At 43.5% G+C, this 57722-nt stretch overlaps 1 protein-coding gene and 1 long non-coding RNA gene across 2 annotated transcripts; one reads left to right on the top strand and one right to left on the bottom strand.

Annotated features, from left to right (window-relative positions):
• Positions 1 to 2487: 2487 nt before the first annotated feature.
• LOC310711720 (hepatocyte nuclear factor 4-beta-like) lies at positions 2488 to 27187 on the bottom strand. Its single transcript, XM_083513891.1, has 10 exons — positions 27053 to 27187; positions 16526 to 16697; positions 15208 to 15302; positions 12355 to 12461; positions 11013 to 11168; positions 9211 to 9298; positions 7191 to 7343; positions 5727 to 5963; positions 4949 to 5068; positions 2488 to 4310 (listed from the first exon to the last, which is right to left on the bottom strand). The coding sequence occupies exons 1-10, from the start codon at positions 27168 to 27170 to the stop codon at positions 4171 to 4173; spliced, it is 1386 nt and encodes a 461-aa protein (XP_083370017.1). The 5' UTR covers positions 27171 to 27187; the 3' UTR covers positions 2488 to 4170.
• A 14-nt stretch (positions 27188 to 27201) lies between these two features.
• Positions 27202 to 29678, top strand: LOC310711721. Its single transcript, XR_014528617.1, has 2 exons — positions 27202 to 27334; positions 29512 to 29678. It is a non-coding gene; the product is annotated as an uncharacterized lncRNA (long non-coding RNA).
• The last annotated feature ends 28044 nt before the right edge of the window (positions 29679 to 57722 follow it).

The following is a 57722-nucleotide window of genomic DNA, read 5'->3' as shown; positions in this document are numbered from 1 at the left end:
TCAAACAAAGGAGTTTTACCAGGAAGGAGCAATCAACAGGATCTGCATGTATTCATAGCAAGCACTCCTACCCATGACATTGTTGCACTGTCCTAGCATAAGTCATAGTATGGTATCATTTTGAATGAAATGTTTGTTACATCCCTGTGTGCTGCCCAGTGGCTTTTTCATAGCATGTAAACTAGCTTACTCTGCTGGGGCCAGAATAGAATATACCGTATTTTTCCATGTATAAGACGATGCTTTTTACTATTTAAAAAAAAGGCAAAAATTGGGTGTCGTCTTACACACGGATAGTGAATGCAGAGGGGGGATGTGTGATTAATGGCAGCAGCAAGCAGGAGATTGGCAGTGGCAATGGGGCAGGTGATTGGTGGCTGCGGCAAGGTCTGCTGGCGATTGGCTGCGGCTGCAGCAATTGGGCAGGTGATTGGCGGCTGTGGCAAAGTGGGCAGACAATTGGTGGCTGCAGCAAGTGGGCTGTTGGTAGTGGTGAGCAGGCAGACAAGTGGCAGGGCAGGCAGACAGGTTAGCGACTTGCAGAAGTGACCCCCACCCCAAAAGCTAAGCAACTTACCGTATTTTTCGCTCTATAACACGCACCCGACCATAACACGCATGTAGTTTTTAGAGGAAAACAAGAAAAAAATATTCTAAACGAAACAGTGGATGTATGATTTTTGTGGTTCATACTGTGGCCACAGACATGTGATCTGACGGTGAGTTTGGGGTAGCCCAATGCAAAAATCCTGAGGATCCATGTGGATCCATGTTTGTAACAATGTTTTTGCACCACTGCAGCCCCAGGCAACAGTGGGTGCGTAAATTTTTTTGGTACAAACTGTAGCCATGGACATGCTATGTGACCTGATGGTGAATTTGGGGTGACCCAGTGCAAAAATCCTGAGGATCCATGTGGATCTGTGCTTTGTAACCACGTTTTAAGTGGGGAGGGAAGGAAAAGCACTTAAGGGACAAGGAGCACGCGTGGAGCAGGCTCTGCTTCTCTCTCTCCCCCCCCCCCCCTTAGTAAGCTGAAAAACTTTGCTGAAGGGACAGAGAGCCTGCTTGCTTTAAAGGAGCCTACCGGACAGGAGCCACTTACACGAGTGTAAGCGGCTCCTGTCCGGTAGGCTCCTTTAAAGCAAGCAGATTCTGCTTCTCTCCCTCCTCCCCCTCCCCCCCACCCTTAGCGAGCTGAAAAGCAAAGCGGGAGGACACTGAAAATCTTGCCTGCTATTTCCAGCAAAGCGGCAGGAAAGAGCTACAGAGAGCCAGCTTGCTTTAAAGGAGCCAACCGGACAGGAGCCGCTTACACTCGTGTAAGCGGCTCCTCTCCCAATTTGCTCCTTTAAAGCAAGCAGGCTCTGCTTCTCTCCCTCCCCGCCCCCACCTTAGCGAGCTGAAAGAGCGAGAGGGGAGAAGAGCCGCTGAGTGGGGAGGAGGGAGAGAAGCAGAACCTGCTTGCTTTAAAGGAGCCAACCGGACAGGAGCCGCTTACACTCGTGTAAGCGGCTCCTCTCCCCTCTCGCTTTGCTCCTTTAAAGAAGCAGGGACTCTGTCCCTCTCTCCTCCCCACTCAGCGGCTCTTCTCCCGCTGGAAACCACGGAGGAGGGAAGCATTCGCTCCGTAACACGCACAGACATTTCCCCTTTCTAGGAGGAAAAAAACGCGTGTTATGGAGCGAAAACTACGGTAATTTCTTAATTTTGGGTTTAAAAAAATAAGGGTCGCCTTATACATGGGGGTGTTTTATACACGGAAAAATACGGTGTGGTGTTGGTGGTGAATGTATTTGTTGATACCCCACATACGCCATGTAGTAAAGGATATTTCTCAACTCAAAATCCTCAGAAGGTAGCTTTAAATCAGAGGTGGTGCCCACATGTTTCCGTGTGTCTGCAAGTACTTCCCCTGTTGTTTACAAAAGGTCTCCCCTCAAAAATCCACAAGCCATGAGTGCTCTTTCCACTCAGTTTCTATTTGCACTGTTACATTGAACATGTCCTCCTAAACATGTCCACAGTTCATTGTGTACCAGGACAGGACACCCTTCTGAACATAGGAGAGGTGCTAAGAGCTTCTCCCTGAGCAAGTTTGGCAGTGCCTAATGTAGGTGCCTTTGTTTACCATTGATGGAGAGGCACGACGGTACCATTTTGTGTTCTGCCACATACCTCACAGCAGCCATTTTGTGTTATGCTCTGTCATGTCTCCATGGCAGCCATTTTGTGACTTGTGCCTCAGCAGTTTCTCAAAAACCCAAATGTAATCACTGGGTCCAAAGCATTGGTGATCCTGGCTTTCAATAATTGCTATGAGTCGTGGTTCCCGCTTCATGAGGGCAGCAGTGGCAATGCATCCATCCAAGTCAATACAGTGGTTTGTGGCTTTCACATGATACATATTCTTAGGAGCACCTCATAGCTTGATACGTATGAAGAGGCTTCTGTCTCCAAGAAGCAATGAAAAGACTGAAGCATTAATTACATACTTCATGACTTTATTTAAGCACAGCATGTTCCTATTTTCAAATGTTGACGGCTTTTAGAAATGGCATAACAAATCTCAGAAACGTTAGTAAGTCCTAATAGTATGCTGATCAGACATTAATAAACAGAAACCTATGGGATCAAAAGAAATAGCAATGGGAATGTAGGAATCAATTTTGGCAGTGGCTGTGATATGAGCAGAACCAATCTTCTCCACTTTGGATTGTGTATCCTGTATTCTGTTCCAAAAGACCCACACAACAGCTGGGAGTGTTAACAGAAAATAAACTGCCAATTTTTGATGAGTAGCACACTCTTCAGTGAAGACTGATGCCCGTTGGAACTGGTAAGGTAGAAGCCAGGGAGACCCATATAGACAGAAACAGAGCCAAGGTGGAGCCAACTAATTTTAGTGTTGTCCCCATCCTCCACACTGAGTTCTACAGGGCCAACAGTGGGACTTAAGAAGTTGGAAGGTGACAGCCAGTGTCGCCTGTAGCAAGTGTCCTGTAGCAAGAAAGCAGGCAGCTGGGGACTGGCAGACGGCAGCTAGAGGGTGGTGGGGCGGTGCCCAATTTTCCCAAATGAACCAGCCTCCATTGCGATACCAACTGAGGAGAGTGCAAACAGCACTTTACACCCATTAATTACACAAATAATAATATCAGTGGGCCTCTCTTTAGTGAGTGCTGCAAGACTGAGATACTGGGTGTTCTGCAGTGAAACAGGGAGCCAGCTGGGATCCCATGCCCTCCAAGTGTCCCTATTTTCCAGGGATAGTCCCAGATTTACAGAACTGTCCCAGTTCCTGATCTGATCCTGGAATGTCCTTTTCCTTAGGACATTCCTATTTTCATCAGAGAAATGTTGGAGAGTATGGAGTTATCCAACCCCTGAGGCACGTGAAGGCAGCCCTGTATAGTGAAGCTTCTCAATGTTGTTGTTAGTTGGAAGCCGCCAAGAGCGGCTGGGGTAACCCAGTCAAGATGTGTAGGGTATAAATAGTAAAATTAGTGTTATTATGGAATAGGATGTCCCTATTTTCATTGGAGAAATGTGGGAGGGTACGGGACTTTGGAAACAAGATCTGATGATGCATTTATGCTTGCTTGCCCTCTTTAGTATGCAGCACATTATTAAGGCCTCATAAGATGTAATATTACCAAGCCCCATGAAGGAGTATCTCTGTGTTGGAGCACTGTGGAGCTTCCCAGAGGAGAAGAGAGCAGCAGACAGGTCTAGGATTCACAATGTGCTTCCTGCTCTTTGCTTCTAATTTTTCAATGTGTCTCTCTGAGTCTGTCTGCTGCTTGAGCCTTCCAGGCATTGTTGGTATGTAGGTCGAGCTTGGAAAGCATGAACACGCACAAGCATGCAGACCCGTCGCCAAGAGAACTTAGAACACATGCATCTATCTTCTACTTAATCTCCATTAACAAAGAACCCTTGCTGCTTCATTAGGAAGCACCTGCCCCAAACACCTTACAATTCTAACTGAGGAAACGACATGAACCCATAGGAAGGGGACACTGCCGACAGGTGGGCTCTCTCCTGTCTTTGCTGAAAGGTGCCATTTTGTTTCAGTGTCTGAAAAGGGCCCCGCGAAGTTGGCAGTGCTAGCTGCTACTGGACTTAAGACTTGAAAGGTTAAATTATTGATTTCTTCAGCATGGTTCTTTATAGAATCTCCTGTTTGGGTATCACCGCCTGAGGCAAAACAGTCGCAGGTACTACTTCAGGCCTGGGGGCAGGACCTAGCTTGTAATCTTCACTTCCTGTACTGGTTGAAGGAGAAGGAAGGGATGTTTCAGGAGATGCTGTGGAGGGGAAAAAACACAAAAAGGTGTTATTTGCAATAGCCTGGCATTAGTCTTCAACCAGTGGGTCAGGACTATAGATGGTGGGGAATTCCATCAGAAATGGGAGCAGGAGTGGACATTGCTGCAATTTGCATGTTCATTGGAGATTAGGAACTGGAATCATACAAGTGAATATGAGTAGCATTCACTAGCTTTTTTTTGCTTTTTTTTAAGTCTGCAAATGTTATGTATGTAATCTTCCCCTGAACCTTTTCCTCCAAAGAGGTCTCTGGGTTGGACAGGATCCTGGCAGGATCAAACCAGAGTACTTCTGGATGCAAAGCATCTTTGCTATCATTGAATTACGTTACTGCCCTGTACAATTTCTCCCATTGCTGTGAAGAAATGTGCACTTGAAGTATGCAATTTCCTTTTCAGGAAATTGCATATTGCATCTTAAATTTTAGCAGTGAAATTGAAGCATCGCTCCCAGATTTTCCTCTTCTTATCCTCGCTCCTTGGAAGAAAGCGCATGCCTTTCTGAAATGTTCCAATATGTGCACATTCAGAATTTACTATTTCAGAGGAAAGATCTGCGTAGCCTTAATAAGCAAAAGTTTTGACTAAGTGAAACAGATAGGAAATTGGACACCTACAGGCTGAAATGGTGTGAATTACTGATCCGATGCTGCTGGGGAGCACAATGTGTCCCGGAAGAGGTTCCATGTTAAGGCTGGAAGGCCCTGACTGGTACTGTGGTGCATCCATAGTTGTCCCTGCATGAACAGAGAGAAAAGCTGTCTCATTCTGCCAGTCATTATTGACCAAACACAGGCGTCATTTTTCTTTGTTTTGAAGTTCATTCTGCCTTTAATGGGAAAGCCTAATGCAATCCTTTTGCTTTTATTGATGTGACCCACGCTGAGCCTTCAGAAAGCATTTTCTAATTATGCCATTCTCTTTGTATGCAAACACCCAAATGGACGGATGGATTTGTCTCCTGGCTTTTGCCCAAAGTGTGTCATTCCCCCTAGTTTTGTTTCAAGGTACAGGCAGGGTAACATTTCCAATCCAAGGGCTGCCTTTCCTTCTGGGCAACTCTGCAAGGGCCACGTACCAGCAGTGGGCAGGGCAAGAGGCAAAAGTGGGTGCAGCAAGTTTACCTTAGTCTAGTAGGCTAGTGTCTACACACACCTGTACGTTCTCTATGCATGGAAGCAAGGGGCATCACCAGAGTTCAATGACACATCCGAACAAGGCAAAAACATTTCTGGCATGACACAAAGCCACTGAAGAGTGTGGCCTAGGGAGAGTTCTGAGGACCATATAGAAAGGTCTGGAGGGCCACATTCTGGCCTCTAGGCCTGAGGATCCTCGCCTCTGCTTTAAGACACACAGCTGAGAAAGACACAACACCATTCCAAATGTTGTTACCTCCGAGAAGCATTTCCTGCAGCAAGCTGTCGATCCTTGCCACTCCAAAGAGCTTGACGAACTGAACCTGCTCAATCATCTGCCAAGTGATGCTTTGGAGAGGAGGCAGCAGGAGGAGAATGTCACTGAATCGGCCTCGCGAGTCATACTGCCGGTCATTGATGTAATCCTCCAAGTTCACCTGTACCTGAAAACGCATGTTTTTCACCTTCCCAGGCTCACTCAGGCCTTTGCAATCTGGGAGGGAGAGAGAAACTAACTAAGGTTAGTTTGGCTTGCATGCAGCAATTTGACTCAGGGGAATTTGTGGTATTCCATATGTTGGACTCCACCCCCACCCCCAATCAGCCCTGACCATTGGCCATGCTGGCTGGGACTGATGGGGGTTGGAGCCTGACATCTGTAGGGCAGCAGTTTCCCTGTCCCTGCCTTAAAGGGTTTCCAGCTAGGATACGCACAATACCCTCTGAGATCACCTGAGGAGATTTCTCTGTGTGCCCTGCCACCATCTGAGATGTGGTTCGCAACAGTGCATGAAAGAACATTCTCCCTAGTGAAGCCCAGTTTGTGGAATTCCCCACCCCAGGAAATGGACATGTGGTGAAGACAACTGAAGAGGGTGAAGGAGAGACAAGAGGTGCAAGGGATGGATAAGGGCAAATACCATTGGATGGACTTAGGCTTGGTTATGGGATAAAGATGCCCCATGTTAATTTCACATATTCTCATAGCTTGTTCCAACCCATTTCCACATTAACCTGTACCACTCCTGTTAAATTTCAGACACCTGGTTGAAACTGTTTTATGCCAGGAGGACTCTGCTGCACTGATGTTTAAATCTCTGGCATTTAATTTATGTTTCAAATGTTGTATATCAAGACCATTGGGGACTGAGATGGTGAAACTCAGGATATACCTTTTTAAAATAAATTATCCTCTTATTGCAAATTCTGTTGCTGTTTTCTAAGAAATCTGCATGAAGATTTGTATTTAAATACATACATTATTGAAAAATAGCTGTTTTATAAATATATATTATTTCAACCTATGCATTTCTAAACACTCTTTTCTCCTACAATACAAATGCTAAATCGCATGAGTCAAGAACCATGTTGTAATATTCAGAGAAGTGCAAAATCCAAAAGAAAATTGCATTCCGATCCACACATTAATCCTGAATGTGTAAATCAGGTCAGTTCACTTTTCAGATTCATCAAAACTGAATTCCTCCAGTATACCTAGAGGATTAAGGGGTTCAGCAAAAGGCCTTGAAGAAAAGTGATGTTGTGGGAGGGTTCTGAAGAAAGGATGAAGGGGGTACCATATCAATGAATGGTCCAGGAAGGAACCTGAAGCATAGTGGATGGGCAGAGATATGCAGTGAAGTCTTGCTGTTGAAATCTGCACCATCCTCTGATGATTAATGGATTTTGTGACGGTCAGTAGCACATGAGAGGACCTCACCTGGGTCAAAGAACACAATGGCTTTCAGGCAAGCGTATTCATTCTCATCAATCTGAATTTCTCGCAAGGGCTTCACCAGCTCATCCAGAATTCTGGTAGCTACACGGGCGATTTCAAGCTCTGGACAGTGCATTGGGATGATGAAGTCGTTTCCTGAAAAGGGAGGGGGAGAGGAGAAAAAGCATTTTACCTTGATGCAAAGAGGAACATAAGATGCTGCTATACACTGAGTCAGATCCTTGGCCATCTTGCTCAGTATTGTCGCCACTGACTCTCCAGTATTTCAGACAGGGAGTTCTCTCCCAGCCAGCCCTATCTGGAGATGCCAGAGATTGAACCTGGAGCCTTCTACATGGAAAGCAGATGTTCTACCACTGAGCTCTCTAGACCTTCTCCAATGTTTAGTGCAAATATTGATGTGCTGTTTCAAAATTATTATTTTTAACAAATTGGCCCCGCAAGTAAGAATGAACAAGCTTCTGGATTTAAAATGGGACTCTTCATCAAACAAACTTAAGGCACAGTTCTCTGGTTGCCTTGTCTGAAAACCTGGTGGTAAAGGATGAAAAGGGTGGACCCCTTTCTCTGCTGGGGAAAGGATGTAAAAGTGATGTGGAAGCTGTAGACCTTCAGATGTCCTTGGACTCCAGCTCCCATCAGCCCCAACCAACATGACCAATGGGGGGAGTTGGAGTTCAGCATCATCTAGAGGGTCCCATCTCCATCTCCAAGCTAGAGTGTTCAGGGCTTTTCAGGTTGCAATCCTGTGCACACTTACCTGGCAGTAAGCCTCATTGAACTCAGGGGTGCTTACTTCTGAGTAGACAATGGATGCATAGGATACACTTTAAGGCAATAATCTATGCCCACTTTCCTGGGAGTAGGTACCATGGAACTCCCTGGGGCTTGCTTCTGAGTAGACATGTATAGATTTGGATTATAAAAGGGATATTATATGGTGGCTGTTTATAAAGCTGTTTAATGTGCTATCTTTAGTGTGGTGAGAGGGAACCAGAGAGATATTTTTTCCCTCTCTCATAATAAAGGCTCAGTGAAATTGAGACAGAAGAAAGTACTTCTTCACATACTGCATAAATTCCATCAATTATGTATGTATATGCATGCATGTTTTATTGTTCCAAATAAATAAATGGATTTGCCACCAAATGATGTGACAAGAGCGACTAACTTATGTAGATTTATAAAGGGGCTACATGAAATCGTGAATGATGGGTCTATCAGCAGCTATTGATCATTGAACCTCCATGTTCAACTACAGTCTACCTCTGAATATCACTAGGTGCAGTGCGTAGAGTGAATTTCTTGCCCTGCTTCATGGGAGCTTTAAAGAAACACCTGGCTTATCTTCTGTGGGAAACAGAATCCAGCAGGGATCTTCTTGTGTTAGGGTGATACATTTTAGGGTGGGGTGTTTATAGATTATTGTTAACTTACTAGAGGTGGCGCTGTGGTCTAAACCACTGAGCCTCTTGGGCTTTGCCGATCAGAAGGTTGGCGATTCGAATCCCCACGATGGGGTGAGCTCCCATTGCTCTGTCCCAGCTTCTGCCAACATAGCAGTTTGAAAGCACGTCAGTGCAAGTAGATAAATAGGTACCGCTGTGGTGGGAAGGTAAACAGTGTTCCTGTGCACTTTGGTTTCCATCATGTTGTTCTGTTGTGCCAGAAGCGGTTTAGTCATGCTGACCACATGACCCAGAAAGCTGTCTGTGGACAAATTCAGGCTCCCTTGGCCTGAAAGCGAGATGAGCACCAAACCCCCATAGTTGCCTTTGACTGGACTTAACCGTCCAGGGGTCCTTTACCTTTACCTTTCACCTTACTAGAGGGAGTTGGACAATATGGTCTTGGGGGGTAATCTTTCCAGTTGTCTTATTCTATAACACCAAAAATATAATAATGAACCACTGTGGTTTTGAAAACATGGAGAGAGTACAGAGATCTGGTTACTCTGTGGAAACCAGACAATGAGGTGTGTTATAGTGCATGGGTATTTTACCTAGTAATAGAAAATCCGTGTATGGTATAGAACGCTTTGCAGCTCCCAGCAGTAAGTGCTCACCAGCATGGGCTCTTAGCAAGGCAACCTGTGAATCCCGAGAGAGAGAGAGAGAGAGAGAGAGAGAGAGAGAGAGAGAGAGAAGAAAGAAAGAACAATTTCATACTGACTAAACTGTAGTCTGCTTTACTGATGCACGTCAACAATGGATTTTGATCAGGTTCTAGTTCTGGTGAAGTGATCAAAACATGAAATAAATCAGCCAACATCCTTATGTCTGGTGCTGCCATAAATTTCCTTCCTTCCTACCTACAGCCTCTATACTTTCTTCCCCTTACTGGTACTGTGGGGGGGGGGTCCTAAAACCGAATACAAACCATAGGTTTAAGATTATTGTTAATTAAATGGACATAAAACCAGAGAGTTACCCATTGGGATATATGGGAGAACTCTTGTTTTAAATTAACTAGGACTGAAGCCCCAAAGCCACAAAAAGGAGAGGAGTGTGAAGGCCTGGCTAGGGTGGCCATGTGTCCAACTCTACAGAGGTCAGTCCCCTATTTGAAGGTGGCCTCTGTTTGAAGGGCTGTCTGGCCTAAGCTTGGCTTAAAAATAAAGGACCCCAAGAAGGGAGAGCAGGTGAGACTTGACAGTGAGCACTAGGCAAATGGGTCATCTGGTCACAGTCTTCTCCACACTGGTCACAGTAACATCTGTGTGAATTATAGCCATTATCTTTCAATGCGCCTCTATAGATAGGAAATGAGCATTTGCAAATTGTATGCAAACCTGTCCTCTCCTTTTGTCTCCTTTACAAATGGTGTATTTCCTGTGTGTGTGTATTTCATAAAAATATATACACAAATGTAAAAAAAAAAAAGACCTCAAAGCAATTTACAAAAAAGAAAACAATAAAACTGAGAAAAAAATCACAACCATACTTTAAAACATACCAAAGTTAAAATATATGTTTTGGTAATGTAGAAGTCACCATCCAAACCTGATGCTTTTTCCCCAGCCTGCTAAACTGGAGTAGCAGCTAGGATTGTTACATCTAATATGTGAAATCCGTTCCCTGGTAACCTCCCTACAGCTTCTTCATGCTCATTGCCTCCCTAGGGTTCCTTCAATGCTGCCTACCTACAACCCTCACTGCCGTTCGCCTGATCCAGCAGGCTCTTCTTATGTTCTTCCCCACCTCCTTAAGTACTGTGAGGTCTCTTCAGAGCCTCCTGTTGCCCCAGTTTGTCACCTTATCTGTCCAATTACCCAAGTTCCCTTCTCTTCCATCAACACCTTCCCTTCAGGTACCTTTTTCTCAGTCCATTCTACCCTGTTTATGGTTACCTTGCTTATGGGGGTTACTTCTCTCTTGGACTGAGACTTCTTCCTAGACCAACCCCCAAAAGCCACTCCTGTCTCTAGGGTCTGTGCGAAGCTTTCATCTCAGCCAAACTGACAACTTCCACTCCCCTCTCAGAAGCAGAAAACATCTGTTCTTTGAGCAAGTGCAATGTTCGCTAACATTCCATGACATCCTACCCATCCAGCTCATATCTGAAGCTCTGTGCAACAGTTGCCATACAGTACATGTGTTAGCTTGAAAAATGCTAATCTTTTACACCCAGGTTTTCTATTCTCTCTCTCCCAAATCACTAAATCAATCCATAACTGTTGTGAAACGAACAAATGTACAGATTTTTGAGTTAGGAAGTTTCTCCTTTGCACATTGCAAGTCTGCAGAAGGAAAGCATAACGTTCAAAGAATCCAGGTTGCAGAAGCCACATGTTGCTTTTTTCACCTGGTCATCAAGGGGAAGCTCACAGAATGCTGGGATGTATTTTGCCCACTCAACGAGGACCAGGAGCTGCTGCTTCATCGACTCACACACATCATTGATGGTTGCAATCTTCTTCATGGCAATATCGGCACTGTGCACAGGACGGAGAGCCGAATACTATAAGAGAAAAGATAAGGCACCCTTTAACTAGGCAAGCCTACATCTCCTTCTTCCCCATTTTCCCACTCCTTCACCCCTTCATATAACACACCATCGTATAGATGAGTCTATTGTCCCCAATGGAAAGTTACCCTTTTGTCCAGAAGGTGGCAATAGATCACAACTATTCTATCAACAACGTACGTTGACATTATGAATTTGCCTTTTGCCCAAACTCACCCTCCAAGTTCTGGAAATCTGTAGTCCTTCGGTGCAAGAGGCTTGCATTTTATTTATTGATTCCTGTTTGGGGCACTTTAGAATTTCTTCATAAAGAGAGAGAGAGAAACTAACTCCATAGTACACAGTTAGCTAATACCTTTATTTTAGGACCAAACAAAAAGTAGCCAAAATGTGGCAAGCTTAAGAGTTCTCCAGAGTTCATTGTTGGATAAGATCTTCTATGTGGTAGGGAGTGGTTGGACAATGAAAAAGAATAAAGAAAAGGATGGGGGGGGGAATGGTCTGGATGTTACAGCCAAAAAATGATAAACAAATTCCAAACATACAGTCAGAAGCTTCCCCACCTACTGGGGCTAATGGGAAAGCCCAGCTGTGGATGCTGGGGATTTCAGGAAATGTGAGCGTTCAGGGAGGCTGAAGAGTTCATAGCCATGTACAGTATATGTCCTGCTTTGGCCTCCTAAACTAGCCTGTTGTTTGGGGGTGGATGAATTTGTCCATTTTGGTTTCTCATTTTGACTGCCTTAAGTTCAGTCATCCACATTTCGCCAACAACTAGTTCTCACGAAAATTCATTTTAGAGCATATATGCAATTCTCCTTAACACAACGCACTTTTGCTCCTTTTGTTGTTGTTGTTTTTTGCTTATATACACATTTTATTGCACATTTCACCCTAGTATTTTTGAACCCATTACTTGGCTTGACAATTGCACTGCAAAATATGGAGATACACAAATCTCAAAAGATGGCTGTGTTTCAATTCGCATATTGTTTTGGAAAGTACAGACTAGGTAGGTTCACCTTTAGATGTGACCTGAACCACATTGTGCTGCCTCAGGTGCAGCAGAAGATTATACCCTATTGCCAGGTTTCCGTGTGGTTAAGGACCTCAGAATAAGAAGACTCCCAATGACCACAAGATGTAAGAAGAAATGGGGGGGGGGAGGTTCCCCTCCTACCTGATGTGCCATCGCCTCTGCTTGGGTCAGAATGGTGATTGACAGGGCTCCGTTGTCTTCGTAACTACTCCGGCGGATGCTGATCCTGTCACGCTCATTCTGTACAGCTTTGCAAGAGAGACGAAGCAACCGTGTCAGGCAGGCATCCCCTCCAATGACCACACAACCAGGTCAATAAGCAAGAGGGCTGACTTGCACTGTAATTTCCCAAGTTTACATTTCTTACTGGACTTGCACCAAATGCAGATGCTAAGAATTTTGAGAAGTGGTCAGGCCAGGTAGGAAGAACCCATAGGCAACTGTTCTGGTGGGGACATGATTAGAATCATTTGGAAATGTTCACACCCTTTGAATTCATGTTCCTTTCTGAAGGACGGACTCTCCCTTATGAGAGATATTCTGCGGAGGTGTTTCTCTGCCACCATGACAGGCATATCTGGTAAGCACACAAGACAGGGCCTTCTTGCTGGCTACTCCCAGATTGTAGACCTCCCTCCCATGGGAAGCTAGAATGGCAACCCCCTCTGCTTTCATTTGCCAGCAGGCAAAGATGTATTTTTTGTTCCAACAGTCCTTGGCCACCAACTAGCTGTTGTGGCTGTGTCTTCTGAGGGTGGGCGTTGTATTTTTGTCTCTCTGTGTGGTTTGTTTTCAGTGCCGCTGTTGATATTCATTGTGTGGTTTAAGTTGCATCTGTTTTCATTTACGCTAAGCCCAGGATCTAAATTAAGTGTCAACAATACTGAGCTGGATGGGCCAATGGTCTGACTCAGTGTTCTCCCACAGTACCCTAAAGGCTAACAAACACATTTTTGTGTTGAAAGCTTTTGTGGGTCCCACTTAGGTATATGGATGCATAAGCTAGGCATATATACCCTGAGAACAGAAAGAAGAATTATTTTATGACAAAGTGAGGCCAAAAGGTCATCCACGCAAGAGATAAAAAACAGGTGTGTCACATACTGTTTAAAGCACAAATGAAGACAGGATCCAATTGAAGTGAGTTGCATTAATGCTCCTTTCATAATCACACCCTTTGGAGAGCAAAGTGGTTCCTTGTTTATCTTTTGTGTGGTTTATGGTGTATATTTTTCTGTTTTCCCTTCAAGGCAGATAACAACCCCCCAGCCTAAAGCATGATGTTCTCAAGATGATTTTGGCATTATCGCAGGAGGTTCCTTGGAAGAAACTTATCCAGTTAATATTTTACCTACTGTAAAAGTAAGTCATTATTCGGTGGTTAGTGCATTGCAATGCATTTCTGATGAATGGAAACATTAAGACTGAGACAGGGATGGGCAAACCTGTGAATTTCAGTTTTTCTGTTTCCCAGAATTAGGTTGAGTTCTCCACATTTTCCTTGTAAAAATTCAGCAGCATTTTAGTGTGAATTCCTCCTAAAGTGCACACCTTTGTATGCAGCTTTCCCTAATGTACACATATTTGCAAAGTGATTTCCCCGTATATAATGCATTTTTATATGCAGTTTTCATTTATATATGCATTTTTGTGAACACTTTGCCTCTATATGTTCATTTTTCTATTTGTTACTTGACTAGAGAAGTAGATTGCAAAGTTCAAAGATGTGTGAATTTTGAAGGATGGCTGCATTTTAGATAGTGTATTATTACGGAAAGTGTGAATTAGGAAGGTTTGCCCATACATGCAAACTGAATTGAGTTTCTCTTCCATCTCTAAGCTGAGGCCAGTAGCCTGTCTGAAAGGCTGGACAGACACAAAGGCTTACTGAAACTGCATCACTGGAAAGACAGCATGATCACAGAGCAAGTTTTGATTCTGCCTTTGCCAACTCAATGCCTTCTTGGTGTTTTGGACCAGAATTTAGGATGTAGAAAATCACTGAGTATTTCCTGTCAGGAGCCTTGCTATATCTGAATTTTGTTGAGCATTCTGCAATCGAGTGATGGAAAACTTTGATGTCCCTTCCAGGTTCAAAATCTTGAACAAACAGGACTGTGTTTGCTGTTTGACTTCCTAGTGCAACACCAACCAAACAATTTGCTTCATTTCCCCTGAAACCTGATTGGGTTGCTACAGAGGGGGTGGATCAGGGTGGGGCAAGGGGCGGAAATAAAAAAAACAAAACCCATAGGAAATCGATACCTGTCCCAGTAGAGGTCACTTTTCTGGCAAAGGAAGCAAATCAGTAACTCCCCAAAACTTTCACTAGATTTGCATATACTAAGTAAATGATGAGGGTCTGATTGCAACATCTGGTGCTCTGCTGATATACTAATTACTTATTTTATTTTATTTTTTAAAAATAGTCCCCTTTTTCTGCAAAATGCTCTCAAAGCAGCTTAGGAAATTTAAAACAAGATGAGGTTTCTATCCTTGTTTTTCATCTTGTTTCATCTGGCACCTTCACTATACTGTCTTTATCAAATACTGAAGATGCCCCTTTCAGGGGCCATTGTATTCTTGTGATTGCAATTTGTCTTTAACTGGTTTGAATGTATTTTTGAACGGCTGAAACCTGCCCTGAGACTGCATAGTGAACGGTAGACAATATATCAAACTACTAATACAAATTTGAACTCTGCTTCAGGAAGCAAAATGTCTTGGGATGGCACTGTCTGGGCAACGTCCTAATTTTTTTCCAACCCCCCCACCTTCCAAACCACATGATCCAGCTCTGCCTATTTGTGATTCAGAATTCATCCGTTGTGATTCAGCACCCTCATTAACAGTGCTGCAAAGGAATTTGCTGATGTGGAACTTGGCACAACTCATCAGCTCCCCCAACGCTAGCAGCAGGCTACTGAATGCAAGGCTAGCATCACAGCAGTGCACATGAGACTCTGGATCAGGGGATAGTTTTAGACCATTTACCTTCCTTCTTCATTCCTGCCCGGAAACATTTCTTCAGACGGCAGTATCGGCATTGGTTCCTCTTGTCCTTGTCTATTATGCACTGCCTGCTAAATCTGGAAAGGGAAAGAGGCAAGCTCTGAAAAAATCATTGGTGATATGAAGGGCCGGTCCTATCATTTGGCAGAGTGAGCCAGCTGCCTTCGACGGCAGGTGCCAGGGGTGAAGGTGGCAATGGGCAATGCTAAAGGCTGGAAACTCCCCTGCTAAGCAGAGGAAGAGGGGAAGCTTATACCATGTCAGACCATTGGCCCATCTAGCTCAGTGTTGTCTATGCTGAGTGGTAGCAGCTCTCGGGGGTTTCAGACAGGAGTGGATATTCCCAGTCTTGCCTGGAGGTGCTGGGAATTAAACCTGGGAGTTTCTGGATGCAAAGCAGATACAATGAGCTACCAGCCCTTCCCAAATCCTGCTGCCTTGTACGCTGTCCTTTTGCCAGGGTTGAAGCAAGGGTCAACTGTCAGTGTGGTTGGGTTGAGAGCTATCTTGTTCTTTGCCTCAGGCAATGAAATGTCTTAGGCTCTTATTTTATTTTACATTTTATATCTCACTATTTGTCCATTACGGAGCCCAAGGTGGAGTACAAGTGGTCTTTGGGTGGCCACCCAGCCAGCCACTGGCCAGACTTGCTTAGCTTCAGCTAAGTGTTAGGGCAGCTTAATGGACGGCCAACAGAGATAGGCAATTCTGTCTGCTTCTCCATTTCTCATTTCCACCCGCTTAAATTCATTTTTTCAAGCTACTGTAGCAATTTATGAATTTTAGGTAAAACAGTCCTCATGAGAATTTATTAGAAATTTGGTGCAAACTTCTCCTGACCATGGGATCAGAGTTGGAAGGGACCTCAAGGATCATCTCATCCAAGCCCCTGCAATGCAGGGATATACACCTGTCCCTTATGGGGATCAAACCTGCAACCTTGCTGTTACCAGCACTATACTCAAAACAACTGAGCTATCCAGTTTTGATTAAATGTGCTTGTTTTTGCATGCACAATATATATGCATTGTTGTGTGTTATTTTCATGAAAACATGCCCTTATATGCAAACTTTACCCTAGTATGTACATTTTTGTACAAATTACTTGGATGGAGAACTCCACTGCAAAATTAGGAAACGTGTGAATTTCAAAGGATGGTTCACATATTGTTTCAGGCAGTGCAAACTAGAAAAAATTCCAAGTTGTCATTCGTCTTCATCTTCAAGCCAGTGACAATGTTCAAAGCTTATGGAAAAGCCGGTCAGTGTCCAAGGATGACCTACAAAACTATAGAGCTACCTGCACGAGTAGACGTGATTCTTACGGACGCTCCTTCTGAAGAACCCTTTGCAGCCATCACAGCTGGAAGCTCCATAATGCTTCCCAGTAGCACGGTCTCCACAGATGGCACACATTGAGCTGATCCCATTCGCCAGCAGGCCGCCACTCCCTGACTCTGAAACAATGGCATCTGCAAAAAAGGAGTTCACCAGTGGTCAATAAAGTGGGTATCCTGGGAATGCCAATCCTACTGTGAGGCAGAGGGAGGCAGCTGCCACAGGTGACCATAGGTAAGAGGTATGGCTACAGCTGGGTCTGCCTAGCAACTTATAAACTAATCTACTGCCCTCTAGTGGAGTGGAGGATGGTTTCTCACCACCTATGTCTAAGTTAGGTGCAACCACCAATCTGGTTGGCTTTTATATAGAGAATGGGTGGGGAGGTAAGCTCTATATTTCCTCTTGGACCAGCTCTGGAAAGGAACAAAACCAACCCAATCCATACAGTATTGGGTCTTGCCTTATTTTTAAAATCCAAATTCACGTTGCTCACTGCTGCGTGCTAAATGAGTCAACATTCACAGCATACATTTAAAGCACTGTGATTCCACTTTAACCAGTCATGGTTTCCCCCAAAGAATTCTGGGAGCTGTAGAATTTGTTAAGGGTGCTGAGAATTATTAGGAGACTCACATTTTACCCATCCTGAGCTACAATTCAAAAATATACCAATCTATCACTCTTCAGAAGGAACTATGGGCATCATTGTTTGTAGGGGAAACAGAGGAGTCTCCTAACATTGCTTAGCACACTTCACAAACTACAGTTCCCAGAATTCTTGGGGAAAGCCATGGCTATTTAAAGTGTTATCACAGTGCTTTAAGTCTATGATATGAATGTGGTCTAAATTAGCAAAGCCACTAGCTGACTCTAGGTGGTCCACCAGAAATTGGCCATGGAAGCAAGATCTTCCCACTCCTAAGCTAGTCCAATCAGGATCCTGAAAATCAGTCTATGCCAGGCATAGGCAAACTTGGCCCTCCAGATGTTTTGGGACTACAACTCCCACCATCCCTAGCTAGCAGGACCAGTGGTCAGGGATGCTGGGAGTTGTGGTCCCAAAAGGGGGCCGAGTTTGCCTATGCCTGGTCTATGCAGTCCTGGGATATGATGCTACAAGCCATGACCAAGCCAAGAGATGGTGCCTTATAGGTCTTGAAAAGGTAAACAAAACAAAACAGATTCTTGATCATTAAAAAGCTATTGATTCAGGTGGTTCAAGCTACACCACACAAGAGAGCAGAGAAATAAATTAGCAGCCTACCCAGGATCAGTTGACAATCTTTTGGGGAGAGGGGAAGCGTTATTTATTTAGAGTTGGATCCAAAGATGCAGTAGAGGACAAATTTCTGGCAGCGGTGCTGTTCAATTTAACTGTTGTGCAAGAGCCACCAGAAAAACATTGTGTGATGATGTGCAATGCATCTTCTGTGAGCAAGTATCCTGAAATGTTGTGCAAGGCCACGTGCAAAAGATGGTACAACAAGACTGTGCACACATGGAAGTATCCTAACGGACTTCTATTTTCTTGTCTTGCACAGGGATCTTCCAGTAACTGCCCTCACAGACCACCTTATTTTACCAATGCTGCTTTCTCAATCCAGGCAGCTGCCATTTCACATTAAAAAACACGCAACCAACTTGGCATCAGGCAGCAATGAGAGGCAGGTGGTGGACAGGAAACCTCCACTAAGAGGCCAAGGCCTATCTGACCACCAGCTGCATCTTCCCAAGATAAGATAGGGGCCCAGTGCTGCCTGATTCTCCTTCCTGCCTGATGCGCCATCTCTGAAGCAGCACCTCACATGATTGGTGTCTCTGTGCAACAACGGATGCAGGGTGTTCCTTCCCAAGTGGCTTGCCTGCAGGAAAGCCTCTTGTGAAACAGCGCCCTCTCCAGGTTCAACCCTCCTATTCTCAGTTAGTGGGGAGTTGCCAGTGGCGTAGCGTGGGGGGTGCCAGGGGTGCCGGCCGCACCGGGCGCAACATGGGCGGGGGGCGCGCTCGCACTAGCAGCTCTCTGCCCCTACTAAAATCCATGGGTTAGGGAGCCTGTGCTCGCTCGGCTTGGCAAGGAGGTCGCAGAAGGGGGAGAGCAAAGCCTTCTGCCGCGGGCAAAAAAAGGAGAGGAAGCCGGGCGGGCGGGCTGGCTGGCTGGCTGGCGGGGGTCTGGCTGCGCCTGCTGCTGCCGGGCTTTGACAGCTTGGCGAAGCGGAGGGAGAGGAGCTTTATGGTAATTGCGGCTCTCTCTCCACTGGCCGCCTGGCTAGTGAGCCGAACCAAGCAGGGAGTCTGGCGAGGGGGCGGGAAGAGATTTTCCACCTCGCCTGGTCAAAAAGGAGAGCCGAGTCTCCTCAGGGCGCCCTCAGGCAGGGCAGGGCAAGCAGAGCGAGGAGGAGAGAGAGGGGAAGGGGGGGGAAGCAGCCAGGAAACGCTGCGGTGTGGAGGAGGAATCAATTAAGGAGAGAAAGCGAAAAGCCTTGGAGAAAGGGGAAAAAAGGAAAGAAAAGAGGCAGCTCCAGGAGAGCGCGGGGGAAAGAGAAGCCTCACTGCTGCTGCTTGGGAGAGTAAATTACTGTACTTGCCTTGCCCCGGGTTAGGGGGCGCAAATTAATTGCCTTGCCCCGGGTTAGGGGGCGCAAATTACTTGCCTTGCCCCGGGTGCTGATAACCCACGCTACGCCGCTGGGAGTTGCAACATCCCCCACCTGTATGTTTAATTAGGTTTTAAAGGGGAGATAAACATTAGCCCCACCCCTAAACTAATTTGGGACTGGATCTGGGGTAGGTGGCTGGGTGGGGTGGGGGATGTAACCTGATTGCCCACCCAAATTGAGACCACAGGCTGGGTGGAAGGAGGATGAGCTGTGCACAGCCATAAGCCATACCCAACATTCTCATATTTACAATCGCCAAGGTGGCTTGTGGTCATAAAACCAAGAGAATTAAAACACAACATAGCATTATAAGAGACCACAGCATCAGTAAAGCAGCCAAGCCATCCAGCAGTGAACAGGCTGGTCATCTACTGACTCCTCTGCTCTCTGAATCAGATGCCTAAAGCTCAACTGTGATGGAGTTGGGTGGGTATCTCTGGAAGCTAATCCCAAAATTCAGGTGTGAGCACTGAAAAGTCCCTCCCTTGTTTAGCCATTCAGGTGTTTGGGAAGATAGTATAAGAAGAGTTCTGCTGGACCAGGCCAATGATGAAGAGGAGTTTGGATTTGATATCCTGCTTTATCACTACCCTAAGGAGTCTCAAAGCGGCTCACAACCTCCTTTCCCTTTCTCCCAAACACTCTGTGAAGTGAATGAGGCTAAGAGACTTCACAGAAGTGTGACTAGCCCAAGGTCCCCAGCAGCTGCATGTGGAGGAGCAGGGAATCAAACCCGGTTCACCAGATTATGAGTCCACTGCTCTTTACCACTACACCACACTGGCAATGATGCATTTAGTCCAGCATCCTGTTTTCACAGTGGCCAACCAGATGCCCCTGGGAAAGCTGCAAGCAAGGCCTGAACACAACAGCACCTCTCCTGTGGGTTCACCCAGGCTCAGGAAAGTGCCTCGCCACCAGAGTGCTTGCTGGATCCTGACGCCATCCCACAAAGGTGCCCAACCAAGGTAAGCATCATTGGCATTAATATTTTGTGTCACAGGGCCATCTCTCCAATCCTGCCTTCTGAAACCTTTAAAAAAATGGAATCCTTTGTTGATGCTTGCCACCTGTCATTTAGTTTAACTCAGCTAAGTAAATGTTAGCTTGGGATATATGATGATGACATTTTATTTGGCCATAAATACTCCTCAATGCCTTTGCTTGGAAAGAAAAGGCTGGCTGATTCTTTTAGTGAGCGAAATAATATTAGTGATGCTATGATGATGTCAAAAGGAGGGGGGATGAAGTGCTTTTCAAAAGCAGGTGGTGGGTGGGAAGAAAGCAGGCAATATATGGCCACATTCATACCATACATTTAAAGCACTATGATACCATTTTAAACAGTCGTGTCTTCCCCCAAAGAATTGTGGGAGCTGTTGTTTGTTAAAGGTGCTGAGAATTGTTAGGAGATCCCTTGTTTCGCCTTGCAGAGCTACAGTTTCCAGAGTGGTCTAACAATCAATCACTCTTCATAGAGAACTCTAGAAATTGCAGCCAGGACTTTTAAAGTGGTATAATAGTGCTTTAAATGTATGGTAAAAGGTGCGGATGTGACCCAGGTATTGTCCATCTTCTGTGCGACAGTCCTCAGAGATTTGAAGACCACTATGATGTCTCTCCATAATCTTCTCCAGGCTAAAAAATAATTCTTTAAACTGTTCTTAATGGAACTTGGGTTCTAGATCTCCTCTAAACATACCCTAATTTAAATACAATAAATGGCCTTGTTCTGGGGCAAGAAAATAATTCCTGGGAGTGGCTCTGAGATATATTTGTGGTGAGAATTCTCTGGCAGAAAAATAATCTACTCCGTCCAAGTTCCACAAACATTCTGGCTGTGATGGATGCACTGTGTGCAGTTTGGGAATTTATGGCAATGTCTCGGGGTAGAAAATGTATCCTCACAACCGCATCATGTGTGGAGGAAGTGCGTAGCACATTGTTGATCTTCAATATATACAGTGCATGCAGAACAAAGGGCTGACGTTTAAACCTGAAAACCTACAGTTTATGGTTAGCACTCAACAAGATAGACTTAATTATTTCTTTGTTACTCCTTCTTACTTATAAATCCCTAAACAACTCTGGGCCATGTTCTTACTTATAAAGCCCTAAAAAAACCCCTCTACTTTATTTCACTCTATTGGCCAGTAAGGGCATTATGGTCAATAAATGGAACCTGGTTAATGTCACCATGGTCTGATGGCTATCAGCTTGTGATAACACGAAGCAGGCTTTTTCGCTGGTGAAACCAGTGTAGTAGAATGATCTCACTGCTAAAATCTGAGATGCCCCATCAGTACTGGCATTCCTCCGGCTCTCGAGGACAAACTTGTTTAGACAAGCATTCCCCTAATTGGCTAAGTTGAAATTCCTGCTCTAATTGGGGGGGGGGACTATTAAAATTGTTGTGTTGTTTTAATGGGCTTGTTTTATTGTACACTTTAATTTATTTTGATGTTCTGGTGAAATTATTTTATTGTGTGTTTTCATTATGTGTGTGCGTAGAGAGATGTGCCTGGTGCCATCATTCTCAGCTTCTTAGTGCAAGCAAAGATGTTACTCTTCAGTCAACTAGTTGCCTATTAATTGGGGTCACTTGGTGAATGATCATACCTTAGGCTGCATTGGTGTTCTTCTTTTAGTAGTGTGGGGTAAGATTTTGCCCTTTTTGTTTTTGCAGAGTTTAGCCAATGGATGCCATTTCATCTATCTGATGTCTTTTAAATTTTGTATCATGTATGCTTTTATAATTGTAAGTCACTCAGAGCAGCCTAGAGCTTCTCTATATAACAAAGGATCAGTCCTAGTTTTCATCTTGGAATCTCAATTATTATTTTAATTCCACAGAGCTAGCAGTGGAATTGCAGCTTGTGTGTCAAGTTTCTCCCCATTTTCTTCTTCTGTACTTCTTATGGAACAAAATGTATATCCTGCTAACTGGACAGAAAACCTTCAAGGGGTTTACAAAGAACAATAACAACTATTCATTTAAAATATTGATGAAAGCAAGCATTAAAATCAAGCTGACACGGATAAAGTCTCAAAATGCAAATAAAATCAGCCATACTACCTGCTAAAAATTACATGTTAAAATGGCATGCCTTAGCAAGCTTGGTGAAACAAAAAAAGTTTTGAACAATACACTGAAGGCAACCTGCCTAATATCAATGGGCAGGGTGTTCCAAAGAGTAGGTGCTGTTGCCCATTGCTAGCAATCACAGGTGGAGAGAGTGCCGGTGCACTCAAGTTCAGCTCACAGGCTTCCTAAAAGGGCATCTGGTGGCCACTGTGAGAACAGAAGGCTGGACTAGATGGAGTTTTGATCTGATCCAGAAGGCTCTTCTAACGTTCTTATGATTCCTTACAAGTGCAGAATGAACGTTATATGGCACTTGATAATGTGATATCAACTTACTCAGTGTCACAATGTATTTTATTAAGGGTATTTCCTTGCCAACGAGTGGGGTGAGGCTTATTGAAACAGCATTGAGATGTTATCTGGCCTGTTCTGCCACACCTCAAGAGTAGAGCCATTTTTACTCTCAATGCCCTGTGCATTTCTCCATGAATCCAGATATATAGTCTATTGCCTTCTTGGTATGTTACTCTATAATAAGCTTCCTTTGTTTGACTTGGTTATCCTGGCCACCACCCATGGACCAGATTGCAGTTGTGACATTTTTGGAAAGGGTCATGCTGAACTTCTAGGATGGGGGAAAGTATTAGGGGAAACAACGAAACATTTTCATAAGAGAAGTTCCTTTTCCAAGCCAGTTGTTAAAGCAATTCCAATTAATGAGATACATCAGCCAGATATTGAAACAACAATATGAGGAATTGTATCATGGGGCAGGTGTTCGTCCAGCATAAACAATGTAAGTTAGGGAGACCAGGACAGCTAAAATGGTACCTAAGAGAAAAATAAACAGATGTATCCTGATGGGGAATATTTCTCAAGTTTGTAAGAGTTGGTTTGAAAAGGAAAGAAACAGGATCATAAAGTATTCTAGATTACAACCATATATCTTGTTCTGGTTCAATCCACTTCTGATGAATCTTCAAAATTCTAAAATCTACTGAAAAGAGATGTATATTTCTTTTATTGCCACAATTTATATCCCACTTTCCCACTAAGTATTCAAGATGGATTTTCTTTTTAAAAAAATCAAAAATCAGTGCATACTAATAAATGAAGCAAGAACAATTTCAATCATACCAGATAAAACAGGCTAAAATTATTACAAAGACAGTGTCAGCAAAAAATCCCCTTCCCAAGGAGTCTTCAAAAAAATGCCACTGAAATGAAACTGTCTTTGTCATCCACCTGGAAGTGAGTAGCAATGGGGCCAAGCGACCACATAGGTGTTCTTTGTAAGGCCAATTTATGCCGGCTTCACATGGGAACATAGGAAGTTGTCTTATACCTAGTGACTATTGGTCGATCCAGCTCAGTATTGTATACACCAGGGTTTCCTAAACTTGGGTATCCAGATGCTTTTGGACTACAACTCCCATCATCCCTAGTTAGCAGGACCAGTGGTCAGGGATGATGGGAACTGTAGTCCAAAACAGCTGGAGGGCCAAGTTTGGAAAACCCTGGGCTACACCGACTGATGATGACTTTCCAGGGTTTCAGGCAAGAGCTTTCCCCAGGCCTGCCTGGAGATGCTGGAATGTTACCTGGGACCATCTGCATGTATTTTTTAAAAAATAATTTTTATTAATTTTTCAACACAAATATACAATTATATCAAAATTTCCACAAATTTGACTCTGGACTTCCTTCACCTTCTCTGACAATCATCCATATTTGCCTCTCAATTACGCATTTCTTCTATTTATATTGCCATTAGACTTCTCTCCCACTTCTATTTCTATTTTAACGATATATCTCAACTTTCACAGTGCTTCTTGAAACCCCACTAGCGTTGTTTGCACATCACATATACTTTTCAGGGACCATCTGCATGTAAGGCAGATGCTCTACCATAGAGCTCTTCCCCAATTTCATGTCAGAAGTGAACCATCTTAACAACTGGGAAGGCTACCGAAAGGCCACTGAAATCCAGTGGGGTTCTTGGAGGTTACAGGAAATCACTACAAAATTAAGAAAGTCAGAAGGTTTCATCGCTGGATTTTAATTCTGAAATTCTTTTGACTCTTAAATCTGCATTGGAAAGGGCATTGGCTTCGACAAAATAAGATGATTCAACAGGGCATATCTAAAACCCTACCCAATGATTAGCTTTTCAAGAAGCAAGTGCACAGATGTTGCTTGTTTATCGTGCAAGATGAGATCCGCCAAGTTTTCCTTCTACAAAGTGTTTCTGCTTCAAGGATATCCCATTTCCCTGGTGCTCAAGCTGCAATAAATTGCAATTGGTGGAGGGGAGGGGAGCTCTGTTTTTCAGCCAGTAAACTTGCAGAGTCCTAATAGGTGTGCTTGCGTCAATGTCATGAACACCTTACTCAAGAGAGTGCTCGTGATATCTCTGGTGATAAGCAGTGCAGCTTACCACCACCACCTCATGTCAACGCCATCTTTGTATGCTTTAAAAGACATTTCGATTTAATTTTATTCTTCATCTCTAAAGCCAGCCTCAGGGTTTTCCTGGCATACCACTCTTTAGAGAATAAGCAGGAGCAGTGCCAGCAAAACTATCTCCTCCCCCTTCAGTGATGTACCACCATTTTGAGAGTCTTAATTTTGTTTCAATGTGAACTTCCTTTCAGGGATCAATATATTCCCCCTTCCCCATTGCAACAGAGAAGTATCACTTTATCAAAGTTCCTTTTTGTTTGGTGGAGGGGGGGTGGGCAGGAACACGAGTGAAAGCTCCAAAGCCCAGGATAAGAATGAGACTGAGAACACAATACAAGACAAAGCCTTTCCTTTCTTCTAAACCAGTTGCTAATTCCGTAATTTGAGCAAACACCTCCCCTAATTTCCCCTAAACACCAGTAAAAAGATGGCTGTTTGTCTATTGTAAGAGCTTTGTGAAAGCTCTTGGATAGACCTCTTACATTTGGATCACTTTACTAATGGGATATGTCGCGGTCTCAAGGTTTTGGCTAGCTTGTAGGGAGGGGGGTGTTTTCTTTTTTAAGCTGTTTGGACAAATTTTTGATGAGGATGCTTACCCAAGACAAACATGCTCATTTCAAAACAGCAAGTTCCTGACTATGTTGGTTTACTTATTAACAAGTAGGCAAATACCACAATGCCAACTTGAAACAGCCTTCACCTTTCAGAAAAGCCAGCGTGTTGTTTCTACACTATTGTATAGATATAATTTATTTATCAATCCTAACTTTTCTAAATATATAGCAAGGTGGAGCTATAGAGATAAAACCAATCAAAGATCCATAACACATCATTAAAAACATTAATAAAACAATGAATAACAATAGATATTGATCGGTTAAAAGAAAAATCAGGTTGCAAAGCCCTTTCTAAATTAAACAGTTTTCAGAAGATGTCTGAAGGGAGGGAGGGACAGTTCTTGTTGAACTTCTACTGGCAAGGAGTTCCACAGGGCAGGGCCTACCACACTAAAGGCTGCCTACCACAGCAGAGGCTGGCCCAAATTCAGGGGCATGGGGAACCACAAGAAGTACTCCTAGGAATGATGTCCTGTCCAGTCAGTGACACTTGAGCCACAGGTTATAAGGGGAGGTGGGACATATTTGAAGGAAACATCAGCTCAAGCTTTCTGGCTACCCACAAGCCTCCTGTGTCAAAGTAACAGAAAGGTGTCACCATATTGTTTAAGAAGAACAGGGAGGCACCTGTGTTTCACCTTAAAGACTAAGAGAAATCTTGTAGCACAAGACTCAAGTTCATTTTATCAGATGCTTGAAATGCCATTTCTCCCCTCAAAGTCTAACTCATTTATAATGGTGTGAGGTTTTATGGACTGACGGAGTTGACTGTAGTCCGCAAAAGCTTATCCGATCATTAATGTGTTCATCTTTAAGGTAGCACAGGGTTCACTGTTGCGTTTGCTACAACAGACAAACACAGCTCCTCCTCTGGAAAATGAAATATTGTACTTCATCAGATATGTAAAATGTTATGTTTTCCTCAGCTGGTAGATGGGGGAAACGTGTGTAAAGAGTAAGTCTGAATGGTCATGAAATCCAAGAGCTACAATCAGAACCAAGATGACATGAGATTCTAAATATATGCAAGTTCCGTGAACATTCACAATGAACATGACCAACAAAACTCTGATGACCTCTCTCCCTGTGCCCCAGAAATCAGCTTCGGATGAGAGTGATTTGGAAGGAGGAGAAGGAGAGGTAGAAGAAGAAGGCCAAGCTATTTCATATATATTTTTAAATGTAGTCTCTCCCCACCATCTCATTTATCAATGGTACATCTTGCCAAACAAAGTGGACAGTGGTATAAAATGCCATTTATTTGATAAATGCATCATCAGCATAATATTCGGAAAGTAGATTTTTCCAGGCTTAATAAACAATAGTCTTTGCTGTTGGCTTAGTATTTTGCAGCATTGTGATGTCATAGCAAGGTTTGTGAGGTGTGTAATACACCCTTTCCAAGAGATTTCCATTGATTAGAAATCCGTTTTCTCAATCACAATACAACAAGCTTTTCAATCTAAGTCCCTTATCGGCAATATAATTCAAGGCCGCAGCATAAGACCCGTCCCGATGCAGAAGTCCAAGAGTTCACCCACACAAATGCGACACCCTCCACCCTTCGACCCCATTCCTTCTTGTCCACCGAAGAGGACAACATTTGAACAAAGGTAGCAGAGGCCGAGTGGAGAGGCAACGGAAGGTATCTCCTCACTCACCTGATGAGTTTGTGGGCAGCACCCTCAGGTTTTCGAACTCCAACATGGTGTATGAGGAGTCGAGGGACTCAGCGTAATCTGGCATCTCCATGTCCATTAGGCTTTGACAAATCCGCATTATTACTGTCAACAGAGACAAGTGAGGCCCCCACGACCCTGCTGTCAATCACAGCGAGGATCTCCAGCACGGTAGGGTTGACAACTACGGCAGGCTTGAGGATGACAAATCATTACCTAACTTTCCCGCTGTTCCCTCCCCCACCACTATCAGAAGGTTGGAAGGTAAAAATGACCTAGTCTTTATTGCATGCTCTGCCTCTCTCTCTCTCTCTCTCTCTCTCTCTCTCTCTCTCTCTCTGCCTTGTGCCCTATGAGTCTATGCCCTGAATCATGATTATATGGTGGCAGATAAGACCTGGTCTAAATCAACTTAAATTGCATCCTCCGTTCAATAGTGTGTGGTTTATGGCAATCCTTAAGCAAACATTTTGAAAAGCACAGGCAACGACAGATGATCTAACATACTCTTTCTGCAGGACATGAAGTGTTGGAGGCTATCATGTCCTTTTATGTTCTAGGTTTTATTATAGGGTTTTAAATGTTGATATTTGTCAGAAAGGATGCTGGAAGGAAAGTGCCGCCATTTTGTGAAAGAAAAGCAAGTTTTCGGCTATGTGGAGGAAACTACATGAAAGCCACACATTCATAGGAAGCATGTGAAGCCCAGAGAAAGTTATCCAGGTTCTATGAAGGCCACTGTTGGCTCTTAGACCAAACAAACAAACAAACAAACCACCCCATGTATTTCTGCTTGGGAAATATAATGTATATCCAGTGCTCCCCCCCCCCCGAAAAGTAGGTGCCAGTACTCATTATGAAGTTGTTACAGTAAGTGCTACTCTTTTTAACCAAAAGAGAGAGGTGTGCTGGTACTGCGTACCCATTGTGTATATGCCATTGAAAATTCTGATGTCTGAACAACTATTGGAAAGGTGAAATGTAAAAGGAGTGGCAGGTGTCAAATTTGAGTGCCAAAGATGGCAATCCTTTGTACATATGTGCATGCAAGCACATTAACTTAGACGACAAAGAATGATGGGGACAACAACTCAATGTCCTCAAATACCCAGACTTTAATACCAGATGCAATGCATTACTGTATCACCTAGGGTTACCATATTTCAAAAAGTAAAGACACCCCAAAATTGTTGAGCTTTTTTTAACAAAAAACTCGCAATTTTTCAATTGACTTGCCTAAGATCCAGGACACAGCGCCACCTTTCGAAAATGTATGGCAGCCCTAGTATCACCAACCACAATGGTGCAGAGAAGGATAATTGTTTCAGTCATTCCATTGTTGGCTCTGCTTTGATCCATTACAGTGGTCTAATACAGTATTTGTTTATACTTTGGTATAAACTGGTATCTGGTACTAGTATCCACAGTTAGGGCTGCTCATTTGGGGACTTTGAGTCTCTGGATTGTATCCAATGAAGTCATTGCATAAGCAGAAGGGCTTCTGTTTGTGCAGCGGATCTTCCCCTCCCTCCCCTCCATGTGACCTCCCCCAAATCTGCTCTGTTATCCCCCCCCCAACCCTCTGGAGCAGATCTGGGAGGGGCACAGGGGACAGGGGGTAAGTAGAGGGAAGGAAGGGAAGTTCCACTGCAAAAGCAGAAGTTGTTCCACCCAAATAATTTCACTTGATTCAAACTATTCTTCATGTGAGCATGCATTTGCACATTTAAAAATGGCTGCCATATTTGGATCACACTGCTGGCCACCACCATTCTGTTTCAATGGTGCATGTGGAAAAAATGGCCACCAAATTGAAATATGTACATTGGCATATGAACATGCATGCACACAAAATGCATTAAATATCACCACAAAAACAGAAGTGGGAGCAGCATCAGTTATGGGGAATAAAATCCAGTGGCACACTTTGAAACTGTGTAGGTGGCAGATTTGGAGTTTTGAACAAGAAACTTAAAGTGAGGCCCACAGCCCAAGATAGCGAGAAGAAAGACCTTCATAGAATTTGTGTGTGCCTCACTAAAATTACACCCATGGGAAATTGAATGATTGGATTGTTATTTCAACTCTAGGCAAACCTACTCTGATATGCAGTCATGTTTCAAGAGAAAGAGATGGGGGGGGGGGCTGCAATTTCCAGAAGGAAGGCTTTGGGCCAAAGGATTGTCAACTGCTTTCTCTGCCAAATTTCCTGAACTCAGATTCAACTCCATTAGTAGGGAGGCCCAGTTTAACCTAATAAATCCTTTAATAAAACAAATAATACAAATAATGGGACGAGCCAAAGCTGGTCTTTGAACAGCTCGACATCTTCTGTCTTTCTCTCTTTTTCATACTTGTGACCTCAATTCAGTCCTCAGACTGGCTAACCTTTTGCTGGAGGTCACTAGGCTCAACCTCTGATTGTTGTCTCTGACTTGCAGACCCCACATTACCACGTCAACATGTGACCTGTGAAAACACAAGATTGGATCTGTCTGGTCTGCCATCATCCGGTGTGAAAACTGAAACAAAGACCACCCCTAAAATCTATCTTCAAGCAAGAACGTTTGTTATCATGTGCAAGATATAAAATAATTAAGTTGTGCAATCAATTCCCTCTTTGTTTCAAAGAATAAGCACAGCACAGACTCCTTGGAAAGATAAGAGTTTTATGTTTTTTTATCCTTGGACTATGTACCAAGGCTTCCAGAAATGCCAGCATCAGCTCAATTAGGCGTTAATTAGTAGTTCTGATTTTGCTTGTGAGTCTCATAGTGGATCTTGGAGAGTTATGTCACAGGAAAGCAACCAACCAGGAAATGGGTATTTTTCAGACACATGGACAACTCACTAATGTAATGACAAAGGAAGATGCCTAGATTCCCATTGATACATTACATAGGAAGTTGGATTTGCTAGCACTTCCTGCTTTGCCTCTCCAACATGGATTTTGCACAGTATTATGGAAGACCTGCTGACCCATTTTTCTTTATGCCCTTTTAGAGTTGACTGTGAGATCAGCTTTCCACACTCCATATGTTCTTGTGCTACAGTTCCCATAAGTTCATTGGCCATGCTGTTTGGGGCTTATGGAAGTTGTAGTCCAACAACATATGGAGGACACCAGGTTGGTGCCAACTAAGTTAGAGTGTGCAGAATCAAAACATTCCCACTTCCCAGTACCATGAGCAGAAACAGCTTCCTGAAGATGGCTGGTGGTGACATTTGAGTTTTCTTTCAGTCAATGCCAAACACAAACATTGCAAAAGTCAAACATTCCTAGCTCTAAAACATGAAGAACACTGGAGGCTGGCCTATTAAAGACAGACATTATGTCTCCTTTCTTGGAGTGTCAGCATGCTAAATGGGTACCAAATGCATCCTATAACTATGAATAGTAAACCCATTTTGGAGTAGGGACACAGGATCTTCAAAGACGGATGCCTACCCCAACATTACCTTTTCATATGTTATATCAGCTCTCTCCTCCTCCCCCCCCTCCTCCTCCTCCTCCTCCTCCTCCTCCTCCTCCTCCTCCTCCTTCTTCTTCTTCTTCTTCTTCTTCTTCTTCTTCTTCTTCTTCTTCTTCTTCTTTCCACTGTCAACAAAGCCCAGGGAAACCTGAGAGCACCACCAACCCACATCTTTCTAAGAACTTTTGATGTGGCATCACACTAATATACTGTGCTGACACAGGACTTAACTGTATTTGGAGGGAGTCGGTAATTTCCTCTTACTATTCTGTTCTCAGTGGCAAGAGACAACAATGTTATTACCTAGCTTTTTGATGGGTATATTCTCTAAAGGGATGGGGAACTTCAACCCTGGGGGCAGAACACAACCTTCTAGGCTTTTGTATCTGGGACTCTCACCAGCTCACGCTCCTTCTCCAGGTCACATCCCTCATCAGTTCTGCTTCATACCCTTGTTTGCCTGGCTGGACTGTGTCCCTGAATACTGACCATGCCTCTTGCCTGCCTAGATGGAGGATACAAAGAGATGTGGGACTGAAAACCTGTAGCTTTGGCATGAATGGAATCCACCCTGCTGCACAAACTTCCATTGATCTCTCTAGCTTTTCCTCTGTTCCTGCCCATGGCTGGCCTGCAGGCCCAGATGGTTGCCCACAAAGAGATGTTACCCCTGGGCTGAAAAAAAACCTTTCCCAATTCCTATCCTCTAAGCATTTCTCTTAAGTCTTGAGCCAAAAGCACTGAAATTAACCACATGGGAAAGACTACATCCAGTTGCTATTTCAAAAAGTTCACCACCCAATGTGATCTGTTTGCAGTCATTCTACGGAATTTTGACCTTTTTTTACTTACTGGATATCTTATAAAAATAAGATCACAGCTTTTGTGCCTTGGGGAACCGAAAATTCCTAGAAGTCTCTGTTTCGGGTGGATGGCACCTTGTGGAGATTCCAGGGTTGTAAATAAGCCTAACCACTCTTTCCTTCCTTCTCCCTCCATTCATTCACTCATTAAGAAAATGGTGAACTCATTCACCTTCACAAAAAAACTTCATATTCTGTAGAATAGGAATGGTGAAGAAATTCCCTCCTGTTTGCATTTTAATGTGAACCTAACTAATTCATGCTTCCTGAAACAATACACAACCCAAAATTCAAGCTACAGTTTGAAATTTGCATTTTATGATGCTATTTTCCAACCAATAACATGCATATATTGAGGGACAGTGTGTATGTATCCATGAAAATAAACAAAAGGCAAAATATTAGGGGAAATTGCTTGCAAAAATGTGTATATTTGGGAAAAATTGCATACAAAATGTACATATTTTGCCCACTAAAATGCTGAAATTCTTTCTGCCAGGACTTAAAAAAAAACCCCAAAACAACTTCATAAACTAACATGGAAATATTGCAAATGGAAGTTAAAAAGAAAAAAGAAAACCTGAAGAGGGGGGAATGGGGGAAAGGACCCTCCCATTCTCCTCAAAAGAAAAAATCCAATTTATTGACTTATTCATAGAATCACAGAACTGTAGAGTTGGAAGGGACCCCACAGGTCACCTTCTCCAATCCCCTGCAATTCAGGATTCGTAGATAAAGAATCCTTGACAGCTGGCCATTCAACTTCCATTTAAAAACCACCAATGAAAGAGAACCCACCATCTTCTGAGGTAATCCATTTCTCTGTTGAACAGCTTTTCCTGTCAGGAAGTCCTTCTTAACATTTAGTCCGAATCTCCTGTCTTGTAACTTGAATCCATTGGTTTGGATCCTGCCCTTTGGAGCAGCAGAAAACAAGCTCATTCCATCTGCCATTTGACAGACCTTCTGCTATTTGAAGGTGGCTATCATATCACCGACCAGTCTTCTCTTCTCCAAGCCAAATGTACCCAACTCCCTATTCATCCATCCTTACTGCAGATCAGGAATGGGGAACCTCTGGCCCCCAGATGTTGCTGGGCAACCATTCCCATTACTCCCACCCATTGACCATGTTGGCTGGGGCTGATGGGAGATGGACTGCAGCAACACCCGGAGAGCTGCAGATTCCCCGTCCTTACTACAGATGATGGCTGAGAAGAGAAGATTGGCAAGGTCAATAATCTAATAGATCTTCTCTGGATAAACTCAATAGCTGAAATACAGAAGCCAATGGATGTCTTTGGGGGGAGAAACATATAATTAGAAACAGCGTGCTGCCTGTGATAATCAGTGGTGTGAAATCAAATCATTAGAGTCTAATCTTATAACCGCAGCCGTAACACATTTACCCAAACCAGATGGCTGGGTAATCAGTTGCCTTGTCTCAGTAGTATCATTTTGAACGTCCTGCATTGTATTGCATCCTGGAATGTTGTTTAGAGCCAGTAATTTCTTGCTGTTGTTAGTTATGTCTCCCCCATCGCTAGCAAAGCTGTCGTTAAACTCAAGTCATGATCCTGATTGTAAAAGAGTGTGCCGAGTCTATGGTTCCTGCATATGTGTGTGTATGTACACAATGCTACGGAAAATTCATTCTTCCTGTGACTTCATTGTTCTGTTGGTTTGCTCCCCTCTTCTTTCTACCCCTTCCAATTTCCATTTTAAATAAAAGAATTTCAAAAAATATTAATTCCAGCACTGAAGCAGGTACAGTTTGCCTTTGGGGAAGGGCTATAGCTCAGCGGTAGAGCAACGGCCTTGGATGTAGAAGCTCCCAGGTTCAATTTCCAGCACCTGCAGGTAGGGTTGAAAGAGAGTGTAATACTGAGCTGCTGCCAGTCAGTGTAGGAACTCTTCTTCAAAGAGTCCAAAAAATTCAAAGAAAACATGAGCTTTGGAGAAAGCAGCCTGCTCTCTTTTCTTGGCCTGATTTTGGCAATTTCTGTAACACTTCTGCCTAAGAGGAATTTCCAGAAGATACAGTAGTGAAAAACACAACTGGAAGCCAGGGAGACACAGACACTGATTCAGACACAGTTGACGGAAGTTTTCCATGGGGGCAGCGTCTGCCGGTGAGCTTCCTCTGACTCTGCTTGCTACAAACCTACACCCCATTTGTCAAACATTAATTTACGGGCCAAAAGAAAATAGAAAGTCTGCTATGGCTCCAGGTCATAGCCACACCATACATTGAAGGCCTACCCAATACACATTTAAAGCTCATGGCTTCACCAAAGATTTTTTGGTGCTGTAGTTTGTTAAGGATGCTGGGAATTGTAATTCCACGGGAGGTAATTTTGGGGTGGGGGGGGGATCATGGTCTTTAAATGTATGGTGTGGATGTGACCTCAGTCCACTCCACTAAGGACTTCCCTGAATATATTTCCCCAGAACACTTGTGTTTGCTCACCATAATACGGGAGACATCATCAAAAAGGGATAGAATGTCAACCCCTGTCAGATCTCATATGTAAACAGGTGCTCAGAAAGTGCTATTTCTTCATCAATGCCAACAGAGAAAGCCAAACTGAGAGAAGGAATGGAGTGGTTAAAATATTAAGCTATGAACTGGGCGATCAGGGTTCAAGTTCCCACTTGGCCAGGAAGCTCTCAGCCTACGCAGCTTCACAGGGTTGTTGTGGGGATAAAAGAAGGGAGGGGAAGAACCATGTGACTGGCACTTTGAGCTCCTTGGGACCTGCTTAACCCACATACAGTGCTTTAGGTTCCCAAACCTATGAACTCATAGTTCAGAATAAGGCCTGACAACAAGTGCTGAAAGTCAGCCTAAATTTCCATGTATACATATAATTCAGTACATGTAACTGTATGCAAGGTCTGCATATTTGTTTATTTATTGATTTTCCTCCAAGGAGCGCAAGGTAGCACACATGGTTCTCCCCTCTTCAATTAATCTCCACAACAGCCTTGTGAGGTAGGTTAGGCTGAGAGGCAGTGACTGGCCCAATGGCCCAAGGAGAGCTTCATGCCCAAGTGGGAATCTGAACCCTGGTCTCCCAGGTCCCAGTTTAGCACTCTAACCACTATACCACACTGGCAATTTTTTAATGCATAAATTAACATGTGCAAAATTTATGCAAATTTATGCAAAGTTGTGCCATAGGCCAGTCTGCTAAGTCTGTTAAGTACCTAATGATTCCCCTTGGCTAAGTTTACCTGGTTGCATCTGCCTTTCTTCATGTGACTAGATACAATATTTGTAGCTTAATCACAACAATTTGACTCAGTGGAACATTCTGAGTTGTGGCTGGGGAAATACTGCTGCTGAATGTGCTAGATGGGTTGCTGCATAGGCTTGTAGCACTGCTTAGAAATTTTTAGCATATGTTTTTCCCTTCGTAGGTTATAGATAGTTCTGCTGAAAGTAATTTCTGAGAAATCACAGATGTCTTAGCCTTATTTCAATCGCCGTGCTGGCTTTCTCTGTAAGGTAGGTGTCAGGGTGGAAAGCAGGAGAATTAAATCAGCCACAAAATAATATTATGCAATGTGGAGGATCAACAGTTTCTGGGAGCCAAGACATGTGTGTGGAGATTTATTTCATCAATGGAAAACATATGTATCTTGGGTACACCAGCTCTCCTTTGCTGTTCCTGAGATTGACTCACCGAAGGCAACTATTTCTCAACCAATCCAGGGTTTATCCCTACCCCCGTACAATATTCTGTCCCCAAAGGCTTATAAATAAATAAGGAGAGCAAGGTGATGACACAAGCTTTGGATGAGGATGCCACAACGATTCTTCCTTAAAAACAATATCTCTGCACATTCAGGATTGGGGAAGCTCAGATCTAGGCACAAGATGTGGCCCTTCAGGCTTCTCCATCTGGCCCTTGAGACTCCCCTTCTAAGCTATTGTCCCCACTGCCTCTGCTCTGCATCAGTGCTTTTGCTGATAATGTCTCTTGCCTGCCTGGATGGAGGATGGAGAGGTGTATGGCTTTTGCAACACTCAAATGCTGCGCACCGTACAAACACTTCCATTCATTGCTGCACCCACTTTCACTTTTGCCCACACCTACCATTGGCAAACGGCCCCTGGAAGATTGCTCAGGAGGCAATGGCAGCCCTCAGGCTGCAGAACGTCCAGGCAAAGGTTGTCAGCTAACCTTCCTTCCAAGATGCTTGTTTTCCATTGGCAAGGAAACTGTGTGTGTACCTGAAATACCATCAGGTCCTGGAATGACTCTGCTCACGCAGCCTGGCCATTGCTTCCTTCTGGACAGGGGAGAGTATAAGAAGACTTCCTCTTTCAACTGAGCCTTGCTTAAACCACTGTCTTCCTGAACCCTGGTGTGTTCCTGTGTCCTTTGGTCTTGTTTCCTGACCTGTTGTCCCTGATTTCCCCTTCAATCCTGACTTGCTCTTTAGTCCTGGCTGCTGGCTTTCTTCTCTGGCTTTTGAAGGATCTCAGAGCACTACTTGCAGCCTGACTGTGACAGTGATGGAACATTCAGTCATTTGGCTCCTACCTCACATATGTTGCTCAAGATACATTGGTTAAGCTGAATTAATTCTAAGGCTGAATTCTGTAGCCCCACAGAAAACATAGAGCACTGATTATAATGTGTGTGTGTGTGTACAAATCAATACTGGGATGGAGACTCAACCTTAGAAAATGTTAGACCTCAGCAAATTGTCAGAAGGGATACCATAGCTTTGAGAAAACCCCTGTACTTGCCCATCCCATTCCACAGATCATTGATAGATATTTTGTGTTTAATAATTAGCTAGCTACTATTTGGTTGAGATGTGTGTCTTTTGACACAGTGTCATAAAATGCATAAATCTTAGCCAGTCCTTTCTTCAGAGTATGTCATAAATTGGCTGCTAACCATTTGCATTATTCTCTTGATTTATTTTCAGAACTGGGGCCAATATTTGGCTGAAACTGTGTAGGTTTAAGAGGGTGGGGAGAGAGGCCAACCGGCAACTGTAGTATGCCTTGCCGATGAGATGTTGTTAAGGACTCTGAAACCTCAGAAATGAATCCTAGACAGCAAGCTAATCCTGGGTTGCAAAACAAATACGTTAGAGATTAAAGAAATAGTGAGGAGGGATTTTTAAGGAAATGATCGTGGCATGGAAGAAGTTTATACAATTTTGCATGGCATGGAGAAAATGTATAGAGGAAAAAATTTCTCCTCTCTCATAACATCGAACTCATAGCCAACCAATGTAGCTGAATTTTGGAAGATAAAAGAAAGTACAGTGGTACCTCAGGTTAAGAACTTAATTCGTTCTGGAGGTCTGTTCTTAACCTGAAACTGTTCTTAACCTGAAGCACCACTTTAGCTAATGGGGCCTCCCGCTGCCGCCACGCCACCGCCACGCAATTTCTGTTCTCATCCTGAAGCAAAGTTCTTAACCCAAGGTACTATTTCTGGGTTAGCAGAGTCTGTAACCTGAAGCGCATGTAACCTGAAGCATCTGTAACCCAAGGTACCACTGTGCTTCTTCATGAAGCACATAACTATGGAACTCGCTCCCACATGGGGCAGTGATGGCCACCCACTTGGATGGCTTTAAAAGAGGACTGGACAGATTCATGGAGGATAAGGCTATCAATGTCTAGTAAACTATGGTGGCTGTGCTCTGCCTCCATAGTTGCTGGAATAACAGTTGCTAGAAACCACAGGAAGGGAGAGTGCTCTTGAGCTTGAATCCTGGTTGCGGGTTTCCCACAAACATTTGGTTATCCACTATGAGAACAAGATACTGGACTAGATGGGCCATTGGCCTGATCCAGCAGGTTCTTCATATGTTCTTAAAACATCTATTTAAAACATTCAAAAAATCAAAACGTTAAAAATATTTTGTGGTTCAATATTCTTTTTATTTTGAATCACTTATGGGGGGCACCATACTCTTTTCAGTGCTTAGGGCCTCTTCTAAAGGTCTTAATTCAGTCCTGGCCAGGCCAAAAATGCAAACCATCCAATCTGTAAGATGATTGAGACAAAGTGCACTGAGAGCAGAGGTGACAAGAAGGAATGGGAGAGAAGCAGCAAGAGCAGTAAAAGCCAACCCACGGCACAGCAATAAAATTAAGATGGCAAATGAGTAATAAATACATAATCTATTAAAAACTCTGGATGATAGGATTGTTTTCTGCCGGCGCTTAGAAGTCAGTAAAGCCAATACTCCTCTGCCCCAACTGGGCATGGTATTATTTGTTATATTGCCCCCTGGCTTCCATGTTTAGAACTTATTTAATCTCTCCTTGGTTGATCACCTGAACAAGCCTCTATGAAGAGAGAGGCTGCATAAACATTATACCTTTGAAGCACATTTGAAACACACACCCCATCCCCACCCCAAGAATTCTGGGCCTTGCAGTTTACCCCTCACATAGTTGCTATTCCTAGCAGTCCTTTCTCAAACTACAGTGCCCAGAATTGTTTGAGGGGGGAAATGTGCTTTAAGGGTCAAGTTTAAGGTCTTGCTGTAGAGATTCAAATCTCTGAACAACTTGGAACCCAGTTTCCTCTGGGAATACCTTACCATGCATATCCCTGCCTTTGATTCTTGAGGGATACACTTTTAGTAGTGCCACATGCTCCCGAGGTCCATCTTATGTCTACTAAGACCGGGGTCTTTTGTGTGGTAGCCCCTGATGTTTGCAATCAGGCACTCTGCCTTACCTGCTTGCCTGAAGCTCAAGTGTGCTCATAGTTAAACAATGAAACTCTTTGCCATAGGATGTGGCAATGGCAACTAGCTTAGGTGGCTTTAAAGAGAGGCTGGACAAATTCATAGAGGATAGATCAACATATGGTTACTAGTCTTGATGGCTCTATATTACTTCCAGGGTCAAAGACCTCTGAACACCAGTTTTGGGGTGACATCAGCAGGAGAGCATGATTGTGCTTGTGTCATGCTTGTGGACTTCCCAGAGGTATTTAGTGACACCATGAGAAAGAGGATGCTAGACAAGATGGACCCTTGGACTGCTCCAGTAGGGCTCTCATTATGTTCTGAACTCCTTTGTTGACTTATGGTGGCTTTCTATGCATGGAACTTAATCAGCGTCGATCAGTTCTACAACCAGAGTAAGGCTGTTGTCAGTACTAGGAGCAGATGCCTCAATTTCTATAATAGAACAGGGGAAATCTTGAGCCCTTGTGGTCTATAAATACACCACTCTGGACAAGAACATTTGGTTCCTCCTGCCCAGTAATATTTGCACAGCCTGATTAGAGGGATGACTCGTCTCAAGGTTGCCTTGTTGGAAAAGATAAGAGGAAGGGAGCATCTTACAAAAGATCACCTGCGGAGCATGAACTGTCTAGTGCAGATTCCTCTATTAACCGTTAGTGAACCTCTTGCCAGCTGATTCACTCTTGTTGATAGCAGTTGGCCATTTCTCCCAACATGTATTAAACTGAAGATGCCAAAGCTCAACATAGCATGCATTGACTCATTAACAGCCACTAGTTAAGGGCTGCATCCAACTATGGCCACATTCACACCGTACATTCAAAGCACTATGATATCACTTTAAACAATCATGGCTTCCCCCAAAGAATTCTGGGAGCTGTAGTTTGTCAAGGGTGCTCAGAGTTGTTAGGAGGCCCTTATTCCCCTCACAAAGCTGCAATTCCCAGAGTTCACTGTGCAGAACGATTAATTGTTATGCCGCTGTGGGAATTGTTGCTCTGTGCTCTGTGAGGGGAATATGGGTCCCCAACAACTCTCAGTATTCTTAAGAAACTACAGATCCTAGAATTCTTTGGGTGAAGCCATGACTATTCACATTGTCGTAGTGCTTTAAGTATACAGTGTTCACATGGACCCAAGTCTTTAGGCTTGCCAGACATCAGGAAAATTCACAAAATGGGTTCTTGGTGTAAAAATGGCGTCAGGGTAGAATTTCTGGCAAAAAATCACTCTTCCTAAAAACAGCTCAGCAACTTACTTTGCGGATGTCAGGAATTTTTCAGCTAACCAAAGTAAGGCTAGCATTGGCCACAACCCAAGTTCTCAGCTTTTAATTAAAATTTCAAATCTTCAAAGGAGCATTACTGGGGCAAGACTGAGGCCAATCTTTCTGTGCCAAAAAGAGGGGATAAAGGATCAATATAGAAAACAAGCAAAATGTCTGATAAAAATATATGATACAGAAACAAGCCACTGTTTGCATTTCTCTGTATCCCTGACGAATTTGAATATATACAAATTCATTTACATCTTAAAAAGGTGTCCTATATTGAAACAGAATGTGAAGAAGGAACAAGCCACTGGCTATTTCCCAATTCAAATATATCCTTTCACAGCTCAGATGTAAACTTCTTAGAAGCATGCTAAAAGGGAGACCTATCCCAAAATGTGTACAGTGGTACCTCAACTACAAGAAAGAAGATTCCACCTAAAGATTAGGAAGTGGTACCTCAACTACAAGAAAGAAGATTCCACTTAAACATTAGGAAGAACTTCCTGACAGTAAGAGCTGTTCGACAGTGGAATTTGCTGCCAAGGAGTGTGGTGGAGTCTCCTTCTTTGGAGGTCTTTAAGCAGAGGCTTGACAACCATATGTCAGGAGTGCTCTGATGGTGTTTCCTGCTTGGCAGGGGGTTGGACTCGATGGCCCTTGTGGTCTCTTCCAACTCTATGATTCTATGATTGATTCTATGAACTACAGTGGTACCTTGGGTTAAGTACTTAATTCATTCTGGAGGTCTGTTCTTAACCTGAAACTGTTCTTAACCTGAAGCACCACTTTAGCTAATGGGGCCTCCTACTGCTGCTGCGCTGCCGGAGCCCAATTTCTGTTCTTATCCTGAAGCAAAGTTCTTAACCTGAAGCACTATTTCTGGGTTAGCAGAGTGTGTTAGCTGAAGCGTATGTAACCCGAAGTGTATGTAACCCAAGGTACCACTGTACTTCCGATCTTAACTACAAGGATATAACAGGTGATTGGTTAGAGGGAATTCTACCCCCACCCCCCAGGCATTAAGAATCATTCCAAAAATTATTCCCTTTTGCATGAAAGGTAAACTACTCTTAGTTTACAACATCTGGAAAGGATTTGTCCTCTTCTGAGCTTCCATTGTTGATTCTGAAACCGTTGTAACAGTATCCACTTCTAATGTGGTTTAGGAAAGACTCCAGGCATAATAATGGGAAAGAATTGTCCCCATGACAACCACTTAGCATGACAAGACCCTCGGAACCAGGAAGGTTTTGGCAACCATTGAAACCCTTTTGAAACCATACACTTTGAACTTCGGCGAAATGACTCGCTCCGAGAGCGCTTTCCATGAAACTAAACAAATATGGCCACTGGTTTATAGGCATCCATAAAGGCTTCTCTCTCCACCCTCCTCACCCCTCTCTTTTGCTGAGCAATGCATTTCGTAATTTTTTGAACATTCAGACTCCCAGCCTGAAGGAATGCAATTTGTCAAGCTGCTGAATCAGCAGAGTAATCAGATCCATCATTTAAGCCTTAAATGGGAGGTGGGAGTTACCCAGGTGGGTTTTGTGGTGATGTTACTTAAACATAGATTGAAGTAGCAGAAAAAAAGAAGATGCAGTATTAGTATGCAAATCTGGATTGAGTTCAGTGATGCGATGAGCCCCAACAAATGAGCTTATTAATGTATTAGTTAATTAACTTTGATTTATTAATTGCCTTCAAAGCCCCCGCCTCAAAGGTTTCAAAATATTAAACGTTTCCGAGCACAATTCAAAGTGTTAAAGCCCTAAACAGCCTCGGTCCAGTATACCTGAAGGAGCGTCTCCACCCCCATCGTTCTACCCAGACACTGAGGTCCAGCACTGAGGGCCTTCTGGCGGTTCCCTCACTGCGAGAAGCCAAGTTACAGGGAACCAGGCAGAACCTTCTCGGTAGTGGCGCCCTCCCTGTGGAACGCCCTCCCACCAGATGTCAAAGAGAACAACAACTACCAGACTTTTAGAAGACATCTGAAGGCAGCCCTCTTTAGGGAAGCTTTTAATGTTTGAAATGTATTACAGTATTTTAATATTTTTTTGGAAGCCGCCCAGAGTGGCTGGGGAAGCCCAACCAGATGGGCGGGGTATAAATAAATTATTATTATTATTATTATTATTATTATTATTATTATTATTATTATTATTAAAAACAATGAATATCTTTAAAACAAGGCCCAAACCCTGCTCCAAGTAAAGATTCATTTATCCAGCTGCTTTTGGAAAGTGCAGTGAGTGAGTGCCTGTCATATCTTGACAGGAATGCTATTCCACAGAGCAGGGGCAGCCACACTAAAAGCCCTGATCTGAATCACTGTGCCTTCTGAGATTGTTGGAACTTGCAGGAGAAACCCTCCTGAGGACTGCAGCCGTCTACTGGGTGTATAAGGGATAAGGCTCATCATGCCCCATTGGACATTCAGTTGGTTCTGTAACCTGCTGTCCTCCAGCTGTTTTCAGCTACACTTCCCATAAACCCTGATCAGCCCAGGGCTTCAGAGAGGAGAACATAAGAAAGGCCATTTTGTTCTGGATGACATGGCCAAGGTTGGTCTTGAAACCACATGCCTCCAGGTGCACGTCTGAAGTCCAGATTTCAGCAGAAACTGTGTAGACTATTTCAAGCACAAGGTGTGTGTGCGTGTGTGTGTGTGTGTGTGTGTGTGTGTGTGTGTGTGGTGCAGTCCAGGAAAGAATCTGCCATCCTTGTCTGTTATTGTTTATACTTGCAGTGTTGGGTTGTTGCTTTTTTACAATTACAAATTTGTAATTGTTTTATTGTGATGACAGTAGCTGGACAGATGGTTTGATCTGACCCCAAGTAGGGTTTGCTTGCTTCCCATATAGAGCCCATATGGAGTCCTTACATAGGTTCCCTGTTGATAGGAGAAAATAACAGAGGCCAACCAGAGAATATTGAGAAGCAAAGCAGCTAGTAAGCCTGATCTTTATTGATCTGTTGCAACAGGATCCTCACTCACCACAGCGCAGGAGGGAGGAGGAACCCAGAACAATGATTCACAAGGCCTTATATAGATGTTTTAAATTCCCTGCCCTCGAGACCACCCCCAGAAACATCACACATACATCACAAAAGGAGTGTAACTCAAGACCACCACCCCCAGATACATCATACCTACATCACAAAAAAGGTGGTCTAAAACAGAAATCTGAGTGACTTGTTTATCTCATCTGACAGGTTACCTGTTTAATGGTCACTTGATTGGATTGCCTGCTTACTTGATTGGATACCCTGGGGAGCCTGGCCAGTCTTTTGTAATGATAAATACTTAGTAATGATAAATACTTAGTTCCTGAGTCAGGTCACAGGCTCACCCTATTCAAATACAGACATACCCTTAAGACAAGATTTGTGAAGGAATAGACAATGGGAGGCTTTTCCATTTTCCTTTGACCTTGCAGAGAAAACCTTTGCTCAGTTTGGGAATCAAAATGGTTTCAGGTTGGTCTTCCTGTGCTGATCTATGTACGTGCTTGGTTGGTACACTTATGAACATTTAACATATATCTAAGACCTCAAAATTCCTGTCACAATATCACTGTCTCTTTTGACCTTCATTCCAAGGGAACAGAGCCCTGGGTAAGTGCAAGAACCCCTGGAGTCTCTTCCTGCTGGAGTGTGTGCAACAGGATGTGATCCTAGAAAGCACATGAAGAAAAATAAAATATCCACTCATATACATTTTGCCTCTGGCTGTTTTAAGAAGGTGGGCAGGGGAGAGAGTGAGCACACATACACTCTTAAAATCATCCCTTTTCATCAAAAGAGGGATGCAAGAAATATAGAGATGAAGACCCCCCCCAAAAAAAACCCCAGTAAAACCTAACACCCCCTTTCCAAAGAGATTTGTACTCCTGGCCTTCCAAATGAGCCACATTTTTCAGGTCCTGCTTGTCATTTGTGCTGGACCAACTATCAAAGGCCCTTGGGGAGAGGCGTGCTTCTTATCCTCCCTCATCTAAGAGATAAAGTCAACCGGGTTCTTCAGAACTACAATGGAAAATAAGTTAATGTTGAGCCAAGGAGAGGAATGACGGTACTAAATGGCCTGGATTTCTCTACCTCCTCCCCAAACATTGCTACTCACCATTGGAGAGTCCCAGCTGTAAGGATACTCATTTTTTATTCACCAGCTTGATGGATGGAAGAAAGAAGTTCTGCCAGGCTCCAATTAGAAACAGGAGTGCTTGTGGGTTGCTGCTTTTGAGATAAGAGGACCATTTGTCTTGCTCTCTATGCAACAGGATTGCCAAAAGACGTCAAACCGAAATTCATTCTAAATGATCTCGCTTGGGGCTGTTGAAGCACATGGAGAGGGACACAAGGGGGGGGGCTTCTCTTCCTCCACCCCTCCAGTTTCATTCTTTTAAACAGCTGGAAATTTATACCAGGGGATGAGTGAACCATGCCAGGAATCCATCTCTAGCAGTTGTCAGATCTTTCAGAATTCATCAACTTGGGGTTGATATCGAGTTGCCAAATGGGAACCTCAGGTTGTAAAAAAAAAGTTGTTCCAAATAGCAGACTTTGGGAAATCCAGGCATAGAGCTGTGAGTGGCATTCATGGCAGGAAAACTCTGGAATCACACCCTTGTAATACTCAGATTGAGCACTATTAAGTTGAATTACCCAGAAATCCTTGACCTTGATTCAAACCATTGTCTAATACAGGCTTCTTCAAACTCAGCCCTCCAAATGTTTTTGGCCTACAACTCCCATGATCCCTAGCTAGCAAGACCAGTGGTCAGAGATGATGGGAATTGTAGTCTCAAAACATCTGGAGGGCCAAGTTTGAGGAAGCCTGGTCTAATTACTCAGGCATGGTGAAATTGTGGCCCTCCAGATGTTGTTGGACTCCATTTAGCCTCAGCCAGCATGGTTGGGTATGATGGCAGATTCACTCCAACAACATCTCTCTCTCTGATTTAGGTCAGGGGTCAGCAAACTTTTTCTGCAGGGGGCCAGTCCACTGTCCCTCAGACCTTGTGGGGGGCAGCACTATATATTTTGGGGGGAGGGAATGAACGAATTCCTATGCTCCACAAATAACCCAAAGATGCATATTTTTTTAAGCACACATTCTACTCATGTAAAAACACCCTGATTCCCAGACCCTCTGTGGGCCAGATTTAGAAAGTGATTGGGCCAGATCCGACCCGCAGGCCTTTGTTTGCCTACCCATGATTTTGGTGGTGGGCTTTAATTCTTCATTCATTCAGACATAGGGACAGAGGAGGCTGCATTATGCTGAATCAGACCATTGGGTCCATTGAGCTCAGCATTTTCTACACTGTCTGGTAGCATCTCTCCAAGGCTTTAGAATGGGAGTCTCTCCCAGCCCTACCTCCCTACCAGGGATTGAACCTGAGACCTTCTGCATGCAAGACAGATACTCTACCACCAAGCTACGGCCCCTTTGGAATGAATACACTTTGGTCATTTTATAACTTTGGCTTCCCACTCAGGTTTAATAAAGAAAGGCATTTTTCTTTGCCTCTGAAATTGCTCATTTGTGCTTGCCTCTCCAAAGGAGAATCGCCACCAGAGAATTGGGGCCTACTTCCTCCTCTCCTCTGGTGAGATAAGACATAATTTAATTAACCAGAAACTGCTGCTGAATCATAAGATTCCCGCACAAGATTGCCAGACCGCCTCTCTCAAAGTGTCTGCAAATGTGCCATTGGCTTCCTGTCAAGGTTCATCCTTTGTCTGTCTAGTATAAAAAGTAATCCTCTCCCACCTGTGCTTTGTGGGGGGTAGGGAGCCATGAAAACCATTTGGGCTGAACCATTTGACTTTAACAAATAAACCAGAAAGGACTATATGAGCCGTTTGTCTTCTAGATTACTAGCGTTTCATCCTACTCACAATAGCCCCTCTGGTGGCTCATGGAACATTCCATTACCCAGGAATGAAATGTGTGCTGCCATCTCTTGGGCATCAGAGGAACACTTGCCAAAGTTGCAGTGAAGAATCCAGAGCAGGAGGCCTTCAGATGTAGCTGATGCTTCTCTACAGCTAGAAACTGCTGGATTCATGGAGGATAGTGCTATCAATGGCTGCTGGCCATGATGGCTATGTTCTGCCACCACAGTCAGAGGCAGCAATGCTTCTGACTACCAGTTACTGGAAGACACAGGAGGGGAGAGGGCTCTCATGCTCAAGAAGATCAACATCATCACCATCCACCACCTGAGGCAGTTGTCTCACTTTGCCTAATGGTAGGACCAGTCCTAGATGAGTATAAGCCCCATTGAACTCAGTGGGGCTTTACTTCAATGTAGACATGCACAATTTCGTAATGTGAGTGTTGCGTATGTTTGACGGTGTGATTACTATAGTTGTGATTCCCTGGGGGGGATGGGATTACCTAGGGGGGCACTAGGAGGCCAGGGTGCAGCAGAGGGATGCTGGAGGTGTAAATGGCAATTATTATTATTATTATTATTATTATTATTATTATTATTATTATTATTATTATTATCATTATTATTATTATTTTATTGTTTAAAAATTAAAATTATTTTATTATTAGTTAAATTAATTGGGTTTTGAAAAATGTGCAGTTAATTAATGTTTTGAAATTTATTGTGTTATTATCTTACTTAGTGGGTTGTGCAAACTCCTATTCCAAATCAAGCTTTTTTCTTCTTTTTTTTAGGACTTCCGGGGAGGTGCCTCCAGTAATGGCAGAATTCCTCTGATCAGGAGGAATTTGCCCCATGGGAATTGGTTCTGGCCGCCACGGCGAAGGCGGAGACCCGCAAAAAATCACAGGCAGGAGAAGCCTGTGAGCGTGGGATTCGGCGGGCACCTTTTGCACCTCCCCTACTCGTGGGGAAACCCGGTTGGTTTCCAGGTGGAAAAATCAGAATTGGAAACAGAATTGTTAGATCCAAAAACCAAGAATTTGTCAAGAATGTATAACTTGCTGTTGAAATGGAACACTCAGGATGAAACGGTGAAATCAGCTATGATTAAATGGGCACAAGGTGTAGGACATAACATAATGATGGCTGACTGGGAACGGTTATGGACCACAGGTATGAAATTTACGGCATGTAATGCCCTAAGAAGAAAATTTAATGAAAATGATTTATAGGTGGTACATGACACCAGTTAAGCTTGAAAAAAATCTACCACTTGCCCAATAATAAATGTTGGAAATGTAATGAGACTGAAGGTACATTCTTTCACCTTTGGTGGGCGTGACCAAGGATTAAGGCATTCTGGGAGATGATTTATAATGAAATGAAAAAGGTATTTAAATATACCTTCCTTAAGAAACCAGAGGCCTTTCTCCTGGGCATGGTCGGCCAATTGGTGTTAAAGAAGGATAGAACTTTTTTTATGTATGCAACAACAGCAGCAAGAATACTCATTGAGAAATATTGGAAGACACAAGATTTACCCACCAGGGAAGAATGGCAGATGAAGTTGATGGACTACATGGAATTGGCGGAAATGACTGGCAGAATCCGAGACCAGGGAGAAGAGTCGGTGGAAGAAGACTGGAAAAAGTTTAAAGACTATTTGCAGAAATACTGTAAAATTAATGAATGTTAGAAAAATGTTGGAATGAAGTTATATGGCTTTAGTAGAAATGTTATAAGGAATTAAGTATAAATAGATTAATAGAGCATTAAAGGGGAAAACAAGGTTAGAATTAGTAGTGGCGCCTTCCCTGTGGAACACCCTCCCACCAGATGTCAAAGAGAACAACAACTACCAGGCTTTTAGAAGACATCTGAAGGCAGCCCTGTTTCGGGAAGCTTTTAATGTTTGATGTATTATAGTATTTTAATATTCTTTTGGAAGCTGCCCAGAGTGGCTGGGGAAGCCCAGCCAGATGGGCGGGGTATAAATAATAAATTATTATTATTATTATTATTAAGACAATTATAGGATAGAAAACAGAGGAAGATGGAAAGGAATTGCTGAAACAATAGAAGTGGAATACAAAAAGGGAGGTGTGAGGTCGTGGAAATTAGTGAAAGAAAGATAAGATATTGAAATTGGACTGTGTTTTAAATGGTTTTTGTTTTGTTAGTTGTATGTTAGTGTTTTGCATTGTTGTTGTTTTTGTATTGTATTGTATTGTTGTATGTTTTTTCTTTTTTGGTTTTTTTGTAGTGTTGTGTTCAATTTGTTGGAAATCTAATAAATATTATTATAAAAAAACAACAAATCATGCTTTTTATTGGGTAGGGGACATGGTGGGTGAGTTTATGGTACCAAGGGGGCAGTGGCCAGAAAAAGTTTGGGAAGTATTGCTTAGCGGGTTTTAACTAACAGTCACTTGGCATTTGCCAGATGAGCTACAATGCCCCTTTTATTAACTAGAGATGATTCTACAATTGGGGTAACAGACCAGTCATCTGCTGGAAGTTCCCAGCAATCTTTATGTTAGAGTCATTTCTTTTTATCACTGTGTAGGCCTTTTTCTTTCTCTAGAAAAGCAGCCATCAGTCAGTGGGCAGAAGAAAACCCCCCACAAAAAACTGAGTCAAGCATAATGATCTGTGTTTGATGCTGACTTCCAAAAACACATCAAATGCCATCTGCAAGGTGTCCAGGAAAAAGTCATTCAATATCTCAGTCCATTATCATGACTTACTGGGGAGTTTCCAGCAAAGCCCCAAAGACAATTCATGGAGCTAATAATATGTTTGTGCAATCCATGCTGCTTGGGCTTTCTTTATAAATTTATGTATTCAATTCTAGTTCTGCCTGGAGGATCTTCAAGTTTCTCTCCACTTTGCAACATAGGAAGCATTAAGAAACTTCCGGATGTGCTTCTCCTCAGGAAAAAAAAGGAAGAAAGCTGCAGGAATGACGCACATTTTTTTAATGGCTTGTTACAGGCCACCTGCCAGCCAGCTGAAATTGCCAACTCAATTGAAACAGATTCCATGCTTGCCATTAGCCGAGTTCCTTGCTGTACTTTCCATGGGAAGCGCCCCACCAGGGATGGAGATGGATGATTTTTTTAAAAAATAAGAAACCAACATATCTCAGTTTCAAATCAATCGCTGACCTCTCAGGCAAATAACAATTGTCAGCTGGCTCCATGTAAAATGTGGAAACACCACTGGGGTCCATAGCAAAGAACAGAGGAAAAGTCCAAAGAGATCAAAAGGGAGAGGAAAGACATAATGTTTGACTGTGACAGGGAGGTGGGGCCTCCGCTGCAGAACTTCCTAAGTGGAACTTTTAAGTGTGCGTGTTTTTGAGTGAGATTGAAGCTAGTAAAGAAAGCAAGCTACAACCCACATTCATACTTCACACAATAACCCCCTGCCCTAAAATTGGAGGGATGAGATACCCTATGTCTGCTCTTTCAAGGCCTGTTGCCAATGTTTAATGGTTAGATTCCCACCATTAGAACATAGTGGGTGCACCAGTTGATGGAATATGCAATAAAGTAACACTGAATGGAAGGGACATGGGTGGCGCTGTGGGTTAAACCACAGAGCCTAGGACTTGCCATTCAGAAGGTCGGCAGTTCAAATCCCCACGACGGGGTGAGCTCCTGTTGCTCGGTCCCTGCTCCTGCCAACCTAGCAGTTCAAAAGTTCAAAAGTGCAAGTAGATAAATAGGTACCACTCTGGCGGTAAGGTAAACGGCGTTTCCGTGCGCTGCTCTGGTTCGCCAAAAGCGGCTTAATCATGCTGGCCACATGACCCGGAAGCTGTATGCCGGCTCCCTTGGCCAATAAAGCGAGATGAGCGCCACAACCCCAGAGTCAGCCACGACTGGACCTAATGGTCAGGAGTCCCTTTACCTTTACCTTTAACACTGAATGACTGGTGGAGGGTGGGGGCTTGTTGAGAATGGCCTGGTAGTAGGCTGGACTGAGGGGGCATGGTGGACCAGATTATTTCCCCCTGCTTACCTAGAGGAACCCTTCAGATTGAGGCTATCTTCTGACAGGCCTTTAAATAAAGAAGTTGTCCTACTGTAAAACCGGACATATGTCCAACTTTGAGTCCTTTCAGCTTCTTGATTCCTAGACATGCAAACAGGTCTGAGATGAGGACTGGGATTGGAGTTATATCTGATGATGTCACAAAGACATAAGTGCCTCCCTAGAATCAGGAGAAAGCAGAGCTATTTCCCACTGTGGCTTCTAGAGGGCATGGGGCATTCTGGACCCTCTAGAATAGATAACATTTCCCCATATACAGTCCATTACCTTCCCCCATTTTGTAACTGCCTCCTGAACACACCAGCAAAACTGTTCAGGAGTTAAAAGCAAATGGGCAGATTATAATATGATTATAGAAGATGCCAATGTTATAGACCGTTATAGAGATACTTTTCAGTCTGTTCAAGTGTTTGAACTCAGCCAGAGGAATATTTAACCTGGTCATCGCCAAATTCAAGGAAGAGACCAGCTATAGACAACCAAGGTGTCTTCACCTTCGTACATATATTCTGGTTGCGCACTCTAGGAAGCAAAAAGCTGGGACTAGACAGATATTTAGTCTGATTGCAGTAGAACTCTTGTGTTCTTATAAAAACACCAAAAGTATTTTAGTGTGCAAAATGTTGCTTACACTTGAACTGGCAAATCCTGTAGGCCAAATGTTTCAGTTCCCCCATGGATGGGCCGGCTCAGAATATATTCTCACACCACATAGGATTTGCTCACTGACTGACTGTGTTTTTATTTATTGCATGCTCATCCTGTTATTTCCTTTGGGCTCCTAGGGATCTCTCAGCCAGCTTGCTAATCAAGCTCAAATCTGTTAAGTTTCAATTATCCTTCGAGATGTAGGTTCCCTAAACCATTCACTGGACCTGCTCGCAGATCATGGTTTGCAAATTCAAGAAAAGCAGAACATTTGGTTACATTTCCAAAGTTAACAGGACATGGAACATTGCATGAGGAACAGCTACATCTGTTGTTTGACCTTTTTAACTGAGAAATCAGTTCAAGAAGTCCCTGGGATTCCAGCTTTGCTTGCTATTAAAACAAAGCCATTCTGAACACAAAGATTTGGTTTAGTAGAAAGGAAACACCAAAAGGCAGCAGGGTCAGGGGGAGGGGGAAGAAACAGAATCAGCTTCATTTTAATGCTTCTCTATTTAAAAATCTCAGATTCTGCAACATCCTCTTGCAGAAACAGATTCTGCAACACATAAATGCATACATATTTTATTTGTATGCTGCTTTTCCACAGTTCAAGGTGACTTACAACATGAAAAAAATTACATAATTACAGCCATAACGAAAGTAGGGGTTTTGTGTGCTTGTTTGTTTTGTTTTGTTTTTTGCACATAACAACTTGCATTTCCTTACTTGGGTGGCATTCAAAGGACAACATGATTATTTATTTATATTTATTTAACAATATTTATATGCCACTTGATTGTAAGTGGTTTGCAATTAAAAAAATTTACCGGTAATTGCAATTCTCAATTAAAAAGACAATTAAACACAGCTTTTTATAAAACAGTTTTAAGATTATTAAAATCAATAGTAGCCAAAAGGAGATAATACACATGTAACTTCCTTTATATTAACCAGTCATTTTAATGATAATTTTGTATTGTTTTGATGGTGCTTATGTTTATTGTTGTATATAGCTTTATACCCTCTTGATATGTTACATACAGCTGTCTTGATATATTGTATACTATCGTGATATTTTATATCAGTTAGCAGTATAATGTTACATGCCACCTTAGTCTACCTAGTCTTAAAAAATTATCATCTTTGCATGTTTCTCTCTCTGTCTTCTGCCTCCCTATAATTTTTTTAAGACCTACATGTGCTCCTTCTCTCCAAAAGAGGGAGCACTCTTCATTCAAAGAGAAAGTTCACAACGGAGCTGTAACTAAGTATTCTGAAATCTGAAGAAAGCTCATGTTAGTTTCACTCTCAGGCTCAGAAAACTCGAGACAAAGTCTAAAGAGCGATTTAAGTCAGCGATTAAACTGACAAGGAGTTTATCTGAGAGCTCCAGCTTCCAACCAGGATTTTACCTGAAATGAGATTTTAAACTGATGTATACTTTTTCAGTATTTTATATTTTTTGCACACAGCTTAGATGTGATTGCAGTTAAGTCAGATATAAATTATTTAAATAAATACTAAAAAAAACCCCACAACCCTGGCACTGTTAAAAAATAATAATAATCACCAAACCCCTATTGAAACAAGCTATTGAAACATGCACCGCTAACCCAGCTACAAAATATCATTGGTGCGCTACAAGGAGAGTTTCTGTTCTTGCAGCTTGCAGAACAGCAAAGAATGAGAGTCTGGGAGCACCCTGTGTGATGTGATTGAGCACTACATAAAAGGAGCCTGTTGGATCAGACCAATGGCTCATCTTCTCCAATGTTCTGTTCTCGCAGAACTTAAGCAGAAGAGTGCTCTCTCCTCCTCATTCATGCTCCGGCATGGGGCAGGGAGGAGAGCAGGTGGGAGAGGGACTGGCGCACGTCCTGGGGGCGTGGCGTGCCGCCCGCAGGGGCGTGGCATGCACCCTAGGGGTGTGGCACATCACCTGCGGGGACATGGCACCCAGCATGGGCAGGGGATCAGCCGTGATGGCACTCCACCGGGATTGTGCTGTCGGGGGCGGTGCGCTCCCCCGCACTCCTCTTCCTCCTCCAGTGCTCCTCCTGTGATGTCCAGCCTGGGTAAAACAAGAATGTTTTCCAATTCCTCCTGAAAGTTGATAATAATAGTCAGGTGCACCTTACTAAGGAGGGCATCCTGCAACTGAGGCACCACTACTGAAAAGGCCCTGTCATGGGTCAGCATCAACCAGGAAGCCTCCGGTGGTAGCCCCACCACTGCAACTTGGCTTCCAGGAAGTGAAGTCACTGTACTGACCTTCTGGCCAGATCCCTTTCCCAATCCTTGCTCTTGCCCCACCCACGTTCACCTGTGGTCCCTCCCCCACTGGGATGTGATCCCTGGAAGGTTGCCCTCGGGGAAATATGCCCCTTGGCCTGCAAAAAAAGATCTCCGCTGCTGATTTTATATACACATTCACAGAGGATGTGGGGTTGCATTCTGGGGAAGCTGCCCTGATACCACTGTGTTTCATTGCATCTTGGCTCTAGGAGCCCAAGAGGAGAAGCTTAATGGTAAAATTCCCATGATGCATAAATGACTCAGTCTGGGAATAAACTGATTGCAATGCAATCAGCCTGAAGACAATAATGCTTGTTAAGTCATCAACAAGCAGAGTCAAGCTCAAAGGCCCCAATCTTCCCCTAACAAGCCCGACTCAGAGGTTATTAGTTGCAAAATACGTAGCCCATTCTTGTTAACCACTGGAGTTGGCCTATGTCCAGGGAAAAATTACAAGGGCTTTTAAAGACTGGGGATGTTGTGATTTCAGTCATCTGTTGAAACTCTGGAGGAGAGAGATTCAGGGAAGTGTCTGATGCACATTTCCCAGACCTTTCCATATTGGGGTTTCCCAACCACTTTTTTCAATACCAAGAGGCATTTGCTCCTGTTTTGTCTCAAGCACAAGGGTGGGGAACCTTTTTCAACCTGAGGCCCACCTTCCCTTTGTACAGGTATTGCTACAATGAGGCTGCATGGTTGGCAGAGCTGGAGCAAACTGTGGGCGGGGCCAGAGGCAAATGTGGGTGGAGCAAAAAGGGGTGCAACTTTTCCCTCCGGAAAGCAGGCTACATTCTAGCAATGTGAAATCCAGCGGTCTTTATACCCGCACACTTCTCCATTCAGGCAAGCAAGAGGCAGTATCACAGTGCAAGGACACATTCCTGCCATGCAAAATTATTTGAGGTGCAGAGCAGAGCCATTAAGGGTTGTGACCTTGAGAGAGGGGGTGTAACCTGGAAAGGGACCTGATCTAGGGCAGGGCGACTAGCGCTCAATTTGGCAGCTTGATCGATTCCCCCAAAAGATTTTTTTTTCAAGGCCCCTGCCAACTTTGGTGGAGGAGTAAAAAGGGCAACAAAAATTAAAGTGGACACGGCTGGAGTAAGCTGAAACCAAAGCCTTGATGGAGATGAAAATTGCGACGTCCCCAACCATCAGATTGACTGGTTCAGAGAAAATGCAAGTAAAAGGGGACATGATAGAAGTGGAGAAAGAAAAGTTTTTCTCCCTCTGTTCCAACACTAAAGCTCATGGACATCCACTGAAGCTGAATGTTGAAACAGTGGCTTTATGACCAATATACCAGCATGCCATGCTAAATGTCATTCATACCAGTGGGCATGATGTGATACAAAACAGATGTCATTGGGCAATGTCACAGCTTCCTGGCCCTTTCTGCACATTCTTACATCTGTTCTTCCATGATTCCCCCAGGGAAACAGCAGGAAAGAACTATATGCCAGTCTACCACTCAAAATCACATCACTTTACTGCCACAATTTTCTGGGTTAAAGGAGCTGTAAATGGGTCTTTTTCTGGAAAAAGAAAATGAGTGCTAAACATGTGCTATATTCCATTAGATTTGCAGAAGTGGCTTTTACATGGTGTGAAAGCTCAGGTATAGTGAGGAAACTGATAGGGAAACATTGGGGGAAAGGAAGAAGAAGAAGAAGAAGAAGAAGAAGAAGAAGAAGAAGAAGAAGAAGAAGAAGAGAGGAGGAGGAGGAGGAGGAGGAGGAGGAGGAGGAGGAGTAGTTTGGATTTGATATCCCGCTTTATCACTACCCTAAGGAGTCTCAAAGTGGCTAACATTCTCCTTTCCCTTCCTCCCCCACAACAAACACTCTGTGAGGTGAGTGGGGCTGAGAGACTTCAGAGAAGTGTGACTAGCCCAAGGTCACCCAGCAGCTGCATGTGGAGGAGCAGAGACCTGAACCCGGTTCACCAGATTATGAGACTACCACTCTTAACCACTACACCACACCAGCTCCTGTGCCCTGTGAATGCAGCCACTGAGTGAGTCAGGGAAATGGAGTGATCACACTGCCCTCTCCATGCTTGTTTTCTTTGCCTTCCACACACTGGAAGTCTGCTGTCTAAAAGGGGGGACTCTTGTATCCATGGAGGTTCCCTGTACCAAGGTTCCAAGACATGCAGGGAGCCTCCACTGATATAAAAGGCTCCCCACCGTATGTAGCTTCCAACTCATGGAAGGCAATGAAAGCAGGCAGGGGAGGGTGAAGCTAGTACACTTGTCCCCTCTGCCCCTCTCAGGTCACCAGCTACATGTTTGTAATGCCTCCAGTGTAGCACAGCAACCCATAATGGAAGGAGATGTTCAGTAGCAAACACAGGATTCCCAAACTCATGTTTACGGCCAGCATGCAGGTGGACATATGGCAGCAAATGAAGATATATGTCAATATCCTTATGCTGAGTCAGACCATTGATCCATCAGTTGCCTACTGTGAATCGCAGGATCACTCCAGGGACTCTGACAGAGGTCTTTCCCACTATATGCTGCATTACCTTTTAACCCAGGGATGAGGAAACCCTCAGCACTCTCCCCCAGATCACACCCCATCTCCAGCCATGCCTTCACTGACTGTGCTTTGCATTTTTTCTGAGTGTATTTGCATGGCTGAAATGTGTCCTTGAACTCTTGTCCAGATGGGCAAGAGAGCATTGTGGAACCGTGTGTAAAACTAGCCTATGGTACAGAGGCAAAATTTACATTAATTACTCCACCCACTTTTGCCTCTAGCCCCACCCACCAGCACCAAACGTGACCTTCAGGCTGTAAAATGTTCTGCAACCAGTTTAGCCTCACCCTTGCTTCCTCAAGCTTCCTACCTTGTTGTTCACCTTTCCAACATATTTTCTCTGGCCCCACTGCTCCTGGTTGCTCTTCGACCCTTGGCCAGGAAACATGCAAGATAAAGTCAGTTCAAATCAGAAACATGCAAGATAAAGTCAGTTCAAATCAGAAACTTGAACACTCACTTTTCAAGTGTGCTGTACAATCTTCCAGATTAAAAAAACCCCAGAGCCAGCTGTTATGATTCCCAATTTTCCCTGGAGATTATAGTGCTGAACGGACAGCTCAGCTGTGCATTCAGTTTGGCATCTTCAACTTTTGGACAAACACTCAATGGTGGAATTGAGCTGAATATCCTTTGGTGACTTTTTTTCAGCACAAACAAACAAAAATGAATAGGTGTCTATTCACATCCTTGACTGGCTGCTATTCTTGTGGGTGTTTATTTATTTTTATTTTCTTTTTCCATCCCAGTAACAATGATGTTCCACAGGAGGCAGTGATGGCCAGTAACTGGGATGGCTTGAAAAGAGGATTCAGCAAATTCATGGAGAACAAGGCTCTCAATGCCTACTAGCCATGATGACTATCCTCTGCCTCCATGGCCAGAGACAGTAATGCTTCTGAATACCACTTGCTGGAAATCACAGGAAGCGTGAGTGCTCTTGTGCTCAGGTCCTGCTTTTCAGCTTTCACCAGGCATCTGAGACTAGATGGGCCATTGTTCTGATCCAGCAAGCTCTTCTTATGTTCTCTTGAGAATATTAAAGAGGGAGGAACACACCCACCCTAGCTTTGCTTACAAATATCTATTGCAATTGGCTTTCAATTGCATTTTTCAATTCTCTTCAATCAATGTTCCTGGATTTTCCTATAATTGTTATTATTATTACAAGTGTGTGGTTTGTTTGTTTTTTGTCATCGTCAGAGGAGAGAAAATTAATTGCATCGCACATATTGATTTCTAAGAAAGGCTCCAAGATGCTGTCTTCTGAGCCTTCAAAACTATCATTTAAACTTGCGCCAGACCACCATGAGTGGAGTGCTATTGAACGGAAGGAACTTTTCCTCCCTTACATCCTGCCAGTTGGAACAAATAAAATATTCACAGGACTTGGTGGAAATGTACAGTGTTTTAACCTTCATCATATTAATCAGGGTGAAAACAGTAGACATTTCTGTACGTTGTAGAAGTCTGTTCTATCAGCTAGAAGAGGTTAGTTCAGGGAGTGCTGAGCTTCTAGAGTTGAGTTCACAGGTCCATGGCCAAGGCTTGGTGACTGCAATGGCAAGTGAGGCTTGCATGTTTAAGACAGTCACTGCTGACAAAACACCAATAAGAAAACTCTTGTTTGAGTTTATACATGCATGTTGAAGGCTTGATGACTGTAGTGGCAAGTGAGGGCTTGCATGTTTTAGACAGTCATCACTGATTTTTGCAAGGAAGTGAGGGGAAGAATGTGCCTCTCCCCTTTATCACCCTGTTCACGTCCTAAGTCCTTAATCCAGCACTCTTTTCTTGCAGAGGCCAACCAGATGCTCATGTAAAGCCTACAAACAGAATTTGAGCACCACTGCACTCTTCTCTCCTGTGGTTGCCAGCTACTGGTATTCAGAGACATACTGCCTTCAACAGTGGAGGGATGGCTATTGGGGCAAGTAGCCATTGATAGCTTTAGCTTACTTTAAAACCATCTGAATTGGTGGCCATCACTACCTCCTCTGGGAGCAAATTTCTGAATCTTCCAATGTTCGCCTTCATTGGGTGACCTTCACTGGCCTTCCCTGTTTTTCTCCATCTCTCACTTCTGTCATTGTTGGAGATCCTTCCTGGCTCCTACTTATAGCTTTGGACTCATTGAAATATAGGCAATTCAGATTTGAAACAAAGGAAAAAAAGGCCATCAATCCAATTAAATTTTAGGTACAAAATATACCATAGATGTATATAACTGAGATGGGTTTACAAATAGGGGTGTGAATGGGCACCAAAATTTGCCTTGTATCTTTGTGTTTTCTTTTCTTTTAAAAGTCTAGTCTGTTTCTGAGTTGATCTGTGTTCTCTTGATTTCAATCTGTTTTGATTCCAAACCACTCTGTATAAAACAAAGGTTTGTATTTCCCATGCAGTATAATGGGAAAGCAACTGTAACGTTTCCTCTTTTGGCCAAAGTAGATGAAATTCACCGGCATAGGAGCCCCTCCAGAGTGGATTAAGCCTGTCAGATTGCAGACAAATTGGTCCAGGGGCTATCTGTGGGGAAAATAAAAGGGATTTATTTTCCTTCATAATCCCTGATTATGGAAAGGGAGTGAACAGGGTTTTGTCTCCTGCTCTTTCTTACCTGAAAACAATTCTGGGAAACCATTGGTCTTTCAGATGTTGCTGAACTACAATTCCCAATGGCCAGGGGTGATGGGAGTTGTAGTTCAGTAACATCTGGAGGGCCAAAGGTTTCCATGCTCTAGATGTTAGCAGACCATGGCCAAGGCCATTCTGGATTCTGCTCCAGAATAGAATGGAATCCAGAGTTTTGGCTGCCCAGAATCAATTTGATCTAGAA

The sequence above is a fragment of the Podarcis liolepis genome, assembly GCF_965112155.1.
Source record: "Podarcis liolepis genome assembly, chromosome: 7".
NCBI lineage: Eukaryota > Metazoa > Chordata > Lepidosauria > Squamata > Lacertidae > Podarcis > Podarcis liolepis.
This window is presented reverse-complemented; position numbering and strand designations above follow the sequence as displayed.

Coding starts and splice junctions, on each gene's coding strand:
- LOC310711720 (XM_083513891.1), bottom strand. CDS start 27,170: ATGCGGATTTGTCAAAGCCTAATGGACATGGAGATGCCAGATTACGCT. Junction 9,299..11,012: donor AGCTTCCCCTTGATGACCAG/GTGAAAAAAGCA, acceptor CGGGATTCACAG/GTTGCCTTGCTAAGAGCCCA. Junction 5,069..5,726: donor GCAGGAAATGCTTCTCGGAG/GTAACAACATTT, acceptor CTGTTCATGCAG/GGACAACTATGGATGCACCA.